At 36.8% G+C, this 72,089-nt stretch overlaps 4 protein-coding genes across 4 annotated transcripts; all 4 read right to left on the reverse strand.

Annotated features, from left to right (window-relative positions):
* Window positions 1–12,404: 12,404 nt before the first annotated feature.
* On the reverse strand, window positions 12,405–13,340 carry LOC130045214 (olfactory receptor 4C15-like). The gene has a single exon (XM_056137943.1). The coding sequence runs from the start codon at window positions 13,338–13,340 to the stop codon at window positions 12,405–12,407; it is 936 nt and encodes a 311-aa protein (XP_055993918.1).
* An 11,324-nt stretch (window positions 13,341–24,664) lies between these two features.
* LOC130042715 (olfactory receptor 4C15-like) lies at window positions 24,665–28,633 on the reverse strand. Its single transcript, XM_056134884.1, has 2 exons — window positions 27,685–28,633; window positions 24,665–24,741 (listed from the first exon to the last, which is right to left on the reverse strand). The coding sequence occupies exons 1-2, from the start codon at window positions 28,628–28,630 to the stop codon at window positions 24,665–24,667; spliced, it is 1,023 nt and encodes a 340-aa protein (XP_055990859.1). The 5' UTR covers window positions 28,631–28,633.
* A 13,737-nt stretch (window positions 28,634–42,370) lies between these two features.
* LOC130045646 (olfactory receptor 4C15-like) lies at window positions 42,371–43,309 on the reverse strand. The gene has a single exon (XM_056138487.1). It carries the CDS (start codon window positions 43,304–43,306, stop codon window positions 42,371–42,373), a length of 936 nt encoding a protein of 311 aa, XP_055994462.1. The 5' UTR covers window positions 43,307–43,309.
* A 12,553-nt stretch (window positions 43,310–55,862) lies between these two features.
* On the reverse strand, window positions 55,863–56,798 carry LOC130045412 (olfactory receptor 4C15-like). The gene has a single exon (XM_056138271.1). The coding sequence runs from the start codon at window positions 56,796–56,798 to the stop codon at window positions 55,863–55,865; it is 936 nt and encodes a 311-aa protein (XP_055994246.1).
* Between the last annotated feature and the right edge of the window lie 15,291 nt (window positions 56,799–72,089).

Genomic DNA, 72,089 nt, shown 5'->3' on the forward strand with positions numbered 1-72,089 from the left:
GAAACTAAAACTCCCAAGATTCCTAAATACAAAACTTTTCTCTTTAGAAAAATTGTATGTTCAATGTATATTTGAGTATGCACGGTTTATGCTTTATGCTTCATGCAGTGCATTTATATAATAAAGTTTCTGCTAGTTTGATATTCACAGGGCTGGAGCATAGCACAACAGGTAGGGCATTTGCCTTGCACGCAGCCAAGATGGCCAACCCGTATCTCTTTGGAACAAACTTCGTTCCAAATCTATAAACCTACTTTCTTCAATCACAAATTGTTTATAATTATAACACAGTTGGAAAACACTGATGATGTATTTCAGTTAAGATTTTTCTAATGGCTAGATTTTAAATTTAGATGCAATTAAATTCTAACTTTATTTATTTATATATTGTTCTTTTGGGTCACACCCGGCAATGCACAGGGGTTACTCCTGATTCATGCACTCAGGATTACTCCTGGCAATCTTCAGGGGACTATATGGGCTGCTGGAAATCAAACCCACGTTGGCTACGTGCAAGGCAAATACCCTACCTGCTGTGCCATTGCTCCAGCCCCATCAACTCCTATTTGTGAGTAAGAATTTGGAGGTGATTTTCAAGACAGTGAAATATTTTCACAAACTCTTATAATTTATGTTGCTTATTGCCTCACCTTCAATCAAATTGTAAAGCTACATAATATTACCTCAAGAGAATTTTAAAGTTTTTACAAGAAATTGTATTTTCTGTGCATAATGATTTTTTTTCAGAAATAGCTATTAATTGTTTCCATAATTTGGTCATGGTATTCTTCATCTCTTTATTTCTGAAATTATAAATTAAAGGATTGAGCAGAGGAGTTAGCATGGTGTAGAATATCTCCATCATTTTATCAAAGTAGAAAGCAGATGGAGACCATGCGTACTCAAATAGACATGGGACAAACAACATAACCACAACAGCAATGTGAGATCCACAGGTGGAGAGGGTTTTCCTCTGTCCTTCAGTACTGTGACTTCTCAGAGAGAACAGGATGACTCCATAAAGCACAAGCAACATGGAAAAGATTAGGATGCAGATGAATCCGCTGTTGGCCACCACCAAAAGGCCAAAGACATAAGTATCTGTGCAGGCAAGCTTCAGTAATGAGAACAAGTCACATGATCAATGATACTTAAACCACAGAAGGGCAGCTGAGATGTAAAGGCAATTTGAATAACGGAATGAAGAAGTCCCCCAGTCCAGGCTACTCCAATCAAAATGCTGCAGAGCCTTGAGGTCATGATGGAAGAATAGTGTAAAGGCTTGCATATGGCCACATACTGGTCATAGGCCATGGCTGTGAGGATCATCATCTCTGCTCCAGCAAAGAAATGTTCAGCAAAGAGCTGTGTCATACAGCCTGCAAAGGTGATGGTTTTCTTTTCATAGAGAAGGTCAACCATTGTGTTTTTTTTGAGTGGCAATCATGTTTGGTCTTTAGTCTACTTTTAGTCTGCTTCTCCCATCCTGGGAGGATCCTCCCAAAACACTTTATTTGGTTCTCCCTTCTCTATCTGAGCTCCCTTTTCCCCTAGCATGTATGGCTGGTCTCCAAGCCATGGAGCAAAAAATTCCTGGTACTAATCTCGGCCATTCTTGGGTGTTAGTCTCCTATTTTGTTACTTTCTGTTCCACAGATGAATGCAATCTTTCTATGTCTATCCCTCTCTTTCAGACTCATTTCGCATCACATGATACTTTCTATGTAGTACCACTTGTATGTAAATTTCATGACTTCATCTTTTCTAACTGCTACATAGTACTCCATTGTGTAAATGTACCAAAGTTTCTTTAATCAGTCATCTGTTCTCGGGCACTCAGGCTTTTTCCAGATTCTGGCTATTGTAAAGGGTGCTGCAATGAACAAACAAGTGCAGATGTCATTTCAACTATAGTTTTTTGCCTCTCTAAGATATATTCCCAGGAGTGGTAATGCTGGGCCAAATGGGAGCTCAATTTCTAATTTTTTGAGAATCGTCCATACTGTTTTCCAAAAGGGCTGAACTAGTCGCCATTCCCACCAGCAGTGAAGGAGGGTCTTTTTCTCGCCACATCCTCACCAGCACCAGTTGCTTTTGTTCATGTGGATGTCAGCCAGTCTCTATGGTGTGAAATGATATCTCATTGTGATTTTGATCTGCATCTCTCTGATGATACATGATGTGGAGCATTTTCTCATGTGCCTTTTAGCCATTCAGATTTCTTCTTTCAGAAAGTTTCTGTTCATTTCACCGCCCCATTTTTTGATGGGGTTGTATGCTTTTTTCTTGTGGAATACTTTTTATATCCTTGATATCAACCCCTTGTCAGATGTGTATTCAGCGAATATCCTTTCCCATTCTGTAGACTGTTTTTGTATTTTGATTACTGTTTCTTGTGAGGTGCATAAGCTTCTTAATTTAATGTAGTTCCATTTGTCTATCTCTCTTTTTACTTGATTGGCCAGTGGCGTGGCATATTTGAAGATACCATTAGCTTCAATGTCATGGAGGGATTTGACAACTTTTTCTTCAATGTATCCTATGGTTTCCGATCTGATGTTGAGGTCTTTAATCCATTTTGATCTTACTTTTGTACATGGTGTTAGACAGAGATCTGAGCCCATATTTTTTTTTGCATGAATCCATCCAGTTTTGCCAGCAAAATTTGTTAAAGAGGCTTTCTTTGCTCCACTTCACATTTCTTGCTCCCTTGTCAAAGATTAGATGATCATTAGTTTGGGGGGAGAAGTCAGTATATTCAACTCTGTTCCACTGGTCTGCTGTTCTGTTTTTGTTCCAGTACCATGCTGTTTTAATTATTACTGCTTTTTAGTAGAGCTTGAAGTTAGGGAGGTTGATTCTTTCGATTTTCTTTTTCCCAAGAATTGGTTTAGCTATTCGCGCAGGCTTATTGTTCCATATGAATTTCAGGAGTGTTTCCTCCATTCCTTTGAAGAATGTCATGGGTATCCTAATAGGGATCGCATTGATTTTGTACAGTGCTTTGGGAAGTATTGCCATTTTTACAATGTTAATTCTTCCCATCCATGAACAGGGGATATTTTTCCATTTCCTCGTGTCCTCTTTTATTTCCTGAAGTAGTGTTTTGTAGTTTTCTTTGTACAGGTCCTTTACTTCCTTAGTTAAGCTTATTCCTACATACTTGATTTTCTTAGGGGAAAGGCTCTCAGGTTTTCCCCATTGAAATGATGCTTGCTGTAGGTTTATGGTAGATGGCTTTAACTATATTGAGGAAAATCCCCTCTATCCCCATTTTGGCAAGGGTTTTCATCATAATCGGGTGCTGGATCTTGTCAAATGCTTTCTCTGCATCTATTGATATGATTATATTATTTTTATCTTTTTTTTTGTTGATATGATGGATTATGTTGATTGATTTCCGAATATTAAACCATCCTTGCATCCCCGGGATGAATCCCACTTGGTCATGGTGTATGATCTTTTTGATGAATTGTTGAATTCTGTTTGATAATATTTTGTTCAGAATCTTCGCATCCATGTTCATCAGGGATATCGGCCTGTAGTTTTCTTTTTTTGTGGTGTCTTTGTTTCCTTTTGGTATTAGAGGGATATGGGCTTCATAAAACTGTTTGGGAGAGTTTCTGTTTTTTCAATTTCCTGAAAAACTTGAGAAGGACTGGCAGTAGGTCCTCTTTAAATTTTTGGAAAAATTCGCTAGTGAATTCATTTGGACCTGGGCTTTTGTTTTTGGGAAGACTTTTGATTACAGTTTCAATTTCCTTGATGTTAATAGGTCTATTCAGGTACTATATATCTTTTTGATTCAGCTTTGGGAGATGATAGGAATCCAGGAATTTATCCATTTCTTCTAGGTTTTGTGGCATACAGACTTTCAAAGTAGTCTCTGATGATCTTTTGAATTTCTTTGGTTTCTGTTGTGATATCCCCCTTCTCATTTCTGATTTCTTTTATTAGGGTTCTCTCTCTCTGTTTCTTTTTGAGTGTTGCTAGTGGTTTATCTATCTTGTTTATTTTCTCAAAGAACCAGCTCTTGGTTTCATTGATATTTTGGATTGTTTCTTTGGTTTCCATGTCATTGCTTTCTGCTCTAAGTTTTGAGATCTCTTTCTTCTCCCCGATTTGAGCTCTTTCTGTTGGTCCTTTTCTAAGGTCTTGAGCTGTGAAGTCAAGTTGTTTATGTGCATCCTTTCTTCCGTCTTGAGAAATGCTTGCAGAGCTATGAATTTTCCATTAATACGGCTTTCGCTGCATCTCATAAGTTCTGGTAGCTCGTATATTCATTCTCATTTCTTTGCAGGTGTCTTTTGATTTCATCCTTGACTTCCTTCCTGACCCACTCATTGTTCAGCATTGAATTGTTTAATTTCCAGGTGTTTGATTTGGTTCTCTGTGTCTGTGTGTGATTCGCTTTTATCCTCAGTGCATCGTGGTCTGAAAAGATGGTTCATGCCATTTCTATCTTCATGATTCCATTCAGGTATGTTTTGTGGCCTAGCTCATGGCCTATTTTGGAAAATGTTCTGTGTGAACTGGAGAAGAATGTGTATTTTTCCTTTTTGGGGGGTAAAGCCCTGTATAGGTCTATAGTCCTTGCAAAAATCAGACCACACCCACTTCTACAGAAGCCATGCCCACTTCTAAAGCGGCCACACCCCCACGGGAACCTGGTGTGTGTGGGGGGAGTAAAGACTGGGTGGGCAAGAAGATCAGCTCAGCTTGTAAGAATACCTTTTATAAAATTTCTTATGAGAAAAATTAAGAAAATACATGGTAAAATAAATGTATTTCTGAAAGAGATAGTGTCAATAAGTCCTGAAGCTAGGGAAACAAAGAAAATTGAAATGAATTTATGAGACCTATGTTTCATCATGACAACAGTTTTTAAGTACATTTTCTAATAATTTATTTATGAAAAACATACAATATTTTGGATATAGGCAGATACAGCATGTAAAAACCATGAATGTCTTAATAATGTCCAGATAAATTGTTAGTAACCCTGGGTCACCTGGATAAGAAGATATCACTCACTTTTTTTCAGGATAAGGTATCATTCATCTTTACAACAGCTTCATTGAAAACGATCATAGGGAGCAAGCTCAGGAGTGAATTTTAATTTTAGAAGTGACCAAGCCTCCTATGTCAATCCCATAGTTGAAATAACTGACAAACTCTTCACTTCCTAATCTAGAATTTGCTAGCAGATATATTATTTTAAAATTTAAATATCCACAACTTAAAACCAAAAATCTCTAAACTTTCATGAAAACATAGACAGCATAAAGTACTGGATATTAACACAAAGGTTCTTTATCATAGGGTTTATGATTTTAAGTTCATTGTAAATTATAGGGAATAAGTAATCCTGTTAATCCTGTCAATCCTGTTAATCATCGATTGCCTCCAGCAGGCCCCAGTAATGTCTCCTTCATCCTAGCCCTGAGATTATATTCAAGGCTCTTTAGGAGAATGAGACCCAGCATTGTTACTGGTATTTAGCATATTGGGTACGCCACAGGCAGTTTGCCAGACTCTGCTGTGTGGGCAGGCTACATTCGGTAGCCTGCCAGTTTGTCCAAAGTAGGAATGAGATAATAAGATGTCATAATAAGATGTCCAGGAGCTGGTTTTTATCGTCTCTGAGTCTTGGCTGCTGATGGGATTACATGGCGCCAGGAGGCCAGTTGGTGTGTGTGACCCCTGCAGGGGGCCTGGTAACCACTCTCTGGCCCACAGAGGTGGCCCGAGGATTGATCCGATGGTGCAAGGAGGGACCAACCGAATGAACACGAGACACAAGAGACAGAGTACAGTTTAGAAACAGAGAGAAAAAGGGACAGGCTTTATTGAGGGATACAGGCTGTTTATATAGGGTCGGGCAGATCAGTCAGGAGCAGAAGCAATATAACCATATATGGTAAGGTCAGCAACAAGAGCTTTACCTAACATTCAAGGTAGACATTTGCACATCAAAGGGTCTTAGGTGGCAGTAGGTGCATCCTGAGCTTTACATTTGTATATCAAAGGGTCTTAGGGAGTAGATGCATCTTGGAGGTTACTATAGATAAGGCCAGATAAGCTGTCAGCCTGATGTGTGGCTATAGATCAGGTATCTGCTGAGATCAGGAAGTCCTGGGAGACTGTCACCAATGTCTGTCCCAAGCAGTTCCTAACATGGGAACCATGGCCAGGGTCTATGAGAGGGCTCTTGGCTTCCCACAGACCCCCGCCTACTGGAATTTGGAGGATCTGGGTGGAGGATGCTTGGCCCAAATGGGAATAGGTAAAAAATAAAAATAAGGCGATTCAATACATTATTTTATTCCATCTGATTCAGAATGCCGTCTCTGGACATTCATCCAAAAAACGATATGCAAACACTACTTCAAAAGAGTATTTGTACTGCCTGTGCCTTGTCAGGAATCTACACAGTAGCCGTCATGGGAATCCATCCAAAATAAAAATAACGGAGACTGCATAAACATTTGTAATAGAAATATTCAAAAGTAGCCTAGTACTAGTGCTGCCACGTTGGTGAAGCCTTCAGGGTCAGGTGAATGAGACCCATTGTAATTACTGCTTTTGGCATATCGAATACACAATGGATAGCAAAGGATTCAGCACAATTGACCATATCCACATGATAACCAAGCTCATTGAGGTTTCTCGGGAGTTCAAGATGCCACTCTGTTTAACGTTCATTGATTTAAAGAAGGCCTTTGATTCTGTTGAGACAGAAGTGGTCATTGAAGCCCTAGCCAATCAGGGCATTCAAGCCCAATACATCAGGATCCTCCGTGAGCTGTATTGCGGATTCACTACCAGGATCTCACCATTCTACAAAGAAGTGATCGTTGATGTCAAGAGAGGGGTGCGGCAGGGTGATACCATTTCACCGAAACTCTTCAGTGCCACCCTCGAGAACATCATGCGAAGACTGGAATGGGAAGGAATGAGAGTGAAGATAGATGGTCGGCAACTACACCACCTCCGCTTTGCTGATGACATTGACTTAATAATACCAAACATCAGCCAAGCGGCACAAATGCTGGCCGACTTTGACCATGAATGTGGAAAGGTCGGACTACAGCTGAATCTTACGAAGACAATGTTTATGAGAAATAGCCTCGTTCCTGACGCCCCATTCGCTCTCAATGGAACGACCATCTCTGAATGCAACAGCTATGTGTACCTAGGTCAAGAAGTCAACATGACAAATGACCTGGCACCCGAGCTGAGCAGGAGGAAGAGAGCGGCTTGGATCGCCTTCAAGAACATCGAAGAAATAGCTAAGAGGATGATGAACCTCCGACTCTGGGCACATCTCTTTGATTCCATTGTTCTTCCTGCATTAACATATGCCTCAGAGACCTGGGAACTAAGTATACAGGATGAGAACGCTATTCGGGTCTCCAGAAGAGGAATTGAAAGAGCTATGCTTGGAATATCACGTTTCACTCAAATGAGAGAAAGAATCCGAAGTTCCGACATCCGTCGACGATCAAGAATCAGGGACGCTGTCTCGTTTGCCATGGTGTCGAAAATCAGATGGGCTTATCACGTAATGAGATTTAGAGATGACTGCTGGACTAGAGTGTTATGGACTGGATTCCACAGGATGTCAAAAGACCGCGTGGCCTCCCACCTACCAGATGGTCAGACTTCTTCATCAAGATCATGAACGATCGGTTTGAGGCTCTTCATGTTCTTAGAGCGAATAGATGCCATTGGGCTACACTAGCACGCGACAGGGACAAATGGAGACGTTACTGGCACCCGCTCGAGCAAATCGACGATTAACTGGAAGTCAAGTGATCAAGTGATCAAGCCTAGTACTACATTTTTTAAAATGAAGCAATTATGCTTCTGGGTAAAATGGATGAATCTGGAGGTGATTATGCTAAGTGAATTGAGTAAGGAAGTCTGAGACAATTATCAGATAGCTGCACTCATATGTGAAATGTGAATTGCTAACACAAAATCTGAAAAGATACTTATCTTTTAGACTCAATAAAACTATGGTTACTAAAGGGAAAGGGGAGAGGTGGAAAAAAGAGCAAAGGAGTCTTGGGGGGGTTGGAATGCAAGTAAAATGTGAGATATGGTAAAGGTGAACATTACATACATAGTTGTATGATACTGAAACCCTAAACATAAGAATCAAAAAAATTAAATGATAAATTAAAATTAACTAGGAAGGAACTTGACCCTTCCCCAAAGTCAGCTTGTTGACTTTGTGCTATTTACCCCAATAAGCCAATCCTATTGGCATCTTTGAACTCCATCTAGCAGCATCTTGGTAGAGAAGGAGAGGAAGAAACACACAAAGAAACAATTGAACTCAAGGAATGGTCAAGGATTAGTGTCTGCTAGGCAGCCATGAGTGAGCTCACTGACTCATTTCTTCAATACAATCTTCTCCCCCCCACCCCACTGTGACTCCCAAATGTGAGCCATTGTTCAAGTTCATAGACATATTAAGCCCATCCATATTCAATAAGAGTATTAAAAACAGAGGCTGTGATATTGCACATAACCAATCTGCAGGCATGCCTGTTAGCTGGTGAAAAATTATAGATGGTTTTGGAACTAATTGTATAGGCACTTTATGGGAATGCTGCCTACCTGAGAAACATAATGGATATGACCATAGACTTTTAATGCAAATAAAAATCAATTATCAATATTGTTTAATATGCTATTTTATTGATGCCCAGAGAACTCTCTAGATATTTGTTTTTTTGTTCGGGGGATGATTTTCCTCAACTGGTGTTGGATTCTAGTATAGGAATATAGATACTATTTGAAAAGATAAGTGTCTATGAATAGAACTGGATAGTTTATTGAGAATAAAAGGAAATTATTCTCTCATAGTTTGACAAAAAATTGATAATGTTAGAAGGAATTCATCAGAAATTAATATGGATTCTCATAAACTGGTGATTAATCTCTAGTAAGAAGATACTTCAAATTTGAATGCTGCTGAACAGTAACATATTCTTAAATACAATTGTTAATGCATCTTTCATATTTCTCATCTAAAAGCTCAAGAGAAGGAGATCAGATGGAACTGTAATCCTCTATTTTTGTTTTTATGTGTTTTGCTTTTATTTTGGGACTACACTTTAGGACTTTTTCCTGGTTCTTTGCTCATAAATCATTCCTGGCATGGCTATGGCGATCCCAAACCCAGGATTGCAAAGTGCAAAGAAAACACCCTACCTGCTATCATCAGAAAGCAGTACTATTACTCAACCCTTGTCAGGTTTTCTATCCAGAATAATTAGTTTATGTGCTTAGAATTAACATTCTAACTTATTATACAATTTTATAACGGGTTGTTTAATTATTAGAAATTTCATACAAAGTGTTACATCTTATGTCTAAGGGTTCTATCCTCAAAATTCTGTTTGATATCAATTTAGCCCTACATCCTTCACTAGGAAAAAAAACGTAATTTGGGGTACAAGGGATTGAATCCAGGTTGATCATGAGCAAGGCAAATGCCCTAACCACTGTACTATTGCTTCAGCCCCCGTATAGTGTTTTAATATTAAAAGAAACTTGTTATGGTTTATATTTTCATTACTGTAGATATTTGTTATTTTGGGGGTGTGAGGTACACCTGGCAGTGCTCAGGGATTGTTCTTGGCTCTGATCAGGACTCACTCCTAGTGGCATTTGGGTGATCATCTGTAGTGCAAGAAATTCAACAAGATAAGCTACATGCAGGACAATCATCCTAACCTTAGTACTGTCTCTCTGACCCCTAGAATCTTTTTTGTGCCCTAACACATATTTCATTCTGAAAAATACCATATCACTAGAGTAGCATCTATATGTCTTGGGTTTTGCAAAATCCAGTACATGTGTTAATCCCACTCTTTATTTACAGTTAATGTTTAAATATTGACTCCTGTCTTTTGATGTCTCTATTAATGGGAATCAAATATTTAATTGTCTACTATTTTAGTGTCACAAGATAAATAATGGAAAGAGTATTAAAATATAAAAACACATTACCTTTTATTTCTGAGGTAAAGGAACTCTGAAGAATAAATAAATTAGCAAAGATTCAAAAATGAGAAAGAATGGTGCTGAGAGATATAATAAAGAGACTAAGCTATTTGCCTTGCATGCTACCAACCTCAGTTCAATCCCAAGCACTGCTCACACTCCCCTAAGCAACACCTATGGGTCACTCCTGAGTATGGAGAGAGGAATATCTCCTGAATGGATCTGTGTGAGGCCCCCAAAAAAATCAAAGGAAAAGTTTATGAAGCTAAAGTAAAAGAAAAAATTTATGAAGCAGATAAAACACAAGGAAAATCTTATTAAATTTGAATATCAGAATTAAAAAAGACAGTAGAATCATGAACTTTTTATATGTTAAACCAAAATCTCAAAAATGATTCTGTTAAAATCAAAGATATATTAGTAATATAAGAAATATTATATAACAATTCAGAATAAGAATTCTCTAAGCAGATACATTTTAAAAGTAGATATACAAATTGTCCATTTACTTTGTTTTTTTTAAGAATGGTTTCCATTTACTTTAATAAACTACACAACAAAACAAAGCATTTTTCTAGAATCAGCTAAAATACTATTAATTTAAACGGAACTAGAGGGCCTATAATAAATACAACTCAACTAATGTCTTAAAAATAAAAGTCAAAATTATGGAATGATTACATAAATTTAACACATTAAGTTCTTTTCTGTGAAGAGAGACCAGTAAAAGGTAAACGTGATCTCAAGTTGTGCTTTTCAAATGGTTTCGAAAGATAGCCCATGTCCAAATTCATTTAGTTAGCACAATGTTCTAGCAAGTTGCCCTAGTCTCATTATGTGACCCCCATTTATGTGAGTTTTCACCAGTGGCCACCTTGAAATATTCTGAGAATATGTGCACAGTTTGAAATAGGCTGATGTAAATAAAGACCCACAAGGGGCAACATGCCCTATTTCAGAAAACATAGAGGTTGTCTTCATAAAATCTGCCTTATGTTAATTGCAAAAGTTATGTGCTGAACTTGTGGGCAGATAATGGACAACTATAAGAGCCAGAAATTTTAATTGCATTTTTAAAAATAAGGTAAAAGAAGATTGGAAGCTAGAAAGACGGGAAAGAAATACTTGACTATACATATGCTTCATCTACATGAACACCTTAGATCTAACTCAGAGCATCCACTATTCATTAGACAACCTATCACTTAATTGAGCTACAGGATATCACAACGTACACAAATGGATGTTCTTTTCCATACTATAATACAATTGATTTGTTTTTTTTTTTTTTTGGCTTTTTTGTGGTTTTTGTTTTTGTTTGGGTTTTGGTACAGAGGCCACACCTGGTGGTGCTCCGAGATTTCTCTTGACACAGTTGGATACAAAACTGTTAGCTGCATGCAAGATAAGCATTTTAACCCCCAAACTATGCCTCCAGCACCCTTAGTTTATTGTTTGCTAAATTTTTATCAGTCAGAATTATACTTGCTATAAAAATGTATTTTGTATCCTGCTATATTAGCACTTCTTTAAGATACATAAATATATGTGCATATACTATATATTTATGCTGTTTATATACATACTCCATTATTACTTGCACCAAAATCAAAGAAAGGAATACACTATGGGACATCAAAAGTAGTTACCAATGATCTTGAAACTCCATTTTTATAAAATGTATACCCCAATTTACATATTTATTCAGATAAAAAAATAAAATTTTCAGGAGTAGGCTAAAAGGTAAAAATTTTTACAAACCTTTTCTCAATATCATGGCACCTTAGTTATTCATACACTGTGGAAAAAACGATGTATTTGAGAAGTAATAATTGGACTTATGTGAATCAAGAGAGTTTTAGTAGTCCTCAATCACCATAATTCTTTCTGAGATGAATGTACCACACAAACTTTGAGAAGACACATTGAATATAAATTCTATCAGATTTTGGAAAAAAAAGAAAAAGTCTTTGAAAAATTTAAACTCTCTAAAAGATTTCAAAATATAAAGTTTTCTCAATTGAAATTTTAAAAAAATTTTCAATTTCTAATCCATAAAAATTTTTGTCTTTTCATACTAATATTTATTGAACCATGACATGCATACCAAGTGCTGATATATTATTTTATATTCATTATTATTTTTCTGATGATTGAGTTCTAATATGAATACAATTCAATTCAATGTTTCATTTATGTATAAGGACTCAGAGGTGCTGATCAGGATATCCAAACAATCTAAGAGTACAAATATTTCCCTCACCATCATATTTGCATTTTATTTCATTACTTTATCTTATTTCAAATAGTATATCCATATAAAGTTTTTGTCCAAGGGATTTAACATATTCACCCTTAAATTTTAATGTTTTAACTTTAATAATTTATTTTTTATCAGACATGGCCATTAATCTTTTCCAGAGTTTGCCCATGGCATTTATCACCTCCTTATTCCTGAAAGTATAAATCAAAGGATTCAGCAGAGGAGTTATCACAGCATAAAATATCTCCATCATTTTATCAAAGGAGAAAACAAATGGAGGTCGTGCATATTCATATATGCATGGGACAAATAACATAACTACAACCGCAATGTGAGCTCCACAGGTGGAGAGGGCTTTCCTCTGTCCTTCAGGGCTGTGGTTTCTCAAGGAGAACAAGATGATGCCGTAGGACACAAGCAACATGGAGAAGATCAGGATGCAGATGGACCCACTGTTGGCCACCACCAAAATGTTAAAAACATATGGATCAGTGCAGGCAAGCTTGAGCAATGGGTAAAAGTCACACATGAAATGATCAATAATATTGGGGCCACAGAAGGGCAGCTGGGAAGTAAAGGCAATTTGAATAACGGAGTGGAGAAAGCCCCCTGCCCAGGCTACTCCAAGCAAAATGCCACAGAGCCTTGAGTTCATGATAGAAGAATAGTGCAAGGGCTTACAGATGGCCACATACCGGTCATAGGCCATGGCAGTGAGGACAATCACCTCTACCCCACCAAAGAAGTGTACACAGAAGAGCTGGGTCAGACAACCTACAAAAGAAATTGTTTTCTTCTCATAGAGAAGGTCAATAATCATCTTTGGGGCAATAATAGAGGAGAAGCATGCATCCAGTAGAGACAGGAAAGTCAGGAAGAAGTACATAGGGGAGTCCAGGAGTGTCGGACTGCTGCGGATGGTCACCACAATCAGTAGATTCCCAGTGAGAGTTGCAACGTAGACCAACAGAAATAGAACAAACATGATTTTCTGAACATCTGGATTCTGTGAAAGTCCTAGGAGGACAAACTCAGTTACAAAGCTTTTGTTTTGCATGATATCCCAGAGAAAGCTCAAAGCTCTGAGAGTGTGCATGTAGATCCTGCAATATAAGTGAGAAACTCATCTCAGAACATTCATTCTCATGGAGATCAACAAGATTTATCAGCCACATTAAGAAAAAAAGTTTTATGTTTATTCAGTCATTCAATGTTGTAAAGTATGAGTTTTTAAAATTCATGGTGATTCCCTTAAAAACAGACAATCTATTAGATCCACCAACCACCCCTGAACACTTATCAAAAGACAAAAACACTCATTTGAAAGATTATGTACCTCATTGACAGATAACAATATTCACCGTACACCAAAACTGAAATCAACCCAAATAATATTGGGTTGGTAGATGACAGGATAAAAACCTGTGAATTAAATAGTCAATAAAGTCTACTATTACATCAGGGGAAAAATATGAAATTGTACTTTTTGAGATTAAGTAGATGATCTCGAGCTGATTATTCTAAGAGAACTAAATAAGAAAATAAAGTGAAGGCAGTTATTAAAGATTTATACATGTGAAATATATATTTCTGAAATAAAGAACTAGCAAATTATGAAAAGATTAACAAAATCTAATTTCCAATGTCAGTGAAAATGTTGTTGTTTTCAGAGGGAGCAGTCTTTTGTAGGATAAAATAGTACTGAAACTTTATTAGTACTAGTGGTTTAAATTGCATACATATTGAGATAAAAATTATAAAAATATAGAGATGTTAGACAAAATTAGGTACTTATAGAAAATGACATACATTAATTTTGGTTTAGAAGTGGTAAAAAGTAATTATATGCTCTGAAAATAGTATCAGAAACCAATAACAGAAACAAAAATCAATAAGCAATGGAAATTTACATGAAAAGATACTTGACTCAATGTGTAGCCCAAAATTAGAAAGGAAGAGTATTCAGAATGACAGTGAATGTAAATAAAATTTGATGTTTTATTGAATAATTAAAATCAATGTTCATATCATAGCTTTTTTAAACATGATCATGATTATATTAAAAGAATTAACCAAAATATATATACAGTTTGTAGATACTGATAGAAATCTTACTATTAATTGATAATACTCTGAAATAAAATAATTGAAGTCATATGTAACTGTTCAGATTTTCGTGTCAGTGTGCTGACTTGCCAATAGTCATGTATATTTAAGAAATCACTAGCCACAGTATTCATTCCTTAAAAAAGGTAACACTTTGTGAACTTAAAGGTACTTATGAGCCTAATAATATTGTTATGGACATATTTAGTATTCAGAAGTAAAAAGACTATACAATATTAATGCCAGCATTATTTTTAAGCATTGACTATATTAAAAAAAAGATACTGTGTCCTTAATCATATTATTAATCCAGAACTCATATTTTTCCACACCTAAAAAGTTCAGGAGAAAGAAACTGGGGTTAAGGAAAATCTTATTCTTGTAAAATTATTTTTCATGAGTTGGAACATTCTAAATTAACATATAGTTTTTAAATAGGATCCACATGTTGTTTCCAGTACTACCCACTCTTTATCACTGTCACTGTCCTCTCATTGTTCATCGATTTTCTCGAGTGGGCCCAGTAACATCTCCATTGTGAAACTTTGTTGTTACTGTGTTTGGCATATTGAATACATCATGGTTAGTTTGCCAGGCTTTGCCATGCAGGCGAGATACTCTCGGTAGCTTGCCGGGCTCTCCGAGAGGGGCAGAGGAATCGACCCACTCTTTATAGTCACTTTAAAATAAATTTTACTGTTACATATCTTATAAAGAGCAACATGTTCTGCTCATGTGGTTCTAGAGATTCCTTGACATTTCCTTCCTTGGTAAATGGGTTATTTAATTTGATGATACCCTAAAATTGTTAAGAACTCCTAGTGATAATGTTCACTAGAATCTAGATATCTCTTGGAGTGATGCCCTTGGGACTGACCTCTTCAACCCCCACCCCACCGGCCCCAATCTCTTTCTTTCCCATTTTGGCAGTAAAGTTTATTCGAATATAATTCTTATGAAAATAATAGAAACTTCAGTTTTAATTTTTAATTGGGCACAACATTCAAATTAAATGAATATTTGGTGGCAGATTGCTTTGAAAAACTAGCTTGTGGGGGAAGTAGAGTGATTGCATAGAGGGCTTGAGTGCTATAGGGGATGTTGGACTCTTAGCACAGCTGAATGTCTCCTCAGAACACAAAATTGGAGTAGCTCTTGCCAGGGAAGTGAATCACCCTAAAAACAAACAAAAGGTTATCTAATTCTAGGTGATGAATTTCTATGCCTCTATGTATTTATGGGCTGGAGCGATAGCACAGCAGTAGGGCATTTGCCTTGCACGCAGCCAACATGGCCGACCCGAGTTCGATTCCTCCGCCCCTCTCGGAGAGCCCGGCAAGCTACCTAGAGTATCTCGCCCACACGGCAGAGCCTGGCAAGCCACCCGTGATGTATTCGATATGCCAAACACAGTAACAACTAAGTCTCCAATGGAGACGTTACTGGGCCCGCTCGAGCAAATCAATGATCAACGGGAGGGCCTTTACCTTTACTTTTACCTTTATGTATTTATAAGTCAGCTTAGATCTGTCATTCAAAAAGAATAGAATAAAATTCCGTTTGCTTTTCCCTATCAATTGCCTTAAATTCCTTGTCTATATAATCCAGTATTATTGTTTTTACAGTAGACAACAGGATTCATTATTTGTTTGTCTACCAAACATCTTCCTTTACCTGATTTTCTTGGGAATTAGAGTTGTTCCAGATTCCGGATCTATTCATTATTCACAATATAGTTTATGAATTTACCTAAATATTTCAATTGTAATCTGTATAATAATGGGATTTGAAAGAAACTTGTATGTTAGATAACATTGGGTTGTCCTTGCTCCTCCCACAGGCAGGTTAGGCTTATTGAGTTACTCTCACAACAGAGCCCCTGAGGCACACCCAGTTCCATCAGGCATGAATAATCCTATGTTGCTTTTCTCTTTCCTTTATGTCCTTTGCATGTTTTAGCAATGTCCTTTCTGTATAGATACAGGAAGACATTTAATTGACTCCAAATATTTACTCCTGGGCATCCATCATACTTACCTGACTTACACCTTAGTGCCCTTACTTCCTAACATCCCCCAAAGGAGGGTCCCAACGATGGGACTGGTTGGACCCAGGGCAAGCTGTAAGCTACCTTGGCATCAAAAGGGGACGAGCTAAGCACCATAAGTATAATAAGTTAAGAGCGTGGTCATGGAACAAACTTTGTCATGAACCAAACAGAAGAAACTGAATAAGGGCCCTGCTGGGGTTAGGAAAGAGTAACCTGGCCTGAGAACTGTGGTCCGGAATATATAGCGAGATGTCCCCAGGAAGAGCCTCACTTTGAGCTTAATATATCTCTTACTGCGTTCACACAAAATGGCTAGAAATGGTAGTAAGAACTAAATTTTCTATGATTGGTTAAATGGATTACTAGCAATACATCTTACTTAAATGGAATCCTTTCCCTAAACAGATCTCCTAGTAATCTGGAGGGCTGAACCCTCAAATGAGATTTTGTCCTTGAGTTAATTTCCCAGAACTTCCCCTGAAGGAGTGGCTGTACCTCTGTTTGTTATTATGACAGTGTTAAACCCCACCTATCTGTACCCCCACCCTTCATGATTTCTATATAACTATGCTGTAAAGAGAAAGAGGAGGCTAGAAAGGTAAAGGACTATGATGACTAGGATGACAGAAATATGATGACTGGAACTATGTCCAGAACTAAAACTACGATTGTGTTTTAAGGGGAGAGATCAGACTATCCTGAGAAGAAGAGAGGAATAAACTGTCTACCAATGAGCCTGGGGCCCTGTTTCTGTTCCCGTGGTGTTTTTGTCCATTCCTCACTGCAGGCCAGCCAGGGGAACGGTTCTCAGCCACCAAATGCTCTCAAGTCCCATGAACCTGCAATTTTCGCACTTTTCGTTTGGCAACTCACATTTATATTTCTGCATCCTCTGATTAAAGCACTACATTTTTTTTTCTGGATATTTAGGTCACTTTAGACGAGATAAGCAACTAACACAAAAACATAAACAATTGCTGCATTTAAATAAACTTCATTTGAGGTAGAAATTTAAAGCTATCTGTGACCTGAAACTCACTTGTAGGTATTAATTGCAGTTTTTATAATTGAAAACCACTGTTACATGTCACATTTTTTCAACTTTATAGCACAGTGAATAGGGCATTTGCCTTGCATGCGGCCGACCAGGTCAACCCAAGTTCAATTCCTCTGCCTCTCTCAGAGAGCCTGGCAAGCTACGGACAGTATCTCACCCGCACAGCAAAGCCTGGCAAGCTCCCCGTGACGTATTCAATATGCCAAACACAGTACCAACAATTCTCACACTGGAGACATTACTGGACCTGCTCAAGCAAATCGATGAACATTGAGAGGACAGTGACAGTGACAGTGACAGTTTTCTTCCATGTTGTATTTGATAGGACTTTATATTAAAAGGTTAAGTCATATGTCAGTACCATGTAAATTGTAAACAGCACTTGAGTCACAATGTTCTTACTTTAGTATTCTTTATATATCTTATGATATCTAAAAAGCTAGAAGGAAAGAGAAGATGTAGATGTCTGGTTAAGGCACACTTTATAAAGAATAAATGCTAATGGGACTAACACAAAGTGATCAATATGTTTCATTTCTAACCTACTTATATTTAAAGTGAAAATTAAAAACAAGAAAAAAGATTTTACTATGAAATTAGTACTTCAAATACTGTCCCCAACTAATGGTTCCTAAAATAAATATTTATTGAGTGCTTATTATTTCACTACACTTGATCTTAGCCAAAAGGCTGGAGCAATAGCACATTAGGTAGGGCATTTGCCTTGCACACGGCCAACCCGGCCAACCCAGGTTTGATCCCTTCGCCCCTCTAGGAAAGCTGGGCAAGCTACCGAGAGTATCTCACCGACATAGAAAAGACAGGCAAGCTACCAGTGACTTATTCGATATGCCAAAAACAGTAACAAGTCTCACAATTTGTTGTGAGATGTTACTGGTGTCCGCTCAAGCAAATCGATGAACAATGGAAGGACAGTGCTACAGGGCAGTCCTATAAACACTGATGTATTGTTTAATTTCCATCTACAAATTTTCTTAGCTAGTAAATATTATCCAAATTTTAATAATTGACTCACTCTAAGCCAAAAAGTTATGTGGTTTTTTGAAGTGTATATAGTATAATGATAAACTTTAATAAGTTAAATTTCTATTAAATTCAGAGAACTATAATTCAACATCCATCATTTTAAGTGCTATGTTACAAAGTAAAGTCTTTTCTAAATTACAAATTATATATCTCACCATGAGTCAGTCGTTTGAAGATTATGCTGATGAAAAACATCTAATCTTCATAAAATTTTGCCAGAGACTGGCCAACAAATGAAGCTTGTTCCCAAGACCTATTTCTGTATCTACAAGATAGAGGACAATCATTTTGGACCAATGAGGGACAGAATATGCATTTCTGCTTGTCCAGCACTCTCTTAAATGTTGTCCAGTGGAAAATAGAGAAACCAAATTTCGAACTTTAATTTGAAGAGTTTTCCCTGAGAGATCTTGAACCTCTCAATTTCCTTGGGATTTGGATATTTCCCAGAAGTAGTTTTTCTAATACTGTTCCATCTAGCTTGGTTTTCTTAACTTTTCCCAGAAGTAATTTTTCTAATACTAATACATATGACTAGGTTTTCTGTCCATTTGCACAAAACAAGCACTCACAGCACAATCTTTCTTGAAAAAGATTGATTTACCTGAATTATTAGAATATTTTCATATATATATATAAAACTTTTGCAGAGTCTCTATTTGGCGATCCTTTAATTCACCTTAGGAACACAACTCTTAGTATACTATAGAGATGTCATATAATGGCTTGGAAGGATAAGACTGAGTTTTAAGTACAGTTATAAAAATGCCAGGGCTGAATACTGAAACAAGATTCAACCTCCTTCTGTAAGAGAAATTGTAGGAATCAGAGTAAAAATCCATAATTATTAAAGGATAAAATGCTTACATATACATTTTATATAAATGTAAAGGTTGATTAATATCTCTGCTGTACCAATATCTCTGCTTCTCATTTTTATATCCATGAATGTAAAGATAAGGCACAAATTCCAGAGAAGAGGAATTGTTGTCTTACTCATTTTTGAAAAGAAGAAATCTTTATCCATTCACTTTTATAAAATGTCAGTTGGATTAATTCTCAAGGGAAAATTCAAGAGTTCAGTCATAAAGTGATCACTATAAGTTTATCATATAGTGATAATTTTATCATAACCATTTAATGTGTATGCAAATTCCACACAAGTTTAGAAAAATCTAAACAATTAATGAATAAGTAGAAGCCACCTGCACTTCAGCATCCCACACAATTATAGGCAATTCATTTTTATTAACAAAAAATGATGATGGCTTTTTGAAAAGAACCACATTCTTTTTGTCATTTCTAGAGGGACTGACACATTAAAAGGGTGACTCAGCAGGAGAAGTCCACCAGTGAATCTGCAAGCCAGGTTCCTACTTTAAATCTTGCCTAACTTTTTGATTTTTTTTCTCAACCCACCCTGCTTTACTTAGTTATTTTTTTCAGAGGAAGTTAAAGGAATAAAATCAGAATAATTGTTCAAGAAAGGATGGTGCAGATCATATAACCAGGATTTATTTTCACAAAAGAGGTTAACAGAGTTAAATTTACAAGAATTTTGTAGCCTAAAATGCTGTGCCATCGATTATTTCTTGAAGATCTTGATTTTTACATGTTGTCTAGGGAGAATCATTTCATTTTTTGTTCTTGTTCACTTGTGGGGCTAGAGCAATAGCACAGTCGTAGGACGTCTGCCTTGCACACAACCAGCCTGGCTGAGCTGGGTTTGATTCCTCCACCCCTCTCGGAGAGCCTGGCAAGCTACTGAGAGTACCCCGCCCACACGGCAAAGCCTGGCAAGCTACCTGTGATGTATTCGATATGCCAAGCACAGTAACAACAAGTCTCAAAAATGGAGATGTTACTGGGCCCGCTCAAGCAAATACATGAACAATGGGAGGACAGTGTTTGTTTTTTGATTGTTCACTTGTGATTTGAAAGCATTAACATTCTTTCATCATAAGCCTATGTTTCACACTTCATTATGTACCACATATCCCATTATCCACTGTTCATTGCTACTGACTTCTTCATTTTAGTTTTTTTATCACCTTAGGCTTTTAACATGAGTTTACTTTTTTCTCTGTAATGTTCTCCCCACTGATAAGATTAGAAAATTAAGATATTTCTATCTTCAGATATTTTGGAATCACATCTCTAAAAAACCCCATGTTCTATCATGAATTTCTTACATATGTGTTCTTCAAAGAGCCAAATATAAGTTCAAGAATATTAAAGACAGGGTTGGAGTGATAGGAACTTGGGCATGGCCTTTGCCTTGCACGTGGCCGATTCAGGTTCGATTCCCAGCATCCCATATCTCATATGGTCCCCTGAGCACCACCGGGAGTAATTCCTAAATGTAAAGCCAGGAGTAACCCCTGTGATTTGTTGGGTGTGACTCATAAAGAAAAAAAAAAGAATGTTAAAGATACTTAAGTCTCATCGATACAGAGAAAGCTCCCCTGTCACCTCATTTCATGTTACTTATTTTTCCTTGTCTTATTTCTTCATCCATCCCTGCTGGAGCGATAGCACAGCGGGTAGGGCGTTTGCCTTACACGTGGCCAACATGGACGACCCGAGTTCGATTCCTCCGCCCCTCTCGGAGAGCCCGGCAAGCTACCGAGAGTACTCAATATGCCAGACACAGTAACAACAAAGTCTCCAATGGAGACGTTACTGGGCCCGCTCTAGCAAATCGATGATCAACGGGAGGGCCTTTACCTTTTACCTTTACCTTATTTCTTCATCCCTAATCTCACTCTTTCTTACAATCTACTTTCCATTTCCATTAAGTCATTGAATTTATTGAGAGTTGGTGCTGAAACATCATGTGCCTGAAACTCAACTATGAATAACTTTTATGTCACATTGTTGTAATCATGATCATGATCATCCTATTGTTCGTTGATTGCCTTGAGCAGGCACCCATAACATCTCCTTCTTCCTAGCCCTGAGATTTTAAAAAAGCCATGTTCAATGCTCTTTCAGGGCTAGGAGAATAAAACCTATCATTTTTACTGGTATTTGGCATACTGAGTACGACACGGGAAGTTTGCCTGACTCTGCCGTGTGGGCAGGATACTCTCAGTAGCCTGCCAGGCTCTCCAAAGTGAAATTGAGATAATAAGATTCCGGAAGCTGGGTTTTATCTGGGTCTTGGCAGTTGATGAGACCATCTGGCACCTGTAGCAGCTGGTGGGTGTAATACCTACCTACTGGAAGATGGGGGATCTGGGTGGAGAAGGTCTAGTCCTGATCCGAGCAGGCTTGGAGGTCTCAGCCCCAGAACCCACATGCCTGGGTTCCTCTGCCGGTTCCTTCAGGCATGAGGCTTGTCCAGACGTGTGAAGAGTGGTTTCAGCATGCCCACATTGTCTTAATAACAAAAATAAATGATAAATCACACCTAGAATGTTTTCTTTTTAGTTTTATATTGATTTGGTTTTTGGACCATACCTGGCAGTGCTCAGGATTGACTCCTGGTATTTTGCTCAAGGATCACTCATGACTAGCTTTAGGAACCATATGAGGTGCCAGGGATCCAACCTGATTGTCCTCATGCAAGGTAAGTGCGCATACATTGCCCATACATTCAGGGACACACCTGGAAATTCGTGAGTTCTTGCTTTTCAATAACATTTAGAAGAGTTATCCAAAATAACCATGCTCATACTTAGCCCCTCAAAGAGGTGTTACAGAAGTTTGTTTCCCTGACTTGGGGTTAGAGTCATCAATATGTAATAAAATTTATGACCTCAGTCCCAGAAATAAAGTCCTTTGTAGACAAAACCATGTTGTATAAAGCTATTACTAACTAAACCAGACTGGAGCAATAGTACAGCAGTTAGGCATTTGCCTTGCACCTGGACAACCCCAGTTTGGTTCGTGGCACTCTATATGGTTCTCTGAATATTTACAAGAGATAAAAGTAATCCTTGAGTACCTCCTGGTATGGCCCAAGCCCTGCACTCCACCCCTCAAAACAAACAAACAAACAAAAAAACAAGAGAAAAATTTTTAGTAGCTTGGAGACCATATGTGGTGCAGATTAATCCCAGGTTTGCAATGTAAAAGGTAAGCGCCCTACCCACTGTTATATCTTTATATCTCAGTTATACAGAATTTTACCTGATAGTACAATATAAATTTTGATTTAAGTCAAGAATCTCTAGTGAATGAACATATTAGCTGTGGAGATTCAAAATAACAAAGTAGAGGTAAGACTGTAGCACTGTCATCCCATTGTTCATCTATTTGCTGGAGTAGGCAGCAGTAATATCCATTGTAATACTTGTTGTTACTGTTTATGGCATATCCAATATGTCACAGGTAGCTTGCCAGCCTCTACCATGCAGGCGAGATACTCATGAGTTACTCTCGGTAGCTTGCCCTGCTCTCCGAGAGGGACTGAGGAATCGAACCCATATCAGTTGCATGCAAGGCGAATGCTCTACCTTCTGTGCTATTGCTCCAGCCCTGTGGCATATTTGATATGAAAAAAATAGTAACAAGTCTCACAATGGAGACGTTACTGGTGCCTGCTTGAACAAATCCATGAACAATGGGACAACAGTGCTACAGTGCATAGTAAAAAAAAAATCAGAGGTATGAATTTAAATGTATTAAACAGATTTTTTCTGCATCATTACGTGAAAACTTTAAGCATTTAATAATTGTTTTTAAAATCATTGTCCTAGACACACCTGCTTCTGTCGCATACAAATGACCCAGCTCCAAAACCTATCTTGGAGAGACTCTGTAAGAGATGATGTAGCTGAACCAAATCAGGTAAGACCAATCTCAAACCCTGATCTCTGCTGCCTTCTCTGATTGGAAGGAGGGTGCTGAGTCCCTGCCCTGTTGGAAGTCACAGCGCTTCACCCACACATGTTCAAACAGAAGAGCCATGCTGCTGAACTATTCTGGTTACACAGCTCCTGGAGTGCATGATAGCCAATATTCCAACATCAATTCCATCACCACTGTCATCTTCCCTCCACCATTGTCTCCATTTTCCCAACCTCAAGGCTGCCCCCAAAGCAGACCCATATTAATTTATTTTATATTGCATGTTCCATCTATATGGTTAATGGAAGGATCAAAAAATACTTCAGTAAAAGAAAATTTGTCAAAATTGTTATATCTCATCATGGGGATAGGAAGTCTTTGTCCGGGGGTTAACTCGGCTGTTCTTGCTAGTAAAGTCTTCTTTGGTAATGTTTCAGGTCTCAGGTGGGGTTTGGGCCAAATTTACACTTAGGAAAGTTCCAGCAGCTGTACCCACACCCGGACAGTTGCTGCCATGACTCTGGCTGACTCCACTGCTTCACTGAGCTCCACAGAGAAGCTAACCTGAATATTTCCAGTACACCATGGATTTTTTGGCCCCAAACTCCGGGCCTGAGTGGAGTCAAGATACACAACCACATCCCCCCTACCTGACAGCTACACCCATGATCCACTGCATCTTCCTTTAAGCTCATTTACCTGCCAAATTTTAGAGACTCATAATTAAATCTCAAAAGAGATCAACTGGTAGCTAAAAGTTCTTGGATACCCAGTCCTGCTGAGATCTCCAGGACAACGTTGGTATGGGCGTAAGTCAAGTTTTCCTCCTACCAAAGTCTTGACAGCCTCACTCACACACCAACATCTGCAGCCATGTTTGCAGCTGGAATGTCCAGTTAAATATTCTGGATTTTCTGGAGTGCATGGCCACACATGGCCGCACCGTATCATCTCAAAGTCTGCACTACTAGCATCCAAATATGGGAAGCCCTGAATGGATGGGAATGTAACTCAGATACCATATAATCATGTCTGAATGATTTTAGATACCCAGAGTACCATAGAATATCTCTGTATGCTATAGAGGACAATGTGGGCCCCTGTTGGGAATAACTGATCTAAAATGTCAGGAGAAGAGGAGCAACATGCATTATTTTGGAGAAAGCATAGATGTCTATTAAATCAACCTTGATGTTAAACCAAGACATTATGAGATGAATTTGTTAAGGTGAATTTGTATAATCTACAACCATTAGAGTCAGATAATGCCATGTTTCAATTTAATAATCAAGTGAAGATTTGAGGCCGTAAGCACAGGAAAGCAGTTCTAGGCCATAAGCATGTTATAGTTCAGATGAACACTACACCATGTATTGCTGGATTTAGCCGTTATTTCTTCACAGACTGTGAAGATTTGGGAGTATGGACATCAAAGTATAGAGTGTGCAATCACCCCTTTTGAAATCCTCAATTTTTATTTTGGCTTGTTGACTTGTTTTTCATTTGGATATTAGGCCATACTAAGCTATGTTCAGAGTTTTTCTGGACTCAGAAATCAGGAAAGACTCCTGGACTGGGCAGAGCTCAGGGACCATGATGGTTTATGAAGATCAAACCTGGATTCAGTTGCATGGAAGACAAGTGCCCTTCCTGTTGTACTATCTTTAAGACCTTGGTCTGTTGCCATTTTAGAAATTTCAAATTATATCTTAAATTAAAAAAAAAAACTTGTACAACATTCCATTGCTATATTTTCCTTATTATATGTGTATACATTCATAAAAGAACTGGCAAGGAACCCAGGCATGCGGGTCCCTGGGCTGAGATCTCCAAACCTGCTCGGATTGGGACTGGGCCTTCTCCACCCAGACCCCCCATCTTCCAGTAGGTAGGTGTCAAACACACCAGCTGCCGCCAGCGCCAGGTTGGTCCCATTAATGGCCAAGATGCAGAGACTATAAAACCCAGCTCCCAGAAGAGAATAGTCCAGAGTCTCCTGCCCCCCCCCCCCCCGCCTGGCTATCGTTACCGGGGCCCCTTGGAGGGGGATGGGTTGAGTTTCCCTCCCTGCCCCCGAGTAGAGCCCCAGCAGCTGAGGGCCTCCGGAGCCAGCCACGGCCATGTTGGGACCACTCTCTACACATTTGGACAAGCCTCATGCATGAAAGAACTGGCAGAGGAACGAGGAATGCGGGTCCTGGGGCTGAGATCTCCAAGCCTTCTTGGATTGGGACTGGGCCTTCTCTACCCAGAACCCTCATCTTCCAATAGGTAGGCGTCACACCCACCAGCTGCTGCCAAGGCCAGTTTGGTCCCATCAATGGCCAAGACACAGAGCCTATAAAACCCAGCTCCCGGAAGTGCACAGCCACATTTCGCGGCTGCACGACATCTTATTACTTCATTTTTCCTTTGAAGAACCTGGCAGGCTACCAAAAGTATCCTGTCCGCAGGGCAGAGTCTACCAAACTTCCCGTGTCATACTCAATGTGCCAAATACCAGTAACAATGATGGGTCTCATTCTCCTAACCCTGAAAGAGCAGTAAAATGGCTCTTTTAAAATCTCATGGCTAGGAAGAAGGAGACGTTACTGGTGCCTGCTTGAGGCAATTGACGACCAACAGGATGATAGTGATCGTGATCATAATGTGTATACAATATAGCCTAAATTATCTATATTATTATAAATTATCAATATAATTATCGAAATTATCCTGGAACATGAGTAGCGCATCCATGCACAAGGTTCGTGGCATGTTTGTCAGCATGCAGATCGTTAGTTACAACACACCAGTTGAGCAAAAAACTGGGAGCACCTGTAAGGGCAATTAGAGGCCACCCCAAAAGCCTCCCACCTGCATGTCAGAGCCTGGCAAGCTACACATGATGCATTTGTTATGGCAAAAACAGTAACAATAATGGGCCTCAATCCCTTGACCATGAAAAAGCCTCCAATATGGCAGCATTGAGAAAGACAAAGAGGTAAAGGTAAAGGTAAAGGTAAAGGTAAAGGCCCTCCCGTTGATCGTCGATTTGCTCAAGCGGGCCCAGTAACGTCTCCATTGGAGACTTTGGTGTTACTGTGTCTGGCATATCGAATACTCTCGGTATCTTGCCGGGCTCTCCGAGAGGGGCGGAGGAATCGAACTCAGGTCGGCCATGTTGGCTGCGTGCAAGGCAAACGCCCTTACCGCTGTGAAAGAGGGGCTGCTAAAATCTCAAGGACCAAGTAGTCTGCCAAAAATGAAGAAGGACTAAAATGACTGCACTTTCAATGCATGTATGCTGGCATTGGAAGCATCCGTCAGTGACTTGATGGTGCAAGTGCAGAAGATCAAGTATGAATGTGATTTGATGATGACCATTGAACTAGAGCCATTACAAACTGGATTCCACGGAACATCAAAAGAATGCCTGGCCACCCACATACGAGATGGTCAGACTTTTTCGTCAAGACCCTGAACAAATGGTTTGATGCCTTCATGTTCCAATGGCGAGCAGATGGCATTGGACTATACTAGTGCATGACAGGGACGAATGGAGTTGTTACAGGCGCCTGTTTGAAGCAAATCAATGAGCAATGGGAAGGCATGTGACAAGTGACTAGTATTGTTATTTTGGTGCAAATCAAAAAAAAGATTGTGAACATAAAAATGAGTTTTCAAAAGTCTTTTAGAAATTAGAATTAGAATTTACACCATTTTCTGTTTTTCTACAAAAATACCACATAGTTCAAATTTTTCAATGTTATTATTAAAAGCTTTTACAAAGCTGAATTCAAAGTCCTGGTAGCCAAATTAACCATGTTATGTGAGATATGATGTTCTTGAGAAGAAATTTAACTTTATGCTAAATATAGAAAACATTTATAAACATCAAATTAGCAGAATCTTTTTTGGAAAAATCCGTAAATGAATAATTAAACAGTGCAGAGAAGGTTCAATCAGAATCCTTAATATGATATATGATAAAGAATATTTTGAAACTTGAAAACTCCCTAGATATCTAAATATAAAAATCATCTCTTTAGAAAAGTTAATTTTAATTTCTAATACATAATCATATTTAGCTAAACTCACAAAGGCATTTTAATTACAACACAGATGGCAAACACTGATGAATTAATTCTGTTAATTTTTTCCTAAGGACTGGATTTTAAATATGGGTGAAATTCAACTCTAACTTTTAAGAAAGAATTCTGAGGTCATTTTCAAGATAATGAAAACACTTTCATTAACCTGTTAAACTACTACTGTCTGTTTCATTGCCTTCTTACAAATAGTATAGCCACATGAAATTTACATAAAGAGGATTTTATATTTTACAAGAAATTTTATTTTATGTACTTAGTAAATTATTATTTTTAACAGACAGAACCATTAATCTTTTCCACAATTTGGTCATGGCATTCTTCATCTCCTTATTCCTGAAAGTATAAATTAAAGGATTGAGCAGAGGAGTTAGCATGGTGTAGAATATCTCCACCATTTTATCAAAAGAAAAAGCAAATGGAGGCCGTGCATACTCAAATATACATGGGACAAATAACATAACCACAACAGCAATGTGAGATCCACAGGTGGAGAGGGCTTTCCTCTGTCCTTCAGTACTGTGACTTCTCAGAGAGAACAGGATGACCCCATAAGACACAAGCAATATGGAAAAGATTAGGATGCAGATGAATCCGCTGTTGGCCACCACCAAAACGCCAAAGACATAAGTATCAGTGCAGGCAAGCTTCAGTAATGGGAACAAGTCACATGCAAAATGATCAATGATATTGGGGCCACAGAAGGGGAACTGGGAAGTAAAGGCAATTTGGATAATTGAATGAAGAAATCCCCCAGTCCAGGCTACTCCAATCAAAATTCCGCAGAGCCTTGAGGTCATGATGGAAGAATAGTGTAAAGGCTTGCAGATGGCCACATACCGGTCATAGGCCATGGCTGTGAGGACGATTATCTCTGCCCCACCAAAGAAGTGTCCAAAAAAGAGCTGTGTCATACAGCCTGCAAAAGAGATGGTTTTCTTTTCATAGAGAAGGTCAGCAATCATTTTGGGAGCAGTGACAGAGGAGAGGCACACATCCAGGAAGGATAGAAAAGTCAGGAAGAAGTACATTGGGGAGCCCAGGAGCGCTGGACTGCTCAGGATGGTCACCACTATCAGCAGGTTGCCACCGACAGTTGCAATGTAGACAAACAGAAATATTACAAATATTATTTTCTGAACATCTGGATTTTGTGAGAGTCCCAGGAGGACAAATTCAGTTACAAAACTTTGGTTTTTCATGAATTCCACGGAGAAGCTCTAAGCTACCAGAGCAGGCATATAGTATCTGCAAAAGAATAAAATGCTCACACCAGACATTTACAATAACATGTATACCAACAAAAAAATCCATTTTTGGGATAAATTATTATCAGTTATCTACATTATGAGATGCAACATTAGAAATTTGTAAAACAGGGTGTATAGAACAGTCGGTCAAATGTGATGGAGAACGTGCTATTAAATTTTATGAGAGTGTCTTAATTTTCACAATCTTCTGTGAAAATGTTGAGGAGTAATTTTTTGTTCATAGTCAATTTTAATTATTTAAAAGTAAATTTCTTGAATGAATTGTAAAGAGTGATCCTATCAGTTTTTTAGATTCATGAGTGTTTGATACATGATTGTTCTTTTATTTCTTCCTTCTCTTCTATACTTTTGTTTACATATAAGCATGCAACATATGTACACATTTATTTTGTTGCCTGACACTTTATTTTATCAACTTTTTTACTTCTAGTTTTTTGATGACATTCTTTGTTCTTGATTTACAATAGTATGTCATTTGTGAATAGTAATAATTTGAAGTATTCAGCACCTTGGCTGTTTTTCTTGCCTTCTTGTAGCTAAGAATCAAAAAAAAAAAAACTGAGGTGATAGTGGTGAAAGTATACATATCCCAGGAAAGCATTTAAGTTGTCCCTTTGAAGTATAATGTTGCTGTGGAATTGTTATATATGGTATTTACAATTTCTTCATATTGTTGAGGGCTTTAACATATTAATATTATCCTGTCTAAATTTTCTCCTCAGGGTGTGAGGGAAATGGGACAGTGGAGAGTTATTGACACCATGGTGGTAGAGTGGTTGAAGCAGCACTATCAGAAGAAAACAATAATAAGAAAATATTTTAACCCATACTACCTCAATAAATTATTTTAAAAAAGAGATCCAGAATTCACATCTGAGTTTCAGTTTTAAGGAACAATTATTCATTGGTTGTGTTATGCATTGTATTAGAGTATGAAAGGAACCATTTTTGACATCTTTGATGAGCAGTAAAACTTATCTGCAAATAAAATGGGAAAAAATGCATCCAGATTCAAGGTATTTAAAAACTCACAGTTATCTCACTAATTTTGTGAAAGTTAAATTATATAGGGTTTTTAAGAAGAATTATTTCTGTTTTTAAAAGAACAGAACCCCTATGAAAAATGCCATTTTATTAATATACATTTACCAAAACAAATATACATGTGTTGATCTTTACTAATTATTTCAAGTTAAGTATAAAATTAATTAAAAAATTGCACCATTACAATGCAAATTTTAAATTCAGTTATGCCAGTAAGAGCCATTATTCTCTCAGTATCATCTATAAACAGCCTCCATTATATCTTATTATCCTCTCTAGTCAAGAAAAACTTATTCTGAAAAAAAAAATGGGTCTAGAGAGGTAGTGCATATTTCAAGGTAGGACACTTGCCTTGCACTGAACTAACCTGCCTCTGTCTGGCACTACATATAATCCTGGAGTACTTCCAGGTATGGTCACTCAGTACAGAACCAGGTGTAAGCCCTGAGCACCATCAAGTGTGGTCTCCAAACCAAAAATCAAATTTTAATTAAAAATAAAACATAAGAGTTGTTCACCTTACCAAACACAATCTTCAGTGATTACATCTATTTCAAATTTATAGGAATATCTTGTGAAATGCATTTTCATAGATAGCTTATGAGTGCATAACACAGAACTATTGTGAGGATGATTCCCATTCATTATCCATAATTATAATATGCAAAATATGTTACCTACAATAAAGTGCCCTTAAGCAGAAGATGTTGCCATCCTCTCTGATTTACAAGTGTGGAAAAATTTCCCTTTGGTTGTCCAAAAAACTACTAAAACACTTCATTTTCTATAGACTGAAACAGCATTAAAGAATAATTGTGGTAAAAAACACAGCAATAGATTTTATATTTATATGAATATTAGTATACACATCTTCTATATTTAACATATAAGTAAGGATATACTTATTATCACAATTAAACTTCATCATCTCATGAATATCAAGTATAATAGTTAAATAAAGCAATGTTAATAAAGCTTTATGCTATTAACTGCTTTTGTTTTAATTGAGAGTATCAGATTCAAACACGTCTATCTTCAAAATTAGTCTCCTCTATACATTTCTATTATTTCATGGAACAAATGATTAAAGTTTCAGAGATACAGATTCTACTTCTGTAACTGTTTTAGTAAGAATAACTTTTATAAAAATCTTGTGAGAAAAAATAAGAAAATACACACTAAAACAAATGTATTTCCAAAAGAGACAGTGTCAATAAGACCCAAAGCTAGAGAAACAGAGAAAATGAAAACAAATTCATTTGTAACTTATATTATATCATGACAACAGCTTTTAAGTACATTTTCTAATCATTTATTTATGAAAAGTATATACTATTTTGAATATAGGCAGATACAGCATTTAAAACCCATGTAACATTTGCAAATGTCTCAATAATGTCCAGATTAATTGTTAATTCCCTGAATCAGCAGGATGAGAAGGTGTCATTCATTTTTTTTCCAAGAGAAGGTATTATTCATCTTTAAATTAGCTTCATTGAAAAATATAATAGAGAGAAGTTCAGGAGTTAATTTTTATTTTAGGAGTGACCAAGCCTCCTATGTCAATCTAATAAGGAAATATCTCACAAACTCTCCACTTCCTAATCTAGAATTTGCTAGCAGATATACTATTTTAAAATTTAAACATCCACAACTTAAAAACCAAAAATCCCTCTAATTTTATGAAAACATGGGCAGTATAAAGTACTGGATATTACCATAAAAGTTCTTTATCATGGGGTTTATTATTTTAAGTTCATTGTAAGATATAGGAATAGGTAAAAAATAAAAAATATATGGTGATACAAGACATTATTTTATTCTATATGATTCAAAATGCCACCCCTGGACATTCATCAAAAAAATATGCAAACACTACTTCAAAAGAGTATTTGTGCTGCCTGGGTATTGTCAGGAATCTTCACAGTAGCCAATCAATACAAAATAAAAATAACAGAGGACTGCATAAACATTTGTGACAGAAATATTCAAAGGTAGCCCAGTATTACATTTTTTTAAAAAAAACGAACTTATGCTTTGGGGTAAAATGGATGGATCTGCAGGTGATTATGCTAAGTGAATTAAATAAGGAAGTATGACACAATTATCAGATAGCTTCACTCATACGTTAAATGTGAATTGCTAAAATAAAATCTGGCAAGACACTTATCCTTTAGACTCAGTGAAAACTATGGTTACTAAAGAAAGGTAAAGGGAGGGGTGGTAAAATGAGCAGAGGATTCTTTGGGGGATTGGAATGACAGTAAAATATGAAGTACGGTAAAGGTCAACATTACACATTACATACATATTTGTATGATACTGAAACTCTCAACATAAGAAGCCAAAGGAAAATTAATAGATAAATTAAAATTAAAAGTAGAAAGGAACTTGACCTAAATTCAGTTTGGTAATTGTGGTAATTTTCCACCAATAAAGCCAATCCTATGGCATCTTTGACCTCCATCCAGCAGTGTCTTGGTAGAGAAGAAGAGGAACAAAGACACAAAGAAATGAACACATGCTAGGACTATTCAAGGCTTAGGATCTACGGGCCAGCCATGAGTGAGCTCACTTGCTCCTTTTTTCAATACAGTATTGCTCCTGCAACTCTGACTCCCAACTCTGTGAAATTGTTCAAGTTCACAGAGACATTAAGGACAATAGTAAGCACATCCAAATTCAATAAGAGCATTAAGAGCAGAGGCTGTGATATTTCTCATAGCCAATCAGCAGACATCTTTTGTTAGCTGGTGATCAATTATAGATAGTTTTGGAACTAATTGTGCAGGCACTATTTAGGCATGTTGCATACCTGAGAAACAACTTTTTCTGGTAATATTTGAAGAAATTCATCAGAAATTAATATAAATTTCCATGTACGGGTTATTAATCTAAACTCAGAAGATACTTGAAGTTTGAATGCTTCTGAAGGATAATATATTCTTTAATACAATAGTTAAGCCATCATTCATATGTCTCATCATCTAAAAGCTCAGGAGGAGATCAGATATAACTAGATTCTTCTATTTTTTGTTTTTGGTCTGTTTTGCTTTTATTTGGGGCCACACTCAGTGGTGCTCAGGATGTTTCCTGGCTCTTTGCTCAGGAATTATTCCTGACAGGGCTCAGCGGATCCCATATCATGCTGTCGACGAAACCCAGAATTGAAAAGTGCAAAGGAAACACCCTACCTGCTGTACTCCAGCCCTCATCTTGTTTTCTATTCAGAATGATTAAATTTACATGCTGGAAACTAACATGCTAACATGCTGTACAATTTTATAATGAATGGTTTAATTATTGAAACTTTATACAAAGTGTTACATCTTATGTCTAAGATTCCTATCCTCAAAATTCACGTTGATATCATTTAGCCCCACAAACTTCTCTACCGAGAGTATCCTGCCCACATGGGCAGAGCGTGGCAAGCTCCTCATGGTGTATTCGATATGCCCAAAACACTAAGGACAATAGATCTCATTCCTGTGAATCTGAAAGAGCCTCCTCCAATTGTTGGGAAAAAAAACTTGTTAGACGAGGCTGCAAAAAACTCAGGGCTGGGAGAAATAGAGATATTTCTAAGCCCACTCGAGTAAATCAAGTAACAACTGATAACAGTGATACCGTCATACAGTGATACTCCTCTATGGACTGGAGTGATAGCACAGTCAGTAGGGTGCTTGCCTTGCACACAGCAGACCCTAGTTCAATTCCTCTGTCCCTCTCAGAGAGCCCAAAATATACTGAGTATCTCACATAGCCAATCAGCAGACATCTTTTGTTAGCTGGTGATGAATTATAGATGGTTATAATAATGAATTATAGATGGCAGAGCCTGGCAGGCTCCCCATGGTGTATTCGATATGCCCAAAACAGTAACAAGAAATCTCACAATAAAGATGATATCGGTGCCCGCTCGAGCAAATCAATGAACATGGGAGGACAGTGGACAGTGCTATATATTCCTCTAGGAAGAAATGTATTTGGATCCTGATTGCCATAGAAAATTCTACAGTCTTCTGTTCCGAGTTCAACTCCTGAAAACGCTTTATGTGCCTCAGTGCTCCTCTGGCTATTATCTCTAGACTCAGGGATCTCTTGGGGCTCTGACCGTCTAATTGACCTCCATGGTATTCCCACAGCCAAGAATTTCTTTCTGATTATTTTGGCAACAAAATACCTTTCTCATAACGTAATGATTCTTAAAACAATACAAATTTCAGTTTTCACCTTTAAGTGAGTACAATTTTCAAAATTATGTGAAAATTTGTAGTAGATTAACCTTGAAATTAGTGTGGGATGGAGGAGATCGACATCTCAACAGACTGCAGTGCTTGCAGGAGTCTTGGATTTGAGGCACCACATGATCCCCAGCATTAGGAGTGATCTCTAAGCAGAGAAGCAGAAAAAGATCCGAACAACAGCAGTTGTAACCCCAAAAGAAATCAATACATTTTTTTAAATTTAAATAATTCTGTCAATTTTGAGTAATTTTACCTATCATTATATTTCTATATCAGTCAGATTTCATCAGTTATTCTAAAAGAATAGAATAAAAGTTCATTCATTTCCTCCCTGTCAAATGTGCCTTAAACCCATTGTGAATATGATCCAATATCACTATTTAGCATAATAATAAAAGAGTTATTTTTTGTCTACCTACCTAAACACTTTACATGATAATCTGGGAATTACATTCCCCTCTCAGATCCTATTGTCTACTCAAAGTAGAGTTGTGTTAGTTTATCTGAATATTTAGAAATTTGGTGTACTAATATTATTGTAAATTATAAATTCTTCTCTATTTTTCTGATATTTTATAAATGCATTTTTAAACTTTATGATTTCATGCTGATGGAGTTCACTTAAAGAGTAAGACAAAACTATTGCAACTAATACAAAAACCTCTCAGATTCCTCCATTGAAATATATCTGATCAAATGCAGATAGAAATATCAAATTTTGTATGTCATTCTAGTCAATTCAGGAGCATGAAAATTAATACGTATAGTTTTACATACTATATCTTAATTTTTAATCCTTCCTGAAATCACAAAACTACAATTTATACATCTCACCTTGTGTCAGAAATATCAAATATCAAATTTGCAATGTTGATAACAATTAAAAAATTAGTGGAGTTTTTCTTTTTTAATGAAGGACTCTGTTTTGTTATGTACATCACTTTTCAGGTCAACTAGACTTTTACTGAAATATTCAATGGTACGTTTTATATCAATAGTCTATGAACTGTGAAAAATATTTGATTCTCAGTGCACTAAATTAGTTGCCTATAGATAGCCCCTCAAATCTCAAATACCTGATTTAAAGGAGCCTTTGTGAAAACAAAAATGAAACCTATCGGATGAATAAATGAAGTGCTGATGGAGAGCTGAAACAAAATAAGGCATGAAGGGCTGGAGCGATAGCACAGCAGTAGGGCGTTCGCCTTACAAGCAGCCAACATGGCCGACCCGAGTTCGATTCCTCCGCCCCTCTTGGAGAGCCCGGCAAGCTACCTAGAGTATTCGATATGCCACACACAGTAACAACAAAGTCTCTAATGGAGACGTTACTGGGCCCGCTCGAGCAAATTGACGATCAACGGGAGGGCCTTTACCTTTACCTTTACCTACTTTTCTAACAATAGTGTCTCCAAGCACACTCCCCAAATATTTGTTTCCATATACCACATACTAATGACTGTTTATGATGGCACAAGTGCTGTTCTTTTGAAATAGGTATGTTATTTCACTTGTGTTTTCAAAGCCTCAGGTCTTGTAACAATAATATAAAATTTTTAAATATAATATAGTGTCAGAAAATTGTATGACTAGTTCTCATGCACACAATTAACTGACAGGCTTGTAATTCGGGTCAATTCAGAAACATGAAAACAATACTGATAGTTTTAAGTGCTATATCACAATTTTAATCCTTCCTGAAATCACAAAAATTCAAATTATAGATCTCACCCTGTGTCAATCTCTGAAAAATTCTGGTGATGACAAATTCATGCACTCTGTAGATAAATGTCCATGCAAAGGCTGATAAACAATTGAAGTTTTTTCCAAAATCCTAGTGCTAATTCTGTGGGAAAAATTAAAAGCATCTCTGGCTAACGGAAGAGAGTGTTTCCCATTGCTTGTGCAGCACTGCTCTCAACATGATTTGGGGTGAATGGGGATAAAGAAACCCAACTTACTTCCTGGCTTTCCAAATGTAATTTAAGAGGTTTCTCTGCACAATTACAAACCTATAGAATGTCTCATATTCCCCTGAGATCATGAACATTTACAAACAGTAAGGTTTTCAGTGCTTGGTACCTTACTCAACTTTGATGTACCTAACTAATTAGGATTTTTATTTTTAATTTTGTACACTTTTTTTTAAATAGCTGTAGATTTCTCTTTGAAGATGCTTTTATTCTCTGAGAAGAAAACACGGGATATATATGGGTGTAATATATTGTATTTGCAGAATAAGCCTGAAATTTCTAATAGTTAAATAATATTTTATATCTTGGCTCTGAATCTCACAATTTTTTAGCTCTGGAAGAATTTACTGTGGGACTGTATCTCTGGCATCATTTCTATGTTTATCAAGAATTTACAGTAAATAACAGGAGAAATTTATTAAGAATTTACAGTGTGCATTGTGCTTTACATGGAATAATTTCTTTTAGTATCCATTTATAACTAAGAAAGCCAAGAATTACAGAAGCAATTCAGCTAGGAAATAGAAACATTAGAATTTAAACTCATAGCATCTATGTTCTAAAGTTTTATTTTCTTAGCTTGCTAAATTCTTAGATTTCTATTGGTAGGATGTCAAGCACCCAAATGCTCTTTTTTTAAGGCATAACTTATATATCATGAGTAACCCCAAGACCCCTCCATAAAATACTATTAGTTAACTAAGTCATAGTGTCACTGTTTTGAGAAACATGTAAATTATGAAACAGAACATAAATACACTCTGTTTGTCATTGAACAATATATTTCTCTCTCCATAAACAGTATCAGTAGGAAAAACAATTACTTTATGAAACTTGTTTGAGATAGGTAGAATTTTACTAACAGTTCCTATTATTTATAAACATAAGTGCTTAAATATGAAATATTCTTCTTATAAGAGAAAGTATGATTATCAGAAAGTCATGATGTTACTGATTATTAAATATTTCTCTGTACTAGAACTGTCAATGATACGAAATAAAAATGTGTTTCCCTGATATACTTTTATATTTCTAATTACATATCTCCATATCTCACTTTTCAAAATTGGCATGGATTATTTTCCCATTGACTATATTTCTTCATATTCTAACAATCATTTTAATGATTCAATATTATTCAGTATGGTATAATATTATTCCAGTATACTGTTTTATACCTCAGAAATTTCAAAGCATATATTTATTACTCGTGGGTTTGAATTAATAACCATATAGATTTTTGAAAGGAAATTCATATACATATATTATATATATGTGTGTGTGTATATATACCACATTTAGTGTTGCACAGGGATGATGCTGGGCCAGGGCCTTGTGTTGGAATATAGCTCCAAATATTTTAGGCTTAACACTGTTACTGTTGCAGAAATAACTCTTCAAATTGTGATCCAGACACTTCATTTCTTCAACGTGTGACTAAATGACTCTGATCACCCCTGGACAGTGCAGGACTATCGGACACTTTGCAACAAGCACTGCTCTGGGTTCAGGGGTGGACTGAAGTCCAACAAATGAGACTTTTGTGTTTGTAATTGTTACTCTTTCTATTTCAAATTTTTGTGTTTTTGTAAACAGAAAAGGGGGAGATGTAGGATGACATTGCATTGTCCTTCCTCCACAAGGAGCTTAGGTTTATCTGGTTACACCCATCACAGTGCTCCTGAGGCACTTCCATTCCATTGTGTTTATCTGTAAACATTCTTCCTATGCTTTCCTCCCCAACAAGTTAATCAGCTTTCCCCCTAATCAGACTCTGTTAATTTATAAGATTAGATTCCTCAGAAATCTATGATTTTATATGTATAAGTGAAATATTGCCTTTCTCCTCTCCTTATGCCTTATGAACAGTTTACTTTAAAGCAATGCTCTTTTTGTATAGATACAGGATGACCGTTAACATTACGCTTTGTAATTTAGGATTTGATTGGCTTTGAATATTATTCACTCCTGGGCATCTGCTTTCTCGACTTAAGCCTCAGTTGCCCTTAGTTGCTAACACCCCAAAAGCAGGGTCCCGATGAGGGACTTAATAGACCCAGGGCAAGCGGTGAGCTACCCTGGCATTGAAATGGGCCAGGTCAAAGTACCACGATTCTTAACTGTAAATTAAGAGTTTGATCATAGACAAATGCTGTCATGATCCAAAAGTAACGATGAGGCTAGGATCCTGATAGGGGTGGGAAAGACTATCTGGCCTGAGCACTTCTGTCCAAGATTGAGATGGCCCTAGGAGGGCAATTCTATAAGTTTAAGATATTTCTTACTGTATCCATACAAAATGATTTATATAATATATGCTTATATGCTTGTTGGACAAAGAGAGGAGAAACACACCCATAGGATTCTACTCTAGGGTGGGTCGTCCTGCTGAGAGAGGATCTGCCCTGAGGGAAAGAATTCTACCCCTATTGATTGTGACTGCACCTATGTGTAATTGTTGCCCCAATCTCTCATGGAGAGAGATATAATGATAATGTTGAATGGGCAAAAGAGGCAGAGGCAGAGAAGGGAGACTGGTATGGATGGAGAGAAGATCGGAATAAACTGCGACTAAGACCAACCAGCCTGGCCCTCGTTCCTTCCCTTGCCTGCCCATCGGCATTGACCTCCCCGGAGTGGGGGAAGCGGCGTGAGAATACCGGAAATGGGCAGCGGGAGAGAAAGAGCCACCGCTGCTATGCACAGTGCCCCCTAATTGAGTTTACACAGCCTTGGAATCACATATGGTGGTGAGGATTAAACACAGGTTGGCAACATGCAAGAAAACAAGGTAACTACTTACGCACAGTACTATCTCTCCAGCCCACAAAGGATTTTACATGATAGTAAAGCATGAATTTGGGGTCTAGAAGTTAAGAATTCCTAGCAAATGAGTACATTGACCATGAAGATTCAAAATGCCAATAAAGTAGAGTTATCGTCTATTCAGTTCCACATCTCTTCATTATCCACAACATAGATCATTGGTCTACCTAAATATTTCAACTTAAACCTTTATAAAAATGGGATTTAAAGAAATTTGTATTTTTACCTCCTCTGATTAATGTATTGCTTTATTTTCTGCTTTTCTGAAAAGTGATTTCCTTTTAAGGGAGATGAACAACTAACACAAAAAAACATAGAGTTCCTGAATTTGAATAAATTTTACCTACATGAGGCATGATTATGGAGCTATATGTGACATCATATACATTTAAGACACTAAATACAAATGCAATTTTATCATTGAAAAACTGTTACAAGCCACTTTTCACTCTTTGTTTCCTTCCCTGTTGTATTTGATAGAATTTTTTGTTAAAATATTAAGTCTTACTTCTGTACTCTGTACATTGTAAGACTCACTTGAGTCACAATGTTCTTACTTTAGTTTTTTACACATCCTCTGATGTCTAAAAGACTGGAGAAGAAACAGAGTTTTTAGATGTCTGGTTAAGGAGAGCTTTACAAAGAATGAGTGCTCACAGAGAACTAACACAAAATGATGCATGTGCTTCATTTCTAAATTATATTTAATTGAAAATTAAAAAAGGAAAAAGAATTTCATTATGAAATTAGTTTCCTTCAGCCACTTTCCCCAATTATTTGTTTCCAGTAACAAATATTTGTTGAGTGTGAATTATTTCACAGATGCTGCTCTATAGAGATTGATATATTTTCTGCTTGCAAATCCTTCAAAGTAGTAAATATAATCCAAATTTTAAAAATTGACTCTGAGCAAAAAGCTATGTAATTAGTTGAATTGTGATCTAGTTAAATGATAAACCTATGGTACTCTCAAATTCAGAAGGCTCTGATTCAACATACATTATTTTAAGTGCTATTATTATAAAATAGAAATCTTTTCTCAATTTTTCAGTGAACCAGGGTTATTTATTTATTTATATATTTTCTGATTTTGCTTTTTGGGTAACACTTGGCAATGCACAGGGGCCATTTCTGGCTCTGTACTCAGGGATTACCCCTTGCAGTGCTCAGGGGACCATATGAGATGCTGGGAAAAGAACCCAGATCAGGCGCGTGCAAGGCAAACACTTTACCCTGTGTGCTATGGCTCCAGCTCCAAATCGGTTTTTTTTTCCTTAAAACTCTGTGCCTTTTTGGAGTTGAAATGCCAAAACATACATCCCCTACATCCTGTACTACCAGAAGCTATGGCAGCCATATTCATATTTCACCCCCAACGCCATGTAAGCTCATCTATCTGTCCTGTTTCAGAGACTCAAAATCAAATCTATAAAGAGATCAGTAGGGGCCAAAAATTGTTTAATACCCTGTCCTGGATGAGACTTCTGGGTTTATTTTAAAAGGGGATGACACAGATTTCCACCCCACAAAAGCCCCAGCACTACACTCAGATCTCAACATTGGCCACCATGCTCCAGATGGACTGCCTGGTTAAATATTCTGGATTTTTCTGGAGTGCACGGCCATATTCATGGTGTGCCATTTCTTCAAAGTCTACAATCCTAGAATCCCAGTAGGGGCACCTCTGATTGGTTGAGAATGTAACTTAGATGCCAAATAATAAACTTAAATGATTCTAGATATTCTTGGTACCATAGAATGTCACTGTGTGCTCTAGATTACAGTCTGGACCCCAGTAGAGTAAAACCGAAATAAAATGTCAGAAGAGGAGTAATATATATTACTATAGAAAAATCACAGTTTACCTTTATAAAATAGGTTTAAGATTTTAAACCAAGAATTTATGAGGTGAACTTATAGGAAGGTAATGTAAAGCCATATGAGCCAGATTATGCAATGTTTTAATTTAATAATCGAGCGAAAATTTAAGGCCGCAAGTACAAGAAATCAGTGCTGGGCTGTGAGCATGTCTCATTTCAGATGAACACCTCTTCAGAATTGTTGCTGGATTCAGCCATTACTCCCTCACAGACTTTGTGAAGGTTTGGCAGTAGGAAGTTAAAAGTAGAGAGAGGAAGAACGCTGGTACAGTGGGTAGAATGTTGCCTTGTACTCCAAAGACCCAGGTTGGATCCTTGGCATCCTACATAATCCCAGAGGCACTGCCAGGATTAATTTCTTAGTGCAGAGAAAAGAACATGGTTGGATGTGACCAAAAAAAAAAAAAGTATAGAGTCTGAGATTGCCATGTTAAAACTCTTGATTCTTATTTCACTTTTCTGGATTTTTTTGATTTGGGGCCATACACAGCTGTGCTCAGGAATTTCTCCTGGACTCAGAACTCAGGGATTACTTCTCTCAGAGCTCAGGGACCATGTGGTATTGTGAGTATTAAACCTGGATTCAATTGCATGGAAGACAAATATCCTTCCTGCTGTACTATGTCTCCAGCTTTAGTCTGCTGACAGTTTAGAAAGTCAAAATGATATCTTATGCTAAAAGTAAATGATGTTCTTTTTACATTGCTATTTTTGATTTATGGTATGCACGTGCTATACAGCCTAAATAGTATACATACTAGTGCATTGATATTTGTGCTCAAATCAAAGAAAACATTGTGGCAAATAAAAATAAAGTTTTCAAGAGTTTGGTGAAACAAGTACAGTTCTTTTTACATGTTTCTAGAGAAATACTATGTAGTTCAAATTTTTCAAAAAATGGTTCTATTAAAACCTTTTACAAAGTTGACCTAAATGTCCTGGTGCCTGAATTATCTACTTTATTTTAGATGTTACAAAGAAGAAATTAAATTTTATGTTGATTCTAGAAAAGGTTTGTGAATATCAAAATAGCAGAATCTTTATTGTATAAATGCCCTCCGTAAACATTTAAAATCTTGTATAGTTCAATCGTATTTCTTTGCAGAACATAGCATGAAGAAAATTTTGAAACTAAAAAAACTCCCTAGATTTCTAAATACAAAAATTTTCTCTTTAGAAAAATTGAACAATCTTCATTCCTAATCCATAAACCTACTTACTTCAATCACAAATTGTTTATAACTATAACACAGATGGCAAACACTGATGATTTATACAGTTAAGATTTTTCTAATGACTAGATTTTAAATACAGATGCAATTAAACTCTATTCTTTTATTTATTTAGTTAATTTTCTTTTAGGGTTATACCCGGCAATGCACAGGGGTTACTCCTGGTTCAGGCACTCAGGCATTACTCCTGGCCATGCTCAGGGGACCATATGGTCTGCTGGGAATCAAACCCGGGTTGGCCACATGCAAGACAAATGCCCTACCTGCTGTGCCATTGCTCCCGGCACATCAACTCTAATTCGTGAGTACGAATTCTGAGGTGGTATTCAAGACAGTGAAATATTTCCCAAACTCATATAATTTATATTGTTTATTGCCTCACCTTCAATCAAATTGTACGGATACATAATATTATCTCAAAAGACTTTTAAAGTTTTTACAAGACAATGTATTTTCTGTGTATAATGATTTATTTTTTATCAGACATAGCTATTAATCGTTTCCACAATTTGGTCATGGCATTCTTCATCTCCTTATTCCTGAAAGTATAAATTAAAGGATTGAGCAGAGGAGTTATCATGGTGTAGAATATTGCCACCATCTTATCAAAGTAGAAAGCAGATGGAGACCGTGCATACTCAAATATACATGGAACAAACAACATAACCACAACAGCAATGTGAGATCCACAGGTGGAGAGGGCTTTCCTCTGCCCTTCAGTACTGTGACTTCTCAGAGAGGACAGAATGACCACATAAGACACAAGCAACATGCAAAAAATTAGGATGCAGATTAATCCGCTGTTGGCCACCACCAAAAGGCCAAAGACATAAGTATCAGTGCAGGCGAGTTTTAGCAATGGGATTAAGTCACATGCAAAATGATCAATGATATTGAGACCACAGAAGGGCAGCTTAGAAGTAAAGGCAATTTGGATAATGGAATGAAAAAGTCCTCCAGTCCAGGCTACTCCAATCAAAATGCTGCAGAGCCTTGAGGTCATGATGGAAGAATAGTGTAAAGGCTTGCAGATGGCCACATACCTGTCATAGGCCATGGTTGTGAGGACGATCATCTCTGCCCCACCAAAGAAGTGTTCCGCAAAGAGCTGTGTCATACAGCCTGAAAAGGAGATTGTTTTCTTTTCATCGAGAAGGTCAACAAGCATTTTGGGGGCAATGACAGAGGAGAGGCACACATCCAGGAAGGATAGAAAAGCCAGGAAGAAGTACATTGGGGAGCCCAGGAGCGCTGGACTGCTCAGGATGGCGACCACAACCAGTAGGTTCCCACTAACTGTTGCAATGTAGACAACCAGAAATATAACAAATATTATTTTCTGAACATCTGGATTTTGTGAGAGTCCCAGGAGGACAAATTCAGTTACAAAACTTTCGTTTTTCATGAATTCCAAGGTGAAGCTCTAAGCTACCAGAGCAGTCATATAGTATCTGCAAACAAACAAAATGCACACATCAGACCTTTTCATTAACATGTATACCCACAAAAAAATTTCATTTTTATGATAAATTTTCATCACTTCTCTACATTATGTAATGTAATATTAGAAATTTTTAAAATGGGTTTGTGGGGGGAGAGCTGGTCAAATGTCTGGAGAACACGCTAGTAAATTGTATCAGATATTGCATCACAGTCTTATGTGAAAATATTGAGAAGTAATTTTTTTGCCAATAGTCAATTCCAATTATTTGGAAGTAAATTTCTTGAATGAATTGTAAAGTGCGATCCTATTAATTTTTAGATTTATGAGTTTTTGATATATAATTGCTCTTTTTTATTTCCTTCTCTTGTATATTTTTATTTACTTATAAGCATAGAACATATTCAAATATTGATTTTGTATCCTGACATTTTATTTTATCAACTTTTTTAGTTCTCGTTTTTTGATGACCGTTTTAGTCCTTGATGTAAAATATTACATCATTTGTGAGTACTAATAATATTAAGCCACGGCAAAGCCTGGCAAGCTCCCCGTGACGTATTCGATATGCCAAACACAGTAACAACAAAGTCTCCAATAGAGACGTTACTGGGCCCGCTTGAGCAAATCGATGATCAACGAGAGGGCCTTTTACTCGAGCAATAATATTAAGTATGTACTATTTTGAATTCCTTTTCGTTCATTTTCTTGCCTTCTTATTTGGGCTAAGAATCAAAAAATCTTAGGTAGTAGTGGTGGAAGTGCACATATTACAAGACAAAGCATTACATTTTCCCTTTGAAGTATAATGTTCCTGTGGAATTGTTGAATATGGTTTTTAAGGTATTGAGTTAGGTTTATTAAACGTGCATATTGTTGAGGGTTTTAATATATGAATTTTCTCCTCTCAACTTTCTCCTGGAGTGATAGCACAGTGGTAGGGCGTTCGCCTTACAAGCGGCCAACATGGCTAACCCGAGTTCGATTCCTCCACCCCTCTCGGAGAGCTCGGCAAGCTACCGAGAGTATTCAATATGCCAAACACAGTAACAACAAAGTCTCCAATGGAGACGTTACTGGGCCCGCTCGAGCAAATCGACGATCAACGGGAGGGCCTTTATTTATTTTTATTTTTAACTTTCTCCTTAAGGGTTGAAGAAGATGGGATGATGGAGAGTTATTGACACTTTGGTGGCAGAGTGGTTGAAGTAGCATTATCAGAAGAAAACAATAATATAGACACTATTGTAACCCATATTACCTCAATAAATTATTTTTAAAAAGATATCCAGAACTCACATCTGATTTTTCAGTTTTTTGGAAAAAATATTCATTAATTGTGTTAAGCATTGTATTAGAGTAGTAAAGGAGCCATTTTTTTGATATCTGTGATAAATGTATAACTTATCTACAAATAAAATGGGGGAAAATACATTCTGATTCAAGTTATTTTAAAAGTCATAGTTATCTCACTAATTTTTGCAAAGGTAAATTATCTAGAGCTCTTAAGATGAATTATTTGTTTTTAAAAGAGCAAAAAAACTATGAAAAATGCCAACTTTTAGTAATAGACATTTATTTCAACAAATATACATGTGTTGATCTTTACTAATTATTTATATTAAGTACACAATTAATTAAAAATTTCTAACATCATGAAGCAAATTTTAAGTTCAATTATGCCATTAAGAACCGTTATTCTGGCAATATTAGCTATAAACAGCCTTTGTTATATCCTATTATCCTCTCTTGCCTAGAGGAAACTCATTTTGTAAAAGAACAACTTTGTGTCCAAGGGATAGTGAAGCAGGTAGGACACTTGCCTTGCACTGGACTAACCTGCCTCTGTCTGGTGCTACATATAATCCTGGAGCACTGTCATGTATTGTCTCTCAGTCCAGAACCAGGTTTCAGCCCTGAGCACCATCAAGTGTGATCCCAAAAGCAAAAATCAAATTTTAATTAAAAATAAAATAAAAGATAAGAGATGTTCCCCCTCATCTAGCACAATCTCCAGAGATATGTCTATTATAACTTTTTAGAATATCTTCTGAAATATATTTTCATAGATAGCATATGTGTGCATATCACAGAATTATTATGAGAATGAATCTCATTCATTATCCATAATTAGAATACATAAAATGTTACCTACCGTAAAATGCCCTTCACTAGTAGAGGTTGCCATCCTCTTTACACTGTCCAATTTACACTGTTCACTGTCAATGGCCTCCCGTTGTTCATCGATTTGCTCAAGCGGACCCAGTAACGTCTCCATTGTGAGAATTCTTGTTACTGTGTTTGGCATATTGAATACTCTCGGTAGCTTGCCAGGCTCTCCAAGAGGGGTGGAGGAATCAAACCTGGCTTGGCCAAGAAAACTCTCACTTTGGTTATCTTGAAAATTACTAAAGCACTTTATCTTCTATAGATTGCCACAGCATCAAAGAATGATTGTGTTAATAGACACATTAATAGACACAGTAATAGATTTTATGTTGGTGTTCTTTGTTTGATTGTTTATTTTTTTTTCGGTCACACCCAGCAATTCTCAGGGATTAGTCTTGGCTCTGCACTAAGTAATTACTCCTGGCAGTGCTTGGGTGACCATTTGGGATGCTGGGAATCGAATCCAAGTCAGCCATGTGAAGGCAAACGCCCTACTCACTGGACTATCGCTTCAGCCCTGATTTTATGTTTATTTGTATATAGTATACAGGTCTTCTATTTTTAATATATTAGTAAGTATATACTTATTATAACAACTAAACTTTTATGGTCTCATGAAATCAAGTATAGTTATAGAACAAAGCAATGCTAATAAAGCTATTAACTGAGAAATTCAGATTCTAATACACCTAGCTTCAAAATTAGCATCCTCTATGCATTTATATTAGTTTATGGATCAAACGACTTAAAGTTTCAGAGATACATATTCTACTTATGTAACTGGTTTAGTAAGATTACCTTTTATAAAAATTCTTATGAGAAAAAATAAGAAAATACATGGTAATACAAATGTATTTCCAAAAGAGATAGTGTCAAAAAGTCCCAAATCTAGGGACACAGAGAAAATGAAAATGAATTTATGAAACTTATGTTTAATCATGACAACAGCTTTTAAGTACATTTTCTAATCATTTATTTATGAAAAACATAATATTTTGGATATAGGCAGATACAGCACTTAAAAACCACGAATGTCTTAATAATGTCCAGATTGTTAGTACCCTGAATCCCCTGGATGAGAAGGTGTCACTCATTTTTTTTCCAAGACAAGGGATCATTCATCTTTACATTAGCTTCATTGAAAACTATCATAGGGAGAAATCTCAGGAGTGAATTTTAATTTTAGGAGTGACCAAATCTCCTATGCCAATCTAATCGTGCAGCAGCTCACAAACTCTCCACTTTCTAATCTAGAATTTGCAAACAGAGATACCATTTTATAATTTAAATATCCACAACATAAAAGCCAAAAATTCCTCTACTTTCATGAAAACATGGACAGCATAAAGTACTGGATATTACCACAAAGGTTCTTTATCATGGGGTTTATGATTTTAAGTTCATTGTAAGTTATAGGGAACAGGTGAAAGATAAGAAAGTATAGCAATTTAATACATTATTTTATTACATATGATTCAGAATGCCATCCTGGGCATTCATCAAAAAAATATATGCAAACATTACTTCAAAAGAGTATTTGTACTGCCTGGGCCATGTCAGGAATCTTCAGCAGCCATCATGGGAATCAATCCAAAATTAAAATAACAGAGGATTGCATAAACAGCTGTGGTAGAAATATTCAAAGGTAGCCCAGTACCACACTTCTTAAAATGATGAACTTACACTTTGGTGTAGAATGGATGGATCTGGTGGTGGTTATGCTAAGTGAATTAAGTAAGGAAGTATGAGACAATTATCAGATAGCTTCACTCATATGTGAAATATGAATTGCTAAAAAAAATATCTGACTAGACACTTATCTTTTAGACTCAGTGAAAACTATGGTTACTAAAGGGAAAGGGAGGGGTGGAAAAATGAACAAAGAAGTCTTTGGGGGTTTGGAATAACAGGAAAATATGAGGCATGGAAAGGTGAACATTACATACATAGTTGTATTATACTGAAAGCCTAAACATAAGAAGCCAAAGAAAAATTAATAGATAATTTAAACTTAAGTAGGAAGGAACTTGATCCAAATTCAGCTTGTTGACTTTGTGGAAATTTACCCAATAAAGCCAATCCTATTTGCATCTATCAGCCTCTTGGTAGAGAAGGAGAGGAACAAACACACAAAGAAACAAATGCACACAAGGACTGGTCAAGGGTTAGGGTCTCCTGGGCAGGCATGAGTGAGCTCACTGGCACATTTTTTTCAATACAGTGTCCCTACCTCACTGTGACTTCTAACTCAGAGCCATTGTTCAAGTTCATAGAGACATTAAGGACAATTGTAAGCCCATCCAAATTCAGTAAGAGCATTAGCAGCAGAGGCTGTGATATTTCACATAGCCAATCAGCAGGCATCCTTATTTAGCTGGTGATGATTTATAGATGGTTTTGGAACTAATTTTGCAGGGAGGTTTTACAAATGCTGCCTACCTGGGAAACATAAAGGATGTGATTATAGAATTTTAATGCAAATAAAATCAATTATCAATATTATTTAATTTTGCTTTTTTTTTGGTGATCAGAGGACTCTCTAGATCTTGGGTTTTTGGTAGGGGGATGATTTTCCACAATGGTATTGAATTCTAAGATGAGAATAGAGGTATTATTTGAAAAGATAAGGATCTGTGACTACAACAGCATATTTTATTGGGAAAAAAGTAAATTATTCTCTCATGATTTGAAAAATTTTTTGGTAATATTTGAAGAAATTCATCAGAAATTAATATGGATTTTCATGTAACAGTGATTAATCTACAGTCAGAAGATACTTGAAATTTGAACACTCCTGAAGAAAAATATATTCTTTAATACAATAATTAAACCATCATTCGTATGTCTTATCATCTGAAAACTCAGGAGAAGATCAGATATAACTCCAATCTTCTATTATTTGTTTTTGTTCTGTTTTGCTTTTTTAGGGGGCCACACTCAGCCCTACGTACTCCTCTCCGGGTGTATCCTGCCCACACGGGCAGAGCAGAGTGTGGCAAACTCCTCATGGTGTATTTGATATGCCCAAAACAGTAAGGACAACAGATCTCATTCCTGTGAACCTGAAAGAGACTCCAATCTTTGAAAAAATAAATAAATAAGAAGAGGCTGCTAAAATCTCACGCCTGGGAGGAATAGAGATATTTCTGGAGCCCACTCAAGTAAATCGGGGAAAAACAATATGACAGTGATAGAGTTATACACTGATACTCCTCTAGGGACTGGATCAATAGCACAGCCAGTAGGGTGTTTGCCATGCACATGGCGGACCCAGGTTCAATTCCTTTGTCCCTCTCAGAGAGCCCGGCAAACTACCGAGAGTATCCTGCCAGCATGGTAGAGCCTGACAAGTTCCCCATGGCATATTCGATATGCCCAAAACAGTAACAACAAATCTCACAATGGAGACATTGCTGTTGCCACTCGAGCAAATCGATGAACAATGGGAGGACAGTGGACACTGCTACATATGCCTCTAGGAAGAAATGCATTCCGATCCTGATTGCCATAGAAAGTTTTACCGTCTTCTATTCTTTGTTCAATTCCTGAAAGTGCTGTGTGTGCCTCAGTGCTCCTCTGGCCATTATGTCTAGACTCAGGGATCTCTTGGGGCTCTGACCTTCTAATTGACCTCCATGGTATCCCCACAGTCAAGAATTTATTTCTGATTATTTTGGCAACAAAATACTTTTCTCCTAATGCAATGACTCTTAAAACAATACAAATTTCAGTTTTCACCTTTAAGTGAGTGCAATTTTCCAAATTATATGAAAATTTGTAGTGTATTGACTTTAAAATTCGTGTGGGGAGAAGAAGAGCAACATCTCAACAGACTGCAGTGCTTGCAGGAGGCCTGAACTTGAGGAACCACCTGGTCCCCAGCATTAGGAGTCATCTCTGAGCAGAGAAGCAGAGAAAGATCCCGAACAAAACCAGATGTAACCCCAAAAGAAACCAATAAAAAGTTTTTTTTTAATTTAAATAATTCTGTCAATTTTGAGTAATTTTACCCATCATTATATTTCTATATCAGTCAGATTACATCAGTCATTATAAAAGATTAGAATAAAAGTACATCCATTTCCTCCCTGTCAAATGTGCCTTAAACCCATTGTAAATATGATCCAATATCACTATTTAGCATAATAATAAAAGAGTTATGTTTTTGTCTACCTATCTAAACATTTTACTTTTCATGATAATCTGGGAATTACGTTCTCTTCTCAGATCCTTTTGTCTACTCAAAGTAGAGTTGTGTTAGTTTCTCTGAATATTTAGAAATTTGGTGTAGTACTAATATTGTTGTAAGTTTTAAATTCTTCTCTATTTTTCTGATATTTTTATAAATGCATTTTTAAACTTTATGATTTCATGCTGATGGAGTTCACTTAAAGTGTAAGACAAAACTACTACAACTAATACAAAAGCCTCTCAGAATTCCTCCATTGATATATGTCTGATCAAATGCAGATAGAAATATCAAATTTTGTATGTGATTCTAGTCAATTCAGGAGAATGAAAAAAAATACTTATAGTTTCACTTACTATATCTCAATTTTTAATCCTTCCTGAAATCACAAAAATACAATTTATACATCTCACCCTGTGTCAGAAATATCAAATATCAAATTTGCAACATTGATAACAATTATAAAATTTAGTGGAGTTTTTCTTTTTTAATGAAAGACACTGTTTTGTTATGAAAAACACTTTTCAAGTCAACTAGACTTTCACTGAAATATTCAATGGTATGTTTTATATCAATAGTCTATCTACTGTGAAAAATATTTGATTCTCAGTGCACTCAATTAGTAGCCTATAGATAGCCCCTCAAATCTCAAATGCCTGATTTAAAGGAGCCTTTGTGAAAACAAAACTGAAAGCTATAGGACAAATAAATGAAGTGCTGATGGAGAGCTGAAACAAATTAAGGCATGCTTCTATTCTAACAATAGTGTCTCCAAACACACTCCCCAAACATTTGTTTCCATATACCACATACTAATGACTATTTGTGATCACACAAGTGCTGTTCTTTTGAAATAGGTATGTTATTTCACTTGTGTTTTCAAAGTCTCAGGTCTTGTAACTATAATATAAATTTTTTAAATATAATATAGTGTCAGAAAATTGTATGACTAGTACTCATGCACACAATTAAATGACAGGCCTGTAATTCTCAGAAACATGAGAATTCAATTCAGAAACATGAAAAATAATACTGATAGTTTTAAGTGTTATATCACAATTTTAATTTTTCCTGAAATCACAAAAATTCAAATTATAGATCTCACCCTGTGTCAATCTCTGGAAAAGTCTGGCGATGACAAATTCATGCTCTCCGTAGATAAATAGCCATGCAGAGGCTGACAAACAATTGAAGTTTGTTCCAAAATTCTAGTGCTAATTCTGTGGGAAAAATTAAAAGCATCTCTGGCTAACAGAAGAAAGTGTTTCCCGTTGCTTGTGCAGCACTGCTCTCAACATGATTTGGGGTGAATGGGGATAAAGAAACCCAACGTACTTCCTGGCTTTCCAAATGTAATTTAAGAGGTTTCCCTGCAAAATTACAAACCTATAGATTGTCTCATATTCCCCTGAGATCAGGGACATTTACAAACAATAAAGTTTTCAGTGCTTGGTACCTTACTCAACTTTGATGTACCTGACTAATTAGGATTTTTATTTTTCATTCTTTACATCTTTTTTTTTAATAGCTCCTAGATTTCTCTTTGAAAATGCTTGCATTCTATGAGAAGAAAACACGGGATATTTATGGATTTATGGTGAAATATATTGTATTTGCAGAATAAGCCTGCAATTTCTAAGCATTAAAAAAAATTATATCTTGGCTCTTTTTTAGCTTTGGAAGAACTTACTGTGGGACTGTATGTCTGGCATCATTTCTATGTTTGTCAAAAATTTACAATAAATAACAGGATAAATTTATTAAGAATTTACAGTGTGCATTTTGCTGTACATGGAGTACTTCATTTAATTTTAAAGAAAATATTCTAAGAATCATTTTAATGATTCTATATTATTCAGTATGGTAAAATATTATTCAGTATAATATTTTATAACTCAGAAATTTTAAAACACATAATTATTACTTGTAGGTTTGAATTAATAACCATATAGAATGATATAAAGAAATTCATATATGTATATTATATATATGTGTGTGTGTGTGTATATACCACATTTAGTGGTGCACAGGGATGATTCTGGGCCAGGGCTTTGGGATCACATATGGTGGTGAGGATTAAACACAGGTTGGCAACATGCAAGGAAACTACTTACGCACAGTACTATCTCTCCAGCCCACAAAGAATTTTACATGACAGTAAAGCATGAATTTGGGGTCTAGAAGTTAAGAATTCCTAGCAAATAAATAGATTGACCATGAAGAATCGAAATGCCAATGAAGTAGAGTTACAGTCTAATCAGTTCCAGATCTCTTAGTTACCACAACATAGCTCATTGGTCTACCTAAATATTTCAACTTTGAGCTTTATAAAAATGGGATTTAATAGAAATTTGTAATTTTACCTCCTCTGATTAATGCATTGCTTTATTTTCTGCTTTTCTGCAAATTGATTTTATTTTAGAGAAGATGAACAAATAACACAAAAAACATAGAGTTCCTGAATTTGAATAAATTTTCCCAACATGAGGCATGATTATGGAGCTATATGTGACATCATATGCATTTAAGACACTATATACAAATGTAATTTTATCATTAAAAAACTGTTACAAGCCACTTTTCACTCTTTGTTTCCTTCCCTGTGGTATTTGATACAATTTTCTGTTAAAATATTAAATCTTACTTCTGTACTCTGTGCATTGTAAGACACACTTGAGTCACAATGTTCTTACTTTAGTATTTTTACACATCCTCTGATGTTTAAAATACTAGAGAGGTAAGAGAGTTTTTAGATGTCTGGTTAAGGAGAGCTTTACAAAGAATGAGTGCTAACAGAAAACAAACACAAAATGATGCATGTGGTTCATTTCTGTTTTATATTTAATTGAAAATTAAAAAACTAAAAAGATTTCATTATGAAATTAGTTTCCTTCAGCCACTTCCCCAACTATTTGTTATAAATAACAAATATTTATTGAGCGTGAATTATTTCACAGATGCTGCTCTATAGAGATTGATATATTTTCTGCTTGCAAATCCTTCAAAGTAGAAAACATAATCCAAATCTTAAAAATTGACTCCAAGCCAAAAGCTATGTATTTAGTTGAAATGTTATCTAGTTGGGTTAGAGCGATAGCACAGCAGTCGGGCGTTTGCCTTGCATGCAGCCAACATGGCCGACCCGAGTTCGATTCCTCTACTCCTCTCGGAGAGCCCAGCAAGCTACCGGGAGTATCTCGCCCGCACGGCAGAGCCTGGCAAGCTGCCCGTGATGTTTTCGATATGCTAAACACAGTAACAACAAAAGTCTCCAATGGAGACGTTACTGGGCCAGCTTGAGCAAATCGATGAACAATTGGAGGACAGTGACAGTGACAGTGATCTAGTTAAATGATAAACCTATGGTTGTCTTAATTTCAGATGGCTTTGATTCAACATTCATCATTTTAAGTGCTATTATTATAAAGAAGGGATCTTTTCAAAATTTTTTAGTGAACCAGGGTTATTTGTTTATTTACTTATTTGTTTATTTATTTATTTTTCCTTTTGGATCACACTTGGCAATACACAGGGGTCACTTCTGGCTCTGCACTCAGGGATTACACCTTACAGTGCTCAAGGGAACATAAGAGATGCTGGGAAAGAACCCAGATCAGCCGTGTGCAAGGCAAATGCCCTAACCCCTGATCTATGGCTTAAAACTCTGAGCATTTTTGGACTTGAGATGCCCAACCATCCGTCCCCTATACCCTGTACTATTAGAATCTATGGCAGCAATATCCACATTTCACCCCCACCGCCATGTAAGCTCATCTACCTGTCCTGTTTCAGAGACTCAAAATCAAATCTCTTAAAGAGATTAATAGGGGCCAAAAATTCTTCAATACCCTGTCCTGGTTGAGACTTCTGGGTTTATTTTAAAAGGGGATGACACAGGTTTCCACCCCACAAAAGCCCCAGCACTACATTCAGATCTCAACATCTGCCACCATGATCCACATGGACGGCCTGGTTAAATATTTGGATTTTTCTGAAGTGCACAGCCATATTCATGGTGTGCCATTTCTTCGAAGCCTACAATTCTAGAATCCCAGTAGGAGCACTTCTGATTGGTTCAGAATGTAACTTAGATGCCAAACAATATACTTAATTCATTTTAGACATTCTTGGCACCATTGAATGTCACTGTATGCTCTAGATGTCAGTCTGCACCCCCGTAGAGTAAAACTGATATAAAATGAAAGAAGAGGAAAGATAAACATTACTTTAGAAAAATCAGAGTTTACCTCAGTAAACTAGACCTTTATAGATTTTGAATCAAGAATTTATGAGATGAACTTATAGGAAGGTAATGTAAAACCATGTGAGCAAGATTATGCAATATTTTAATTTAATAATCAAGTGAAAATTTAAGGCCACAAGTACAGGAAATCATTGCTGGGCTGTAAGCATGTTTCATTTCAGATGAACACCTCTTCAGAATTGTTGCTGGATTCAGCCATAACTTCCTTACAGACTTTGTGAAGGTTTGGCAGTAGGAAGTTAAAAGTAGAGAGAGGAAGAGCGCTTGTACAGTGGGTAGAATGTTGCCTTGTACTCCAGAGACCCAGGTTGGATCCTTGGCATCCTACATGATCCCCCAAGAACTGCCAGGATTAATTCCTTAGTGCAGAGAAAGGAACATGGTTGGATGTGACCAAAAAAAAAAAAAAAAAACCAAGTATAGAGCCTGAGATTACCATGTTAAAACTCTTGATTCTTATTTCAGTTTTCTGTTTTTTTTTTTTTTATTTGGGTCCATACACAGCTGTGCTCAGGAATTTCTCCTGGACTCAGAACTCAGGGATTACTATTCTCAGAGCTCAGGGACCGTGTGGTATTGTGAGTATTAAACCTGGATTCAATTGCATGGAAGACAAGTATCCTTCCTGCTGTAGTATCTCTCCAGCTTTAGTCTGCCGACAGTTTAGAAAGTCAAAATGATATCTTATGCTAAAAGTAAATGATGTTCTTTTTACATTGATTTTTGCTTTATTGCATGTACGTGCTATACAGCCTAAATATTATACATACTAGTGCATTCACATTTATGCTCAAATCAAAGAAAAACTGTGGCAAATAAAAATAAAGTTTTCAAGAGTTTGTTGAAACAAGGACAGTTCTTTTTACTTGTTTCTAGAGAAATACTATGCAGTACAAGTTTTTCAAAAAAAGGTTTCTATCAAAAAGTTTTAGAAAGCTGACCTCAGTGTCCTGGTGCCTAAATTAGCTACATTATTTGAGATGTTACAAAGAAGAAATTGAATTTTATGTTGATTCTAGAAAATGTTTGTGAATATCAAACTAGTAGAATCTTTAATGTATAAGTGCACTCCATGAACATTTTAAATCTTGTATAGTTCTATCATATTTCTTTGCAGGACATAGCATAAAGAAAATTTTGAAACTACAAAACTCCCTAGATTTCTAAATACAAAAATTTTCTCTTTAGAAAAATGAACAAACTTCATTCCTAATCCATAAACCTATTTACTTCAATCACAAATTGTTTATAATTATAACACAGATGGAAAACACTGAGGATTTATATGAATTCAGACTTTTCTAATGGCTATATTTTAAATATAGACCTAATTAAACTCTATATTTATTTATTTATTTCTTCATTTATTTATTTATTTTTCTTTTTGGGACACACCTGCTGATGCACAGGGGTTAATTCTGGTTCATGCACAAAGGCATTGCTTCTGGTGTTGCTCAGGGAACCATATGGGCTGCTTTGAATCGAACCCGTGTTGGCCACATGCAAGGCAAATGCCCTACCCGCTGTGCCATTGCTCCTCTCTATCAACTCTAACTTGTGAGTAAGAATTCTGAGGTGATTTTCAAGACAGTGAACTATTTTCCCAAACTCTTATAATTTATGCCTCACCTTCAATCAAATTGTACAACTACATAATATTACAGCAAGAGAATTTTAAAGTTTTTACAAGATATTGTATTTTCTGTGCATAATGATTTTTTTTGTTTTGCTTTTTGGGTCACACCCAGCAATGCTCAGGGATTACTCCTGACTCTGCACTCAGGAATTACTCCTGGTGGTGCTTGGGGGAACCATATGGGATGCCGGGGATTGAACCCAGGTCGGCCACTTGCAAGGCAAATGCCCTACCGGCTGTGCTATCACTTTGGCCCAATGATTTATTTTTTATGAAAAATAGCTATTAATCGTTTCCACAGTTTAGTCATCGCATTCTTCATCTCCTTATTCCTGAAGGTATAAATTAAGGGATTGAGCAAAGGAGTTAGCATGGTGTAGAATATCTCCACCATTTTATCAAAGTAGAAAGAAGATGGAGGCCTTGCATATTCAAATATACATGGAACAAACAACATAACCACAACAGCAATGTGAGATCCACAGGTGGAGAGGGCTTTCCTTTGTCCTTCAGTACTGTGTCTTCTCAGAGAGAACAGAATGACCCCATAAGACACAAGCAACATGCAAAAGATTAGGATGCAGATTAATCCGCTGTTGGCTACCACCAAAAGGCCAAAGACATAAGTATCAGTGCAGGCAAGTTTTAGTAAAGAGAACAAGTCACATGCAAAATGATCAATGACATGGGGACCACAGAAGGGCAGCTGAGAAGTAAAGGCAATTTGGATGATGGAATGAAGAAGTCCCCCGGTCCAGGCTACTCCAATCAAAATGCTGCAGAGCCTTGAGGTCATGATGGAAGAATAGTGTAAAGGCTTACAGATGGCCACATACCTGTCATAGGCCATGGCTGTGAGGACGATCATCTCTGCCCCACCAAAGAAGTGTCCCGCAAATACCTGTGTTATACAGCCTCCAAAGGAGATGGTTTTCTTTTCATTGAGAAGGTCAACAATCATTTTTGGGGCAGTGACTGAGGAGAGACACACATCCAGGAAGGATAGAAAAGCCAGGAAGAAGTACATTGGGGAGCCCAGGAGCGCTGGACTGCTCAGGATGGCCACCACAATTAGCAGATTCCCACTAACCGTTGCAATGTAGACAATGAGAAATACAACAAATATTATTTTCTGAATGTCTGGATTTTGTGAGAGTCCCAGGAGGACAAATTCAGTTACAAAACTTTGGTTTTTCATGAATTCCAAGGAGAAGCTCTAAGCTACCAGAGCAGCCATATAGTATCTGCAAACGAACAAAATGCACACATCAGATCTATTCAATAACACATACACCAACCAAAAATTTTATTATTAGGATAAATTATCATTCATTCTCTACATTTATGAGATGCAATGTTAGAAAGTTGAAAAATGAGGTTGTGCGGGAAAGCTGGTCAAATATCTGGAGAACATGCTATTAAATTACATCGGAAATTGTATCACAATTTTACGTGAAAATGTTGAGAAGTAATTTTTTTGCCAATAGTCAATTCCAATTATTTGGACGAAAATTTCTTGAATGAGCTGTAAAGAGTGATTCTATTAATTTTTAGATTCATGATTTTTTGATATATAATTGCTCTTTTTTATTTCTTTCTCTTGTCCATTTTTATTTACATATATACATGCAACATATTTACTTATTGATTTTGCAGCCTGACATTTTATTTTATCAACTTTTTCACTTCTAGTTTTTTGATGACCATTTTAGTACTTGATGTAAAATATCACATCATTTGTGAGTAGTAATAATTTGAAGTAATAATTTGAATATTACCATTTTGAATTTTTTTTAGTTCTTTTCCTTGCCTTCTTGTTGTGGCTAAGAATCAAAAAAAATCTTAGGTAGTAGTGGTGAAAGTGCACATATTACAGAAAAGGCTTTAAGTTTTTCCTTTGAATTATAATATTCCTGTGGAATTGTTGAATATGGTCTTTAAGATATTGAACTAGATTTATTCATATTCTTGATGGTTTTAGTATATGAATTTTCTCCTCTCAACTTTCTCCTTAAGGGTTGAAGAAAATGGAATGGTGGAGGGTCATTGACACTTTGGTGGCAGAGTGATTGAAGTAGCATTATCAGAAGAAAACAATAATATAAACACTATTTTAACCTATATTACCTCAATAAATTATTATTAAAAAGAGATCCAGAATTCACATCTGATTTTTTAGTTTTTAGGAAAAATTTTTCATTAGTTATGTTAAGCATTGTATTAGAGTAGGAAAGGAACCATTTTTTTTGATATCTGTGATAAGCAGCATATCTTATCTACATATAAAATGGGAGAAAAATGCATGTAGATTCAAGGTATTTTAAATGTCATAATTATCTCACTAATTTTGGGGAGGATAAATTATCTAGAGCTCTTAAGATGAATTATTTGTTTTTAAAAGAGCACAAGACCTATGAAAACTGCCAACTTTTATTAACATACATTTACTACAACAAATATACGTATGTTGATCTTTACTAATTATTTAAAATTAAATAATTAAAATTAAGTACACAATTAAAAATTTCTACCATTATGAATCTCGGCAGAGTCTGGCAAACCACAGCAGAGTCTGGCAAACTCCACGTGGCGTACCCAATATGCCAAATACCAGTAACAATGATGGGTCTCATTCTCCTAAAGAGCCTTGAATATAGCACTTTCTTAAAAATCTCAGGGCTAGGAAGAAGGAGACATTACTGGGGCCTGCTCAAGGCAATCCATGAATAACAAAATGGTCGTGATTCGTGACCATTATGAAGCAAATTTCAAATTCAATTATACCATTAAGAACCATTATTCTAGCAATATTGGCTGTAAACAGCCTCTCTTATATTCTATTATCCTCTCTGGCCTAGAGGAAACTCATTTTGTAAAAGAAAAAACATTGTGTCTGTGGGATAGTGAATCAGGTAGGACACTTGCCTTGCATGGACAAACCTGCATCTGTCTGGTGCTACATATAATCCCGGAGCACTTTCAGGTATGGTCACTCTGTACAGAACCAGGTGTAAGCCCTGAGCACCATCAAGTGTGAGCCCAAAATCAAAAATCAAATTTTAATCAAAAATAAAATAAAATATAAATGCTGTTCACCCTTATCTAGCACAATCTCCAGAGATACATCTATTTTAAATTTTTTGAATATCTTGTGAATTATTTTTCATAGTTAGCTTATGAGTGCATATAACCAAATTATTGTGAGAATGATTCTCATTCATTATCCATAATTAGAACACGCAAAATGTTACCTACTGTAAAATGCCCTTAACTAGTAGAGGTTGACATCCTCTTCGATTTACAAACCTGAGAAAACTCTCCCTTTGGTTATCTAGCAAATTACTAAAGCACTTTATCTTCTATAGATTGCCATAGCATCAAAGAATGATTGTGTTAATAGACACAGTAATAGATTTTTTGTTGGTGTTCTCTCTTTGTTTCTTTGTTTTTTGCTTTTGGGGTCACACCCAGCAATGCTCAGGGGTTACTCCTGGCTCGGTACTCAGGAATTACTCCTGGCGGTGCTTGGGTGAACATTTGGGATGCTGGGAATCGAATCCAGGTCAGCCACGTGAAGGAAAATGCCCTTCCCACTGTGCTATTGCTCCAGCCCCGAAAATATGTTCATATGTGTATAGTAACGTCTCCATTGGAGACTTTGTTGTTACTGTGTCTGGCATATCAAATACTCTCGGTAGCTTGCCGGGCTCTCCGAGAGGGGCGGAGGAATCGAACTCATAGTATACAGATCTTCTATATTTAATATATAAGTAAGTATAGTGATAGCACAGCGGTAGGGCGTTCGCCTTACAAGCGGCCAACATGGCTGACCTAAGTTTGATTCCTCCACCCCTCTTGGAGAGCCTGGCAAGCTACCGAGAGTATCTCGCCCGCATGGCAGAGCCTGGCATGCTCCCCGTGACATATTTGATATGCCAAACACAGTAACAACAAAGTCTCCAATGGAGATGTTACTGGGCCCGCTCGAGCAAATGCTTATTATAACAATTAAACTTCATAGTCTCATGATTATCAAGTATAGTTGTCAAACAAAGCAATGCTAATAAAGCTATTAACTGCTTTTGGTTTAACTGAAAACACCAGACTCAAATACACCTAGCTTCAAAATTAGTATCCTCTATGCATTTCTATTAGTTAATGGAGAAAACGACTTAAAGTTTCAGAGACACATATTCTACTTATGTAACTGGTTTTGTAAGAATACCTTTTATAAAATTTCTTATGAGAAAAAATAAGAAAATACATGGTAAAATAAATGTATTTCCAAAAGATATAGTGTCAATAAGTCCCAAAGCTAGGGAAACAAAGAAAATTGAAATGAATTTATGAAACATATGTTTCATCATGACAACAGCTTTTAAATACATTTTCTAATTATTTATTTATGAAAAATATATAATATTTTGGATATAGGCAGATACAGTACTTAAAAACCATGACTGTCTTAATAATGTCCAGATAAACTGTTAGTACCCTGAATCCCCTGGATGAAAAGGTGTCCCTCATTTTTTTTCCAAGACAAGGTATCATTCATCTTTACATTAGCTTCATTGACAACTATCATAGAGAGAAAGCTAAGGAGTGACTTTTAGTTTTAGGACTGATCAAGCCTCCTATGTCAATCTAACTGTGAAACAACTCACAAACTCTCCACTTCCGAATCTAGAATTTGCTAATAGAGATACCATTTTAAAATTTAAATATCCACAACAGAAAAGCCAAAAATCCCTCTACTATCATGAAAACATGGATAGCATAAAATACTGGATATTCTCACAAAGGTTCTTTATCATGAGGTTTATGATTTTAAATTCACTGTAAGTTATAGGAAACAGGTGAAAGATAAGAAAGTATAGCGATTTAATAGATTATTTTATTCCATATGATTCAAAATGCCACCCTGGGTATTCATCCAGAAAAGATATGCAAACATTACTTCAAAAGATTATTTGTACTGCCTGGGCCTTGTCAGGAATTTCACAGTAGCCATCATGGGAATCAATTCAAAATTAAATTAACAAAGGACCAAATATGAGATTAATACCCAAGAATAGCTGAGATCAGCACCAGGAGGATTACTCCATAGCTTAGAGGCCAGCAGGGCATTCTAGGGGAAAGGGCAGCTCAGATAGAGAATGGAGCACCGAATAAAGGGTATTTGGAGGATCCTCCCAGGAGGGGAGATGTATGTTGAAAGTAGACTATGGACTCAACATGTTTGCCACTCGATGCCTCTTTTGCAGACCACAACACCCAAAAGGAGAGAGACAACAAAAGGGAATGCCCTGCCACAGAGGCAGGGTGGGATGGGGAGATGGGGGTGGGAGGGATATTATCCATGGTGGTGGAAAATGGGCACTGGTGGAGGAATGGGTATTTGATCATTGTATAATCGAAACCCAAGCTCAAAAATGTGTAAATCTACAACTGTACCTCATGGTGTTTCACTAATAAAAATTAAAAAAAAATAACAGAGGACCGCATAAACAGTTGTGGTAGAAATATTAAAAGGTAGCCCAGTACCACACTTCTTAAAATGATGAACTTACACTTTGGGGTAGAATGGATGGATCTGGAGGTGATTATGCTAAGTGAATTAAGTAAGGAAGTATGAGACAATTATCAGATAGCTTCACTCATATGTGAAATGTGAATTGCTAAAAAAAAATCTGACAAGACACATCTTTTAGACTCAGTGAAAACTATGGTTACTAAAGGAAAAGGGAAGGGATGAAAAAATGAACAAAGGATTCTTTGGGGGTATGGAATAACAGGAAAATATGAGGTATGGTAAAGGTGAACATTACATACACAATTGTATGATACTGAAACCCTAAACATAAGAAGCCAAAAAAAGTTAATAGATAAATGAAAATTAAGTAGGAAGGAACTTGACCCAAATTCAGCTTGTTGACTTTGTGGAAATTTACCCCAATAAAGCCAATCCTATTGGTATCTTTGACCTCCATCTGGCAGCCTCATGGTAGAGAAGGAGAGGAACAAGCACACAAAGAAACAAATGCACACAAGGACTGGTCAAGGGTTAGGGTCTCCTGGGCAGGCATGGGTGAACTCACTGGCACATTTTTTTCAATACAGTGTCCCTACCTCACTGGGACTCCCAACTGTGAGCCATTGTTCAAGTTCATAGAGACATTAAGGACGATTGTAAGCCCATCCAAATTCAGTAAGAGCATTAAGAGCAGAGGCTGTGATATTTCACATAGCCTATCAGCAGGCATCCTATGTTAGCTGGTGAAAAATTATAGTTGGTTTAGGAACTAATTGTGCAGGCAAGTTTTAGGAATGCTGCCTACCTGAGAAATATAATGGATGTGACTATAAAATTTTAATGCAAATAAAAATCAATTATCAACATTGTTTAATTTCGCTATTTGATTGGTGCCCAGAGAACACTCTAGACCTTGGGTTTTTTGTTAGAGGGATGATTTTCCACACCAGGGTTTGAATTCTAGGACCTGAATAGAGATATTATTTGAAAAGATAGGGATCTGTGAAGAGAACAGGATATTTTATTGACAAAAAAGGGAAATTATTCTCTCATTATTTGAAAAAATTTTTGGTAATATTTGAAGAAATTTATCAGAAATTAATATGGATTTTTATGTACCGGTGATTAATCTACAGTCAGAAGATATTTGAACTATGAACGCTTCTGAAGAATAACATTTATTTAAATACAATTGTTAATTCATCATTGATATTTCTCACCTAAAATCTCAAGAGAAGGAGATCAGATATAACTCGAATCTTCTATGTTTTTTTGTTTGTTTTGCATTTATTTTAGGGCTACACTTAGTGATACTCAGGACTTTTTCCTGGTTCTTTGCTCAGAGATCATTCCTGGCATGGCTCAGGGGATCCCAAAGCCAGGATTGCAAAGTGCAAAGAAAACAGCCTACCTTCTATCAATAGCAGTACTATCACTCCAGCCCTCATCTTGTTTTCTATCCAGAATAATTAGTTTATGAGCTTGGAACTAATATGCTGACATACTGTACAATTTTAAAATAGTGGTTTAATTATTGGAAACTTTATACAAAGTGTTACATCTTATGTCTAAGGGTTCTATCTTCAAAATTCTTGTTGATATCAATTTAGCCCTACATATTTCTCTAGGAAGAAACACATTCCGATCCTGATTGCTATAGAGTCTTCTGCAGTCTTTCATTCCAAATTCAACTCCTGAAAGCGTTGTGTGTGCCTCAGTGCTCCTCTGGTCATTATCTCTAGACTCAGGGATCTCTTGGGATCTCTGACCTTCTAATTGACCTCCATGGTATCCCCACAGCCAAGAATTTCTTTCTGATTATATTGGAAACAAAAATACTTTTCTAATAACATAATGGCTCTTAAAACAATACAATTTCAGTTTTCACTTTTAAGTGAGTGCAATTTTCAAAATTATATGAAAAATTGTAGTAGATTATCTTTAAAATAATTCATGTGGGATGGAGCAGAGCGAGATCTCAGCAGACTGAGGTGCACGCAGGAGGGCAGGGTTTAATGTATGGGCATCACCTGGTCTCCAACATTAGGAGTGATCCCTGAGCAGAGAAGCAGAAAAGCTCCTGAACAACACCAGGTGTGACCCAAAAAGAAACCAATGAAAAGTTTGTTTTTTCAATTTTTTTTTTCTTTTTGGGTCACACCTGGCGATGCTCAGGGCATAATCCTGGCTTTGCACTGAGGAATCACTCCTGGAGGTGCTCATGGAACCAATTGGGATACTGGGAAAACAACTCCACATCGGTCACGTGCAAGGTAAACGCCCTACACACTGTGCCTTCACTCCAGCCCCAGTTCGTAAAATTTTATATAATTCGGGCTGGAACGATAGCACAGCGGGTAGGGCATTTGCCTTGCATGCAGCCGACTTGGGTTCGATCCCCAGCATCAGTGTGGTCACCCAAGCACCGCCAGAATTGATTCCTGAGTGCAGAGCCAGGAATGACCCCTGAGTATCACTACTGTGACCCAAAAAATCTATATATATATGTATATATATGTATATATATATAATTCTATTTTGAGTAATTTTACCTGCCACTATATTTCTATATTATGCTGGATCAGTCATTCTAAATGAATAGAGTAAAACTCTATTTTCTTCCCTGTCAAATGTACCTTAAACCCATTATAAATATGATCCAATATCATTGTTTAGCATAATAATAAAAGCATTATTTTTTGTCTATCTACATAAACACTTTACTTTTCATTATAATCTGGAAATTATATTCTCTTTTCAGATCTTTTTCTCTACTCAAAGTAGAGTTGTGTTGCTTTATCTGAAAATTTAGAATTTTGGTGGACTAATATTGATGTAAATTTTAAATTGTCCTCTATTTTTCCTATATTTTTATAAATGCATTTTTAAAATTTATGATTTCATGCTGATTGAGTTTATTTAAAGAGTGAGACAAAACTATTGTAACTAACACAAAACCATCTCAGACATTCTCCAATGAAATATATATGATCCATTGCAGATAGAAGCATCAAATTTTTATGTGATTCTAGTCAATTCAGGAACATGAAAAATAACACATATAGTTTTCAGTACTATATCACAATTTTTAATCCTTCCTGAAATCACAAAATACAAATTATACATCTTAACCTATCTTAGAAATATCGAATATCAAATCTGCTATATTGATAACTATTATAATATTTAGTAGAGTTGTTCTTTTTTTAATGAAGGACTCTGTTTTGTAACATACATCACTTTTTCAAGTCAACTAGACTTTTCATGAAATACTCAATGTTATGTTTTGTATCAATAGTCTATGAATGTGAAAAATATTTGATTCTCAGTGCACTAAATTAGTAAGGTAAAGGTAAAGGCCCTCCCGTTGATCGTCAATTTGCTCGAGCGGGCCCAGTAACGTCTCCATTGGAGACTTTGTTGTTACTGTGTTTGGCATATCGAATACTCTCGGTAGCTTGCCGGGCTCTCCGAGGGCTGGAGCGATAGCACAGCGGGTAGGGCGTTCGCACTAAATTAGTAGTCTTTAAAAAGCCCCTCATATCACAAACACCTGAGTGAAAACAGCCTTTGTGATACCTGACAAATGAAAGCTATAGGAAGAATAAATGAAGTGCTGATGGAGAGCTGAAACAAAATAAGGCATGCTTCTATTCTAGCAACAGTGACTCCAAACACACTCTCCAAATGTTTGTTTTCTTAAACTACATATTACTGACTGTTTACAATAGCACAAATGCAATTCTTTTGACATTGACACATTATTTCGTTTGTGTTTTCAAAGTCTCTCAGACTTGTAACTACAATATAAATTTTTAAATATTATCTAGAGTCAGAAAAGTTTACGACTAGTTGCCATGCACACAATTAAATGATAAGCCTGTGACTCTAGTCAATTTAGAAGCATGACAAACAATACTGATAGTTTTAAGTGCTATATCACAATTTTTAATCCTTTTTGAAATCACAAGAATTTAAATTATACGTCTCACCCTGTGTCAATCTCTGGAAAGTTCTGGTGGTGACAAACTCCTGCTCTCTATGGATAAATACCCATCTAGAGGCTGATGAACAAGTGAAGGTTGTTCCAAGGTCCTAGTGCTACTTCTATGGGGAAGATTAAAAGCATCTCTGGCTGATAGAGTAGAGCCTGTTTTCCATAGCTTATGAAATACTGCTCTCAACATGATTTGGGATGGGTGGGAATAAAGAAACACAAATTACCTTCTGCATTTCCAAATGTAATTTAAAGAGGTTTACCAGGGAAATTATGAACGTTAGAATTCTCTCATTCCTCTGGGAATGTGTATATTTCCAAACAATAAGTTTTAAGTGCTTTGTACCTTACTCAACTTTAAAGTACCTGACTAATTAGAATTGATATTTTTCATTCTTTACACCTTTTTTTTTAGTTGCTCCTAGATTTTTCTTTGAAGGTGCTTTCATTCCCATCAGAAGAAACCACTGGATATTTATGGGTGAAATATATTGTGTTTGCAGAATGAGCCTGAAATTTCTAATAGATAATAAAAGTTTTAATATCTTGATTCTCAGTCTTTCACTATTATAGCTTTGGAAGAATTTACTGGGGAACTATATGTCTGGTGTTATTTTTATGTTTATCAAAAATTAATGATAAATAACAGGATAAATTTATTAAGAATTTATAAATGTGTATGGAATTTTCCATACAGTATTAATTTACTTTTAAAGAAAATATTATTTTATAGTACCGATTTATGGTTAATAATGCTAAGAATTATAGAAGCTAATCAGCTAGGAAATACGAAAAATTAGAATTTAAACTCAAAGTATCTACTTTCTAAAGTTTCATCTTCTTAGCTTGCTTAGATCTTAGATTTCTTGATAAGAACTGACCTTAATGTCAAGCACCCAAGAATTCCTTTATGAGTAAGCTTGAAACTCCTTCAAAAAATTCTGTTAGTTAACTAAACCATAGTGTAACTGTTCTGAGCAACATGAAAATTATAAATCAGAGCATAAATATACTCTTTCTGTCATTGAACAATATATTTAACTCTAAATAAAGAGTACCAGTGGGAAAAACAATTTTTTTTATGAAATTTGTTTGAGATAAGTAAAATTTGACTTAATCACTTAACTTCCCGTTAGTCTTCGATTTGCTCGAGCGGGCGCCAGTAACGTCTCCATTTGTCCCTGTCGCGTGCTAGTGTAGCCCAATGGCATCAGTTCACTCCGGGAACATGAAGGGCCTCAAACCAATCGTTCATGATCTTGAAGAAGAAGTCTGACCATCTGGTAGGTGGGCGGCCACGCGGTCTTTTGACATCCCGTGGAATCCAGTCGGTAATAGCTCTAGTCCAGCGGTCGTCTTTAAATCTCATTACGTGACCAGCCCATCTGATTTTCTACACCTTGGCAAATGAGACAGCGTCCCTGATTCTTGATCGTCAACAGATGTCAGAACTCCAGATTCTTTTTCTCATTTGAGTGAAACGTGCTATTCCAAGCATAGCTCTTTCTATTCTTCTTTGGGAGACCTGAATAGCGTTCTCATCTTGTTTGCGTAGGGCCCAGGTCTCTGAGGCATATGTTAATGCAGGAAGAACAGTGGAATCAAAGAGATGTGCCAGGAGCCGGAGGTTCTTCGTCCTCTTAGCTATTTCTTCGACGTTCTTGAAGGCGTTCCAAGCCGCTCTCTTCCTCCTGCGCAGCTCGGGTGCCAGGTCATTTGTCATGTTGACCTCTCGACCTAGGTACACATAGCTGTTGCATTCGGAGATGGTCGTTCCATTGAGAGCGAATAGGGCGTCAGGAACGAGGCTGTTTCTCATAAACATTGTCTTCGTAAGATTCAGCTGTAGTCCTACCTTTCCACACTCACGGTCAAAGTCGGCCAGCATTTGTGCTGCTTGGCTGATGTTTGGTGTTATTAAAACAATGTCATCAGCAAAGTGGAGGTGGTGTAGTTGCCGACCATCTATCTTCACTCCCATTACTTCCCATTCTAGTCATCGCATGATGTTCTCGAGGGTGGCACTGAAGCGTTTCAGTGAAATGGTATCACCCTGCCGCACCCCTCTCTTGACATCAACGATCACTTCTTTGTAGAATGGTGAGATCCTGGTAGTGAATCCGCAATACAGTTCACGGAGGAGCCTGATGTATTGGGCTTGATTGCCCTGATTGGCTAGGGCTTCAATGACCGCTTCCATCTCAACAGAATCAAAGGCCTTCTTTAAATCAATGAACGTTAAGCAGAGTGGCATCTTGAACTCCCGAGAAACCTCAATGAGCTTAGTTATCGTGTGGATATGGTCGATGGTGCTGAATCCTTTGTGGAACTCTGCTTGCTCGCATGGTTGTCCTTCATCTAGTGTTCTGCCAATCCTATTCAGGATGACTCGAGTGAACAACTTGTAGATGACAGACAATAGGCAGATCGGGCGATAGTTGCCAATGTCATGGATGTCTCCCTTCTTGAACAGTAGTACGGTCCTGCTGGTTTTCCATTGGGACGGAACCTTGCATTCAGACAGGTAGCGAGTGAAGAGCCGAGCCAGTGTATTGATGAGTACTGACGGCAGGTTCTTCAGGTGTTCAGGTCTGACCTTGTCTGGGCCGGGTGCTGTTCGTGTCTTTACCGATGAAATGGTGTGTCGGATTTCGGAAAGGAGAACGTTGGGAACGACATATCCATCCTGTGGAATTTGGTATGTCGGCAAGTGGACCTGGCTATCGAAGAGACTGCCCTCCGATGTCCTGATGGATCCATCACATCCTCCAGAACGGCAATGGAGAAGATTATCCATGTCTTCTACTCAAATATCTTCGATAGCCATGTCCAAAATTTGACTAACACTTCCTATTACCTATAAACATGACTCAAATGTGAAACATTCTTTTTATAAAAGAAAGCATGATTGTCAGAAAGTCATGATATTTATACTGATCATTAAATATTTCTCTATACTAGAACTATGACTTATGCCTAATAAAAATTGTTTTCTTGATATACTTTTACATTTCTAATTGCATATCTCTCTTTTTAAAGTTGACATGGATTAATTTCTCATTGGCTCTATTTCTTCATATTCTGGCAATCATTTTAATGATTCAATATTATTCAGTATGGTACAATATTATTCATTATGCTATATGATAACTCAGAAATTTCTGAGCATCTAATTATTGCCAGTAGGTTTGAATTAATAACTATACAGAGTGATGAAAGGAAATTCATATGTATATACATATATATATGTATGTGTGTATGTGTGTGTGTGTGTGTGTGTGTGTAAATATATGCCACATTTAGTGGTGCTCAGGGATGACTCCACGTTGGGGCTTGGGGATCATATGTGCTGGTAAGGATAAAACACAGGTGGCAGCATGCAAGGCAACTACTTACCCATAGTGCTATCTCTCCAGTCCAGTTACAAAGAATTTTACATGATAGTACAACATGAATTTTGGGTATAGAAGTTAAGAATTCCTAGCAAATGAATAGATTGACCATGAAGATTCAAAATGCCAATGAAATAGTATTATAGTCTATTCATATTCCAGAGGTCTTCGTTACTCACAACATAGCTCATTGGTTTACCTAAATACTTCAATTGTAATCTTTTATTTTAATGAGATTAAAAGAAATTTGTATTTCAAACTCCTTTGATTAACACATTGCTTTATTTTCTGTTTTTCTGCAAATTGAGTTCCTTTTAGGGGAGATAAACAGTAACAAAAAAATAGAGTTCCTGCAGTTGAATAAATTTTATCAACTTGAGACACAAATGTAAAGCTATTTGTGACATCATATGCATTTGACATTAAATTCAATTTATTTATTTAAAAAAGTGTTACATGCCACTTTTCACCCTTTGTCTCTTTCCATGTGGTATTTGATAGGACTTTATATAAAAATATTAAGTCCTACCTCCGTAGTCTGTAAATTGCAAGCATCACTTGAGTCACAATATTCTTATTTTAATATTCTTTACACATCCTCTGATGTCTAAAAGACTAGAGTAGAAAGAGATCTTTTTAGATGTCCAGACCGGTTAAGGAAAGCTTTATAAAAAATGAGTGCTAAACAGGTACAGCCCGCCTCCAAGGGCCTGGGACCCTTTCTGGGCATGCGCAACCTAGATCCAGCCCCTAGACAGCCGGTTTTCAACTCCTGAGCTGCGCGGGTCGGGCACGGAGGCCCAGCTCTGGGCAACAAAGCTGAACGGCTCCAATTTCAAACAGGAGACGTTCCCAACTCCTCGCCAGTGCCAGGGATTATTTTTAGAGCCGCGGCCGCGTTAGCGGCCGCGAAATATTTTCCCACTACATATGCCATAGGAACCATAAGCTACCTTCTTAGATGGAAACTTCTCTATTTTAGCTCAGCCACTAGAAACACAGTACCCAATAACTCATAAGCCTATCTTAACTCACACTGCATATCAAGCAGAATAGTAACAGTGAACGTGAAGGACTAAACCACACCTCTCACAATGGTAAAGCAACGCAAAAGCCCACCAAACTTTCATATTGAAGAGTCGAGCCCAGATGACACCAACAGTACTGTAGTGTTAGACAACCTCTCTGACAAGGAATTCAGGAGGGAGCTACTTAGGATGCTTAGGGAATTAAAAGAAACAGTGGAAAGCAATGCCAATAGAAGACAAGAGGATCTGAAGGCAGAAATGAGGAAAATGCAATCAGAAATGTCAGACCTGAAAAATCTCGTAGGCGAATTGAAAAGCTCAGTGGAAGGCCTCAGCAGCAGAGTAACAGCTGCTGAGAACAGAATCAGTGCACTCGAAGATGAAGTTAAGAGACTCTCCAGAAAAGAGCAGAAAATGGAAAAGAGACTCACAATTCGCGAACAGATGGCAAGAGAAGATCGGGATGAAACCAAGAGGGGTAACATAAGAATTATTGGAGTCCCAGAGGGACAGGAAGAAAACCTTGATGAAGAAGAAACTGTCAAAGACATCATTGCAACAACGTTTCCAGAGCTGAAGAAAACTTGTGACCACATTCAGGAGGCCCGAAGGGTACCAGCTAGAAGAAATCCGAATAAAAATACCCCAAGACACATTCTTATCAAAATGACTAAAACCTTAGACAGAGACAAAATTCTGAAAGCAGCAAGATCGAAGAAAGAAATCTCTTACAAAGGAGCTACCTTAAAATTCACAGCTGATTTTTCTGATGAAACCCTCATGGCCCGAAAACAGTGGTGGGACATAGTGAAAAAACTCAATGAAATAAATACCTCTCCAAAAATACTTTACCCAGCGAGACTCTCATTCATAATAGAAGGAACAACACACAGTTTCACAGACAAACAACAGCTCAGGAATTTCATAGACTCAAAACCATGGTTACAAGAACAACTAAATGGGCTACTTTAAGGCAAGAAAGGCCCCTCAAAAACAACAATTTTTAACAGAACAATGGGACAAAATCCCATAACAATAATCTCTCTCAATGTCAATGGGCTAAACGCACCAATTAAAAGACATAGAGTGGCAGGATGGATTAGAAAATTGAACCCAACATTCTGCTGCCTGCAAGAAACACATCTCAATAGTCAAAGCAAACACAGACTCAGAGTCAAAGGATGGAAAACAATCCTACAGGCAAACAGCTCCCATAAACAAGCTGGGGTAGCCATTCTTATATCAGACCACATCGATTTCAGAGTGAGGAAGGTCATAAGAGACAGTGAAGGCCATTTCTTAGTGATCAAAGGATCTGTACAACAGGAAGAACTTACAATAATAAATGTATATGCACCTAATGAGAGACCAGCAAAGTACTTAAAACAACTACTCATAGATTTGGAAAAAGACATCAATAGCAACACAATACTAGTGGGAGACTTCAACACTGCTTTGTCACCTCTTGATAGATCAACCAGACTCAAGCTTAGCAAGGACATACTTCATTTGAGGGAAACAATGGAAGAACGGGACTTCGTAGATATATATAGGACACTTCATCCACAAAAAGCTGAATACACGTTCTTCTCAAGAGTCCATGGAACATTCTCCAAGATAGACCACATGCTGAGCCACAAAACATGCCTCCATAAAATTAAGAAGATAGAGATTGTATCAACAATCTTCTCAGACAATAATGCGCTGAAATTTGAAGTAAATCACACACAAAAACAGAGAACTAAATCAAACACCTGAAAATTAAACAGTGCACTATTGAACAACGAGTGGATTAGACAGGAAATCAAAGAGGAAATCAAAAGATTCCTAGAAACGAATGAAAATGAGAACACGAGTTACCAAAACTTATGGGACACAGCAAAGGCTGTGTTAAGAGGAAAGTTTATAGCTCTACAAGCATTCCTCAGGAAGGAGGAGCGAGCACACATAAGTAACCTAACCTCACAGCTTAAGAGCTTGGAGAAGGACCAAAAAAAGGAGTACAACCCGAACAGGAGAAAGGAAATGATAAAACTCAGAGCAGAGATTAAAGAGATGGAAACCCAAAAAACAATCCGAAAGATCAATGGAACCAAAAGCTGGTTCTTTGAGAAAATTAACAAGATCGATAAGCTGCTAGCAAAACTCACAAAGAAAGGGAGAGAGAAAACCCTAATAAACCGAATCAGAAATGAAAAGGGGGTCATTACAACAGAAACCACAGAAATTCAGAGGATCCTCAGGGAGTACTTTGAGAAGCTTTATGCCACGGAACATCAAAACCTCGAGGAAATGGATAAATTCCTAGACTCCTACAGACTCCCAAGGCTGAACCAAGAAGACCTGGAATACCTGAACAGACCTATCACCATCAAGGAAATTGAACTGGTAATAAAAAGTCTCCCCAAGAACAAAAGTCCTGGCCCGGATGGATTCACTAGTGAATTCTTCCAAATCTTTAAAGAGGACTTACTCCCAATGCTCTTTAAGCTTTTCCACGAAATTGAAATATCAAAAACACTTCTGAACAGTTTCTACG

This window comes from Sorex fumeus, unplaced genomic scaffold (assembly GCF_029834395.1).
Source record: "Sorex fumeus unplaced genomic scaffold, SorFum_2.1 ptg000007l, whole genome shotgun sequence".
Classification (NCBI taxonomy): Eukaryota; Metazoa; Chordata; class Mammalia; order Eulipotyphla; family Soricidae; genus Sorex; species Sorex fumeus.

What these genes read in the sequence shown, in the direction of transcription:
- LOC130045412 (XM_056138271.1), bottom strand. Translation starts at nt 56,798, where the DNA reads ATGAAAAACCAAAGTTTTGTAACTGAATTTGTCCTCCTGGGACTCTCA.
- LOC130042715 (XM_056134884.1), bottom strand. Translation starts at nt 28,630, where the DNA reads ATGAAAAACCAAAGTTTTGTAACTGAATTTGTCCTCCTGGGACTCTCA. An exon ending in TAAAAATAATAATTTACTAA is followed by an intron (nt 24,742 to 27,684) that starts GTACATAAAATA and finishes AAATCTTCACAG; the next exon opens with TCTGTGAAGAAATAACGGCT.
- LOC130045214 (XM_056137943.1), bottom strand. Translation starts at nt 13,340, where the DNA reads ATGCAAAACAAAAGCTTTGTAACTGAGTTTGTCCTCCTAGGACTTTCA.
- LOC130045646 (XM_056138487.1), bottom strand. Translation starts at nt 43,306, where the DNA reads ATGAAAAACGAAAGTTTTGTAACTGAATTTGTCCTCCTGGGACTCTCA.